Source organism: Platalea leucorodia, assembly GCF_965183815.1.
Source record: "Platalea leucorodia genome assembly, chromosome: 10".
Classification (NCBI taxonomy): Eukaryota; Metazoa; Chordata; class Aves; order Pelecaniformes; family Threskiornithidae; genus Platalea; species Platalea leucorodia.
In genome coordinates this window covers 6,082,164-6,154,252 of record NC_138832.1, presented here as the reverse complement: position 1 = coordinate 6,154,252, position 72,089 = coordinate 6,082,164, and positions in this window count along the sequence as shown.

The window sequence follows — 72,089 nt, the reverse complement described above, 5'->3', positions numbered from 1 at the left end:
AAAGAAAAATACCAATTAGTAACTGTTAGTGTCTTTTGATAAATAATTCATTGAGAAATTGCTTAGTGTTCACAAGAAAGAAAAACAATAAAGAACTTGAAATTCTGTTCAAAGCAAAAAAAGATATACTTTTAAATACATATTTGTATTGAATATTTTCAAAAGTCAAACTAGCAGGCACTGTATTAATTCTTTCTGGGAAATCTCCTATTAGTCAAACAGAATCTGTCAGTTTAAACTGGTTTCAGTGTAAATTTTTTGGAAATTACTGGAAATCATGTCACTAAAGACAACTTAATAATGTAAAAAAATCTTTAAATAGTTAACATAGATATATGTGACAACATGGGCAAAAATGAACTATGTTTGTTTGGAGAGCAGTTGTTTCACTAGTAATAAAGCATGGCACGTTGCTGAAGGAGGAAACAGCTTCTAATGCAAAGTGGTGTTTGCCCATGAAAAAGATGCCTGAGCCATGTGTTAATAAATACAACAAATAAAAGAAAATTCATTTTGAAGTTGGAATTTAATAACTTAGTCTAAGAAATGCATGGCAGCAACATATAACTGGAGGAAAGAGCACATCTGATTTTAATTTCTTTAGTTCCTAATATTATCTAAAAGGTTGCTAAGCTTCCCATCTGTATTTATAACTTGTGACTTTGCTTGTCTTCCACGCAGAAATGATATAAATTCAGAGTCTTCTCGGAGTTATTCAATATATTCAATATTAAATAATTGCATTTAGACATCTAACAGCCATGTCTTTGCTTAAAGTGTTATAAACCCTTTACTCTCTTCAGACCCATTAAGCTTAGAGAGTTACTCAGGGACTTTAGATTCTTGTATAGCGTCCTGCAGCTGAAACTTTGTGTCTCCTGTAAGGTAAATTTCTCTCTATAAAAACAAGGAGGAAAAAAAAAAAAGAAAAAGAAAAAAAAAAAAAAACCACACCCAACAAAAAAATATGTACCCTTCACCCATGGTTTCTGAGCTCCTGAATTTTGTCCTTTTACAGACTTGTAACATTGTTGCGTGTTGCATTACTGTCTTTATGTGCAAATGTTAATAGCATATTTTCCTCCCTAAAAAATACCCTCTATCTCATGAGATAAAAGAGCTAAAACTGGGATTGTACATAATGACCTCAGGTTCACTCTTTCAGCTCTTTCTGACAAGCAGCAGGGACATTACCTACAATGTCTTTTCAAGTTGTAATGGAAATAGGAAATCCTTTTAATTTCTGTGTGTTGTCTTTGAATATACCGGAATGTGTGAGGAAGCCTGCATGAGAATTTTTAGAGAACCTGGGTAGCAAACTTTATGAAAGCAGCTGTAAAATTTGCAAGATTAGAAGGATTTGCTCTAAAGGCTAAAAAAGAAAAAGACCATGTGTAGGTGAGCTGTCTAGGTTCCTCTTGTAAATAAGTGATGTATAAAATGTGTACAATGTAAAAGGAAATACTGTAAGCTTTACGTTTTTTAATTCCGTTTCACTTAAGAGTAAGTTTTACCTGCTGAAGCTCATTTCTTGAAGAAGTGGATGTATACAACAGGTGACCTGTGAGCTTACAGAAACACTGGCTGCAGGTTTATCCATTCCACTGGAGTATAGTAAGATATTCTAGGATTAAGAAATCTGTCCAACCTGGTGCTGATTAAACTTTTAGACATCCATAATGTTCTCCACCATGCAGCTGAGAGATTTGTGATTCGTGCATCGCGATGTGGTTAAAACATCAACTCTCTTTTTCTAAATAAAGTTGTCATCTGCGTACCAGTTGTACCAGTGACAGTAAAATCTGTGCTCTTCAGAGACGAAGCACCTACTTGGAAACAGCTGTCTGGATTAACGATGCTGGTACCTTTCCCAAGTTATTGTGGTCCAGGCCGAGGCGCATAAAAAGCGACACAAGGATTTCTAATGTATATACAGAAGTACACCAAGTGCTCAGAAGGGGTATGGAAAGGCCAGGTCTAGGTGAAAAACTACTTTGTAGTAATGTGTAGCTTTCATTTAGGGGATCTTTAACAGCTGAGAGCAAAAGTCCTATTCACTGCTCAAACTATATCTAGAACAACTTGTGTGATACGGCCCTACTGAAGTGCAGTGTGTGTGTGCATACAGCAGCCATAAAGTGTAAAGAGATTCCAGACTTGCTCATGCTACAATCCTAGCACCGTTCTGATTACAAAACTGATACAGGTTTTTTTTTCCACAGAAGCAAAGGTGGAAGAAGCAGCTGTAGAACCCAGAGTGATTTCTGTTGTAAAGTTTGATAAGATGACAGGGTCCTTTGCCGAGGATGTCAGTTTTGTGGTGCATCTCCCCATAATGGCAGGGAATCGTATCTATTTTAAGCCTGCACGACTTGTCTTTGTTTTTACTTTTTACCTCCTGTTTGAATTTCCAGACAAGGCACAGAGCTGCTGTTTGAGCTCTAAGTGAAATTCCTTCTCTGCTTGACTGTTCGCTGTCAGCCAGTGCTAACAAGAAGCCTTCCCAGCAAACTCTTAGGTGGAATAAGCTCTGATAACCTGAAAGAGGACTTTTTGTTGCGACTCCCCTAAACCCCAGAGGTGTGGGTTGTCTTTTCCTCAAAGCACACACTCCTCTAAACGCCAAGATGTTGGATCTTCTCTTCCTCAAAGAATACAGTCACAAAGCTGGGGGGGGTGGAGAAAAAGACTTTTTAGGAAAGAGATTCCTTTTTTAGTCCTTTTGAGTGTCTGGGAAATGGAAGCAATGGAAAGTAATGTGCCAATCCTCAAGGGCAGTCTGCAGGTTGATTCTTTTTCAAAAGAAAGGATGGAGTTAATGCATTAGCTTTACTTTTACTGTAACCCAACCTCTGTGGCAGCTCTAACACTGTCAGTTACCTGCAGTTTTATTCCTACTGTGGTGGCACTGAGAGGTCTCGTGCTCTTTTAAACAAGCGGGAGGTGAGGAGCAGAGGGAACCTTACTGTTCTTAGAGCAGGTCTGCACACTCAACCCGGCACATCCACATCCTAACCACACAGAAGAGTTATGTGGTTCCTTTGGTATTAGTGTAATTTAGAAACAAGTCAGAAGTAGATGAATACTGGGTGTTTTCCCCTTGTGCAGATTCTTTGTTAATACCTGCTGGGGAGATGTCTGGCAGTATTTGGGATGCTAGTATGGCTTAAGGTCCTAATGTTCAGTTTTTTGCCTGTGCTACTTTCTCTGTCTTCTTGTGGCCATCTTCTGTTTGCTTCAAGGAGCTAAGAAACTAAGGATAAAATGGAAAGCAATTCTTTTTTGAAATACATTCATGGTTAAAGCCAACTTGTGTAGAAATCAGTGAATGAAAACTGTATCTAGAATGAGACTTGAAGAGGCTGTTGTGCAAGTGGTAATTTTGCTTGCTTTGTTCAGTATTTATTTTGATTAACTGAAATGAATAGTTCCTCCACAAAGTACATTGAGCAATCAGTCTGTGACTGGTGAATAATTTCTGCTTCCTGGAGCTTGCTGTAACTTTAAATGGTTCGGTGTATTCAGGCTGTGTCACTTGTCAGTGCTGCATGGTGCCGTAGCCCAGATCCGGCACAATGGAGATCAGTAACTGAAGGGGGTTTCCATTCAAATGAGAACATCTTGGGACAGTAGTGAAATGCAGCAGAATGAGTCCTGCCAAGCTTGCGTGGAGGGGCTGGGGATTTAGAGTGAATCTGTAAGGATGAGGATTAGAGGCAGGTCTTAAAAAAAAACAGAACCTGATAAATCCAAGGACATTTACTTACAGGTAAGATAAAAAAGTAACAGAGAACTGCTTATCTCAGCTTTCTACGTGTCTAATATGTGAGAATTGCTACTGGGCAATGACAGGAGAATGCATCAGCTGTGTTGGATCAAGCAATGAATGTAAACTTTGTATGAATCATGTTTGAAGAGGCAGGACCTGCGTGGCATCACTGGGAGGGCAGTTCCCAGCTTCAGCTTTGCTCTCTGGTTTCTTTGCAGCTCCAAGTAACGCCACATGTCTGCCACAGCCAGTCAGTTCCTGTGTTTGCCCAAGACAGGCTTTGCAGTGGGATAAGAGGTCGGATTGTGTAAACCTTGAAGTTACTGTATGGAATTTTCGTGCTTTAGGTAACTGGCAAAGCGCACCTCCAAGGAGCATATTGGAGTGGCTAGGAAAACCTAGGCACGTGCAGGCCAGGATATGCAGCCGTTTGGTAAGTGTCATCCTGGAGTGGGGGAGAGGTAGCTGTGTAACAGTGTGAAAACTGCCTTGAGATGAAAAATCGGTTGTGTAACATCTTTCAAGTCATCCCAGGAAGCAACACCTAGTCATTAGCTTGCTGCTGTTGTACTAGCCAGACAATTTATTGTTAAATGCTTGTCTGTAAAGAAAAATCTGCTTTTTCTGGGAGCTCTCGATAGCACTGACATTTACTCAGAGTAAATCTAACATGGATTGGCTCAGAACAGTACAGCTTGACAGACATGACATTTACTGCTGCCATACTTTAACCAATATTGTGATGATAAGGTCTTGGATATCCAATGGAATTGGTGAAATACAATTTTAAACCTAATGGATAGTCTATTTACCTTTACACTAAGCTGTAAGAAGAAATAAATTAAGGATCTTTCCATGCTTCTTGGTATACACTGAAAAAACCTCATGAATTAAAATTTACCCTTATTTCCATTGTCTCCAGACATTAAAAGCACACGTTAGTTTTTCCTGTCCTTTTTTGGAGTTTATAAGTCTGTTTCCCACAGCCTTGCTAAACTGTAGGTCATACATGATCTTTAAATACTATATGATTATTATAAAAAAGGAAAAGGCATTTGTTCACGTTCAGTGCCATCCATAAAAACCAAGAGAGCTCTTGCTGTAAGTGACCTTTGATAGTTTTCCAGACTTCTTGAAAAATTCAGCTTGAGTTATAGTTCTGTCCTGCCCTGTGCAGTTAAGTTCTGTGGTTTCTGCTAAGTCTAATATAATAAATGAAACAGCACTTAGTGCACATCTAATGCTAGACACCTTATAGCTGTGTGCTGGGATTGCAATATGATGCATTGCATGTTTTTTTCTGTAGGATACTAGGAAATGAATTATGGAAAGAGGCTGACGTTGACAAAAAGGTGCAGCGCTCATTAAACAGAATTTTTGGAGGTCTGTATGTGCTAAGGATTTGTATTTCTTAGAAAATGTTATTTGCGCACCTGTTGGTCTTCTAGTGATGGTGCATGCGAATGCATTGATGCTTTCTAAGTGTAATACCCCACAGTTTCATTCTGTCCCTCTGTGTCCATAGCAGCTTCTTTTCCTTCTGTTTTCCTTCCAAGATGAAATCAGTGATACAAGCTGGAATTTATCCACTGATAGACTGCAGTAGAATGGCAAGTGGTATTGGTACGTGGTTACTTTAGAGTTTCTTAGACCAGCTTTAGTAGTGCATCTCTTAGATTTTAGTGTCAGTGTTTTGTAGTATAAAGTGTATAAATTAAAGTTTTATGATATGCAATGTAGCATTGAGGATTTGTTTTCATAAAATTAAAAAAAAAGTATCTAAGTGAAAGGTGTGTATTTTCTTCATAGTAAACACTTTAAAAAAAGAAAAAAGCTATATCATAATGTGACTAGTAAGCACAGACAGCTACAAGATCTTATCTAGTTTCTGAATTTTAGAAATGTTCCAACTTTTGAATTTTTGTACTTTAACTGGCTCGCAGTGGGTTTGTCATGAGTTGCTAAAAGGTAGCTAGTGAAAGCAGTGCCTTGTATAGCTACCCCACCTTTGGGTTTGCATTTATTGTTATATTCATGAAAAACGAAATTATCTTGAAGCAGGCATATTAATCATAGACCCAGTTTTGATGCAATGTTTGAGAAGCTTCAATGAATTCCATAAATTAATTACCTTATAAGATCAATCTATTTTTAGGTGTAGCTCTCACTGTAAGCTTGGGACTGTGTTTGTGTTTTTTAAAAGAGTGCATGTTGAGATCAAATATTTTGGTGTGGTGGGAGATTGAAACATGAACCAAAGACAATGTTTAGAGGCTTCACTAGTTAAACCATTTTCTTTCCTCCAACCATATGAAGAATTTCTAAATTAGCTGAAACTAGCAGATCCCTGTGGCTGTAAGGATTACCATGGTACTGCCTGCAAGAGAGTCCTTGCCAAGCTAGGAGCTGAGGTTTGATGTGCAAACCCCATCAGTACTCATCTGTGGCCCCTCACAAAGCTGATCCTGAAGGTGATCCATGGCAGCTCCCCTGAAAGCAACCTGAAGCCCTTCCCCTCACTTACACCAACCCAACTCCCGCATCCTGAAGCAAGTTACAGAATTTTCTTATGATAATTAATCCATCGGGAATAAAAGGTCTTGGTGAAAGAGAGGAGGAAAATACCAAATTGGAATTACCACTTTAAAAACAGTGTGCTGGAAAAATATTGTAAACATTACTAGTATTCAGCGTAAGTGGGGAATATCTTACAGGAAATGAAATAATGTATTATTAAAAATATGAGTATTTTTATTTCCACCAGGAAATTAAAGAATTGCATGAGGATAACTTCTTCAGCTTTTTTCATAAATCATTCACTTAATATTTCTTCCTTAGTATTACTCATAAGTTCAATTATCAGTAGTGTAGTGTGTCAGGAATTATTTATGTCTTGATGAGATCTAATTATATATGAGTTTATTTTGCCAGATTTTTTTTTAAAGTGTGTTGAAGTAAAGGTTACTGTCCTTCATGGTTTAAGATAATCAAATTACACACACAGTGTTATGGGGGGGGAAGCAATTACCAGTCATGCACGCACAATTAAAATAAGTTTTGAAGCCTTCAGAGAGCTTTAACATTTCATTACCATTTGTAAGTAAGAATGTTGTCATAATAGTTTATAAAGCTGCTAGAAAATCAGAACCTATTCTTTTTAATGCAGACTCCTCATAAATTTATTTCAGTGGATCTTCCCTTTGAATGAGTATAACATCTTTAGTGAACAGCATAGTAGTTCTGTTGAATGATTCCAATTTATGAAGGTAGACATAGGAAGAATTAAGGAAAAACTTAATTGTACATCACCCTGGAGAAAGTAATCTTAATTATTTTAAAGCTATAACAAACTAGATTCTCTTGCTTTTCTGACTCTGGTAGGTAGCACTTGCTTAGGTAGGGGGATTGGCCAAGGATATTGAATGAAACATTAACTCTTTGGAAGAATTTGAACTCATCAGTGTTCTACCTGTAAGTGCCCTTTGAGCATTTAGCCATTTGAGTATTAATGGTTGCTTTGTATTTTTGAAGGAACAGGAACATTATTCCAAAAAATATATTGAATCACTATCATATGGCAGAATAGTGATTAGCAGTAGAAATGACATGAGGCTTGATTAAAGAAATTAAAATATTCCAAGAACTTATCAGCTACCAAATGGAACAGGACTCTTATAAGGCATCTTATGATCAAGTGCTAGTTTTGGGACTAGGACAAACTCTGCTTGCTTTGTAAGGTGCTTGCTATGTGTGGTTTTATGGAAAAGGATGCCAGGGAGTGTTATTTACCATAAAAAATCAACATGTGTTCTGTCTTTGAAACATAATGCCAACGAAGGAAACATAATGCAGTTTATGTCAAGGTGATGGCTGTATATCAGAGTAACAGAATTTTCCTTAATACTCTCTGGAAATAGCAAAGACTAGTACCAGTCAATAAGCTCAAATAGCAGCTGTTCAGGAGTTTTCCTTTTTTGGTCTGTCATAGTTCAGTGCCATCAAGTCTGATTAGTCAGAACGTATGCAAGGGGAGCTTGCTCTCCCAGGGTTAAGTAGATCAGTGACCCATTTTACAAAAGCAGGGCCTTTCTGTTCAGTTTGGATTTTGTCTGAATTCAATGTGCACAAAGAATTTCTCACTACAGTGAACGCAGAGCTTGGAAAAGCTATTTTTACTCGCTTCTGTTGTAGTCCTGCTGTCACCTGCAGATCAGATATTAAAGCTTGTGTGTGAGCCGTCTACTAGCTTCAGCAGGTGCTTGCTTCAATTGGTGACTTTCCTATTTAAGTACTTGATCACATGCGTAAAATTAGTGTATCCAGTTTCACTCTAATATTCTACAGTATTGTGTACATGAAAAGAATAAGTCCTCCAATACCACAACAAGTGAGAACGGAACCCTCGTTTCATAGGTTACTGAAAACAGCAGAAGATACTAACCATTAGTGGAATGGTTGAAAATGCTCCTTTTGTTCCCTCTGACCCCCAGGAGTTGCAAGCTTTTAGGCAAAGGACCTTCTCAGCAAGGTGCTGCTCTTATTAGCAATCAACACTGGATTTTAATTTAAGCATATCAGAATAGCTGTCATAAATCAATTCGACTCAGATCTTCAAAACCAGTTGAGCTTCTTTAAAGAATAGGGCAAAATTATATGAATTACATGCTTAAATCTGTGCACTTCAATCCAGATTTGAAGTGAAGAGAAGGTGTTATTAATCAGCCTGTGGATAAGTTTTAAGCTGTAAATTTAAAAACGGTAAACTTCTGTGTACTTAGAAAATGACAGTTTATCAAAATAGAAGTGTTCATAAATTTCATAATTGCAGAAATAAAGCCTGAGGTTGGGGTTCAGGGAGGGCTTGGGTTTTGTTGTTCTCAAGTTTAGTTGTTTTATTGTTAGGTCAAAAAATGTTGAGCACTTGATGATTTTTATGAAGTTAAAGAGGACTTGCAGTATATGTTCCTTACAGAAATGGTATCAAAAATCCACAAAGAGCAATATCTGCAATCTGAATTTGAATGCAAAATGTAATGATCAGTAATTTAGACTGTAATTTGGTTTGTGACTGAATTGCTTCATGGATTTTTATGATGTAGAAAGGAGAATATTCCGTTAAGTGGGGTATGTGTGTATTTGCAAATTAAACAAACTTTTTGAAGCAGTGTGTTAGAATAAGGTTTGTAATAGTTTGTATCTTTTGTTAGAGTAATTAGCATAATTGTAAAAAAAAGTAGGAAAGCTTTTAATCTCACAGACCCTTTTCCAGTTCTGGAGAGAATTTGAGAAAACTTGGGCCCCGTTTGTGCTCAGCTTCTTGTATAAGCAAAGTTACAGATAAATCATGGAAGATACTGAATTTTGCCACTTGAAATGGGGCTTGCACAACATAGAAGAAAAAACAAGCTGAAAAAAACTGGGGCTTGCTTGTGTACTTAGACCATCATGGCAACAGCAAGACTACCCAAATTAAACTGGCTTTTGGAGGGATAATGTTCCTTATTTCTTTAACGCGTATTTTCCTGGTAAGTGGAAAGACAGTATAAAGCAGCATGTATGTGCTGTTTTGAAGGTGTGAGCAAAGATTGCCTACCTCAACAATTCATAATTGATGAGATGCCATTAAGATTTAATGATTCTTTCAAAAGTAACTTCAGTTTCTTTTGCCCCCCTCCCCCCTCCCCACCTTTTCTTTTTGTTAGCCTTTAGCAATTTGGGGTTATATTTTTTTACACTGATCTTTGAAACTCAGAGGATTGATTCGCCCTTCCCCTCCTCCCCAAAGTGAGATAATGTTGTCATTAAATTATGTTTTTGGCATAATTACGTCAAGTGAGCCTTTCCATACAGTAAGAAAAAGTGTTATGCACTGGAAAACTAATTTATGGTGTTCATCGGATAATGTGCCCACTTTTCTAAAGATCACTGGAAAAGTGTGATGATTAGTCTACAGTGTATTCTTCTTTGGAAGCTCTGTCTTCTGCAAAATGTTATCTTCAAAATATTTGAGATTTGGAAAACAAAGATAACAGGAACTGTGTTCATTTCCCTACAGTTAGAAACCTGATTGTGCAAGTCTTTCTGGGAAAACCTTTGATCAGGAGGCGGAGAATGTCCTGCTAAATTTGTAGAAGGTTTGAAATCGCTTCTTTTGTATGTAAAAATTACAAACCGAAATGTCTGAATGTTGAAATCACTGAATTTCTGTGGGTCACTTTTTATCCATCATTTTGTGGCTTACGTATTAAAGCATGCACATTAAAGTATTCTGACTGTGTGTAACTGAGAAGCAGAAGTTACTGGTTGAAAGTTAGAAACACAGAAGGTAACAGCCAACAGTGGAAAATACGAACTTGCTTAAACTGCATACTGACAGATATTGATGTAACAAAGTTGTAAGTAATGGTGACTGGTGACATCCCAGTGGGAAGGTACTGGCGTGTAAAGGTATGTGCCGACTCATTTGAAATCTGCAGTAGATCAAAACAAGGCAGGTATGAAATGTCATAGCGGTATTGCAAAGCTGGAAGAAGCTGACATTCTTTACAACAACTGCCACTGTTGTATTAGTGTTACTTCTGAATGTCAGTCATTCTTCACCTGAAGAGGGAATGACCTACTTGGAAAATCAAAGTAACTTGCTCTTGTCCTTCGGGAAGTAATGCCACTTTTTTTCTGATTGAGTTACCACCCATTAGTAGGTGGTGTATGAAACTACCACACACAGACTTTGCCCTAAGCTGCAGAACAGGAGGAAAATTCAGAGGATAACTGTGTTTAATGGTACCTTGGCACATCTAACCATTTCTTTAGGGTTTAGAGCACGGTGTTCCATTTAGATATGGTCAGCTTGTGAAGGACTATCTAAAGAGGGAAACTCTGTATCTTTCAAGAGGATAAAGATTAGAATTATTTTTTTCAGCATATAGGATCCAGAATGTTAATGATGAAAAGATAAGGAACAGGGAAGGCTGTAACCTGATGCTCTTACAGTGAGGAATATTCCCCTAGATGACAGTGTCCTCTTTTAAGAGGAGTATCCTAACAAATGTAGCCAAAACTGTCAGGCCTTTCATAAGCCAAGCTGTCAATTGCTGGCAGAGCTCAGCTGGTGTCTAAATGAGAGCACACATTTGATTGTTGTATTGTATTCCAAAGGGGACTTGATATTGAGCTCCGTGTGCCACAGGAAATGTTAGCAGCCTGCTCAAGAGGAGGAAACCTGGAAATAAATGCTCTGATAGAAAACAAAATCAAAGTAAAAGCCCAAATTATTAATTTCCAGCTTCTGTTTTAAGTCCAAGATCAGAACCCCTGTAAGAAAAGGGAGGGGGGGATCCTCTTTACTGTGTGCAAAATAACTTAGTGATGTTGGTTCTACTTTGTTTACTGCCCATTACTAATATTAAGAGCGTAAGAGAAGGAACAGCTGACCTCATTTTTCAGCAATGATTTTGCAGTTTTTATCGCAAAATAGAAAAAAAGATGTGTAGATACCTTTTAAAGGTAGGGGAAAAGACGTAAAAGGATAAATAGAACTATAATCTGTGTTTCTTATTCCCACTGTCATGCAGTTTGTCCAGACTTAAGTTTAATTCACCTTTGCTCAAATTGTCAGAAGTTTGTTTACTGCCATTTGAAAATCAGAAGGAAGATGGTAGGGTTCATAAGGTTGGATGCATCCTTTATGGGATTACCATTTTAATTGGTTTTGAGCCTCCATAGACAGTACAAGATCTGTCAGAGTTTCATGGTGTAGGAGCAAGGCAGGGAGCCTTGATGTTTATATTTGCGGTCCCTTTCCTGCTGTATCATTGCAGGCTATGGCTGTTAGACAGATTTTGGTTATCAAGGGAACGGTATGGCAGTTCTCCATAACCTTTTTGTTGTTAACAATCTCACCTCTGGCGAATGGAAATGATGCTAGACAGTCAAAGCCGGCTTTAATACGCAGCCAGTGGAACCACGGAAGCAAGTGGTGGTGAAATGGAGCAGCTTTGGAATTTTCTGTTTTAGTGTGCAGCAGAAAAAACAGGTTTTGTACTTTAATTTTGCTGTCCACCACCAAGGACTGAGTACCTTCTCATCCTGTAGCATCCACAGAGAAATTAGCCAGAGAAATCGGTGCAACAACATAAGAGGAGACAATATCAAATAATAGAAAATAGTTGTTTAATCCGGTGTCAAGCTCTCTAAGACAGGATCAACTCTATCTGACTAGAAACCCCACTTCCCAGAGGTTTATTATCCTCTGCAGGTTACTAACAGTGGTTCTCAGAGGTAATGATGATGAAGAAGAATGTCATCAATCATCCCACATTGTCTGCATTAAACCCTCTGGATGCTGTAAGAAGAATATTGAGCTCCTTTCTTTTTTGACTGTGAGATTCAATTCTAGCACACTTGAAATTGTAAGTAGACAATGAGTAGAGAGGAGAGCTGTCCACAAATCAGATTCTTTCTAGTTTAAATGCTATTTATTCCAAACAAAGTGTCTGAAAAACAGCTGAAGTTTTGAAAGCGTCTGCATGAAGGAGGTAACAGCGGTATTTTTTTCCCCAAATATTGAAACATTTCCAGTAGAGGATAAAAGAGAAGAGGTATCTACTGTAGTACTTTCTGGAGTTCCTGGGGTTAACGTTCCTCAGAAAAGTTGAGGAAGAGACAGTCCTGTGAGAGAACAGATTTTGGAAGTTTATATCTTGACATGAGTCCCTGTTTCCCAGTTATGTGAAAATTGCAGACGTTTTTACCATTGCAGTTAACTCATCGGTAGCTGGGCAACCCTGAAACTTGAAGTGGGTTCCCATGAACCCAGGGGTGAAGCTTCTAGGCAAGTCTTGGAAGTCAACGAGAACCAACTTACACAAATGCGTTGCTTTCACAGACCCCTTTTTCTTACTAGCTGAAGCGGGGAGACAGAAAACCAGTGAAAATATTCTGTACTTAAAGTGATAATCTGGGTTGAGGGGGAAAGAGGAGGTTCCCCTTTTAAACCAAGAGCTAAAGCTTAGTGACTTTCCAGTGCTTTTATAAAAAGTTATATATTGCATTTAATGCCGTTAGTGCGACTTTAAAGAAATCTTAAGAATTCTCGAACTGTGTAAAACCCAGAATATATGTAATGTGGACTATGCATTCGTTTTTATTTGTTAGCTAAATATTGTTGTAATAGTGAATAGTCAATGTTGTAAATAATTGTTAATTTTGTAATTTGTTAGATATTGTAGCTAACAGTTGTGTATTAAATTCATATCCAGCATCCTAGGTATTTAATGTTTCCATATTTATTTTTTTTTTTTATTCATGGGCTTTTGAACTCCAGAGTAATCAGAAGTTTGAAGAATATGTTCATTACTTCGCCACAGACCCTGGCAGTTCTTACATTAATAGGTACACGAAAGCATTAGTGAGAAGTTGCCCTTTTACAGTCAAGTGGTAGTCACTAAAGGCTTTGTGATCAATGATAATTTCTGCTTTGATAACCAAACTCTGATGGAATTGTGATTTGATCAAACCAGCAAATCAAAGCTCTGACATCATAATTTATTTCTCTACGCTATGATTAGTCTTTTGCAAAAAACAAAATGAAGTCCATATTTTCTTTCAATGAATATGTTGCATTTAATAAAATCTAAAATATAGCTAGAGCACAAGACTTTAATGATGAATATCCTAAAAATTTCTTTATCAAGTAGCTTTGCATGTGGCGATGATGGTTTTTTGCATTTACCAAAATGATTGTCTTGAAATAATACAGAAAGATTTTCTATTACTTAGATTACAGAGGTTTAGTTTGTATTGCCAAACCAAAATGAGAAACAGTTGTTAAGTGGTAAGCAGCATTTAAAAATTGCTGGCCTTTTGTACCTATGTTTACATTTAATGCTCAGTCTGAATTTTCTGATGCATTATGGTAATAAAAAATGCACTGCATTTCCTCTAATAGTGGTAGCCTTTGACCCTCTTGGCATCAAGAGATAATAACAAGCAAAGTAGGTAAACAACATATGCTTGCTGCATTGTTAAGCTTGAAATTGGCATCTGGTGGTGATGGAAAAAACTATTCCAAAGCAGGATTGTCCCTGCTTTAAGATTTTATGCTATTTAGTGGCTCACAGGAGCTGAATACCTCAGTTGGTGTTCTGTTTGAAAAAGTTTACTTGTTCCTTGTCCTCTTACAGGAGGACAAAGCGAGGCAGGGAATCCTTGTGTTGGAATCATACCATCAACAAGCTGAAGTACCAATGGAAAGGGGATGGTTGCACAGCATACAGTGATACGGTGTGGAGATTGCTGAGGCAAGGCTGGAACAGAGGGCTCTGGGTCCGAAGGAGCACCTGTTTGCTGCTGCTTTTCAGAGCTAATTAATGGGGTTTAGTGCCTTTTTCTCAAGGCGTGTTACTTAGTAACTCTCTCACTCCCTAGTTCAGACCTGTAGTACAACACCGCATCCCCGAAACCTTGCCTTTTACGTCAATGTTGGCATCCAGACAAACCCCATAGCTCATTTTAAGAAACTGACTTTCAGAATAAATCATTTTGATGTTGTATTTTTGTCATAAAACAAGAGTGACTGGTAGTGGAAGACGCCAGTCCTAGGCTTTCTTAATGAGAGCTACAAGAAATGAGTATGATCTTCACAGGCACTTGTCCCTGGTAGCTGGAAAGTTCTATCTTCTCTCTGATATCATTTGACGTTCACATACGGAAGAGGACCTTCCAGTCTCATGAGCTGCCAGAAAATCTAAACATATGTAGAAACTGTACTGAAGAAAGCATTTGTAGAAAGAGAGGACTGGAGTAGAATTTATATATTGATGATGAGGATTGAAGAGTGAAAGGCTTCTTTCTGAGGACTTGAAGGTGAGTGAGTACTTGAACCTCAAACCATTAATGCAAGGAAGTGGTCAGTACTGGTTTGTTTGGAGAGGATGATAAATACTTTGAATTTATAGATTTCTTTCCACCAACTACTTTTTTTCCCTCCTGTACTCTTTAGGTAGATCACTGTATTTCCTAAAAAGGAGTGTAATTTTTACTATTTCCAAATGAATACTGTAGCTGGAACTTGCGGAATAATTATCATATTTATTATAATACATGATATGAAAATAAAAAATAAATAAAAACTTTTTTTGGGGGTAAAATATGTTAACACGGGATTGGCAGATTATCCTTATTCTTTAAAAAAGGAAGCGTGCAAGGCTCTGTCTTCCTCCTGTTTGGAACATGAAAAGAGTGGTGAAAGCAAACTTTTCAACTCAGTCTTTAAACAGCACAACTACAAACACATGAAAACACATTGTCAGCACTGATAAGAACTTGGGGTTCACAAAGAGATTTCAGCCGTCACATCTTCTTTGTGTTAAGTCATAACATGAACTCGTGGTATGTAAAAGGCCAAAAACACCTGCTGAGTGCTGCTATGCAAGACATAAGTCAAGGAAGTTTCTGAAGTACAGGTATGTGTCAATCTGGGACTAAGCAAATTACATGTAGAAAAAGTTACTGTTAGTATGAATCAGTAATTTGAAGACCAAGCCTGAAGCAAGTAAGATATTCGGTGATCATTTATGAAAAAGGAGTTTAAAAACTAAAAAATAGTTTAAAACAAATGAGAGCAACTTCATGGTTAAAGCACTGCCATTACAGTGCTCCACATATAAGCATCACCAAATCTCTTTCATAAAATCGTGAAGTTCCAGTTGGTGGATCTGGGGTAGATTTCTTCCAGACTTGAATCAATATAGGAAACTTATTCAGCCACCTTTGTCACCAGCTCTCAGCTTGGTGGTTGCCTTAATCTCTAAAGCTTTCAAGCTGTTTCTTGCCTGACACCATGTATGCTATGCCGGTAGCATGTCGACATTTTTATTCTCTCAACTGCAAAGAAACGTAAAAATTATATGAAAGAAAGAAAGAAGCTGTTACGAGCACCTGACCTAGATTTGAATCCTTTTTAAGGCAAAATGGTTCATGGTAACTTTGAACGTATCCTGTGTTTTCTGGGCTTTGTAATCTGCTGTGGAATCACTTCTGGAAGGACTGCTAAGTCTATGCATTAACTGGTTCCTTGTAATCTCTATTAGCTTGAAGTAAAGCTAAAAAAGCCTAATGGTGCCATTGAATACTCATTTTCTTTCTTTATCCTGCTAATTCCTTTCAGACTGTGCCACTCTGAAATACTACAGCAAATGTTTATTAGTCTCTGCATGTCTTAACTGGTATGGTCACACCACGGTGGTTAGTTTGTTGTATGAGAGCAATGGGGTAAAAGCTTTGGTTGAGGATAAGGAAGGTGAGAGAAGCAAATTTCGGGAGCATTAGTGACCAGAGCTTGTGCCTCTGAGGGTACAGCAGATACCAAGACAGAACCCTGAATGGCAGTATTCACTATTGTGGAATAGCTTTTTTTTTTTTTTTTTGGTAAGTTTTATAAGTGTTGAACAAAATCCTGTTTTCGTATATCCATATCCCCACAGCACACTGATGTATGTTTTATTAAGAATATATGCATTACATATGAAGCTAATGTGTTCTTAGTATTCTGCCTTTTCTTTAAAAGGGTAATGTCCCTTTGTAATGTAAGTACCAGTCTCCACTCAGAAGGAAAACTAATGTGCAAGAAATTCTGAGATATAGGTATATAGGTGCATTAGGGTTTCTTTGGTTTGCTTGCTGTGTGTTGTTTTGTTTCATTTTCCTCTTCCCCGTGTGTTTCTACATCTGTCCTGGTTTGGGACTATGGTGAAAGGATTGCAGCAGTATATCTGAATGGCAGTTAATGAAAGTTTTTTATGGTAATGCTTAAAAAAAAAGGGAATAAAACAAAAACCAAAACCTAAGAGATGCCTCAAGGGGCAGAATTCTTGCACCTATTTAGCACAAATTACACCTTGATCTTGCAAAAGTTCGCTAGATTCCTTTTTTCTACAAGAATTCACAGTGCCATACAGCCAAAGAAGAGAGTAACATAAATAATGTTCCAGTTGCTGCTTTTGTGTATAGTACATGATTACGTGGAGGGACTACCTATGTCAAAACTGAAATGCAAAGAAATACTGTCATGTTTAAAATTTCAGAAGGCCCCTTATTCCTAGTGGTAACAATGTGATGCTTAAAAGAACTCTGGTTGCTTGTACTTCTGCGCTCAGCTTTTGCATTCAGATGTTTTGTTAGGTGGTTTCAGTGCTTGGTTTTCTTTCATAGCAATCATTTTGCAGTATTCAGAGGTGATGAAAATAAGTTACTTGTGTGAAATGAAAAAACTTTGTTGATGTTATAAAGTCTGTTTTGTTTGGATCATGTTTTCTCAAAAGTGTTTTAAGTTACTGAAGTGCAGATGGCTTGCTCTATCAACCGAAGCTTCCATTGAAAAGGGGATCTGATTATATCCAAAATGTGGATTTGAAAAGTATGTAGTAAATAAAGGCTGGAACTGAACATTGAACAGAGTTGAGGATTCGTGGAAGGAAAATCCATCAGCGATTTCTAAGAGAGTGGTCTCTCTGGCTCACGGAGCTTTTGAGATCTCGTGGATCACTGAATGCTGGCAGTGTGCTTTTACACTTTTCTTGGCAATTACTCTTAGTTCCTCTTACGGTTCTGGGTCACAACAGCTTTTACTACATAAAGCTGTTCTTATTTGTACCCTGCATGCTTTGAACAAAAAGAGACTAGATCCGGAGGAAAAAATATTGTGTAAAGATTGTATCATAATCCGCAGAGGTGCATGCGTGTACATGGATGAAGTCCTTCACTTGATGCAATGGCAACAACCTCAGAGTGTTTCACATCTCTTCTGCTTGGGAGGACCTGATGGCACATGTACAAAAATTACTGTCTTTTAATACTGTTTTCACAGGGTGATTCTCTAACAGGTTATAGCTAATTACCAACACAGCAGTATTTTTTGCAGCCTCCTGGAAGGGACATAGTAATGCCATAAAGTGAATGGCCAGTGTTTCAGCTGTTTTATTTCTGCTCTTCCCAGAAGAACAGGTTATAAATATGCATCACAAGTCAGTATTTCTTTCCTGTTTAGACTGCAATAATTAATTTTATATGTTTTTCTCCATTTTAATGGCTCACATTTTCTCTTACCCACCAAGCTCAGAGGCTTTGGCCTAGCAAATTGTCCAGGACCTTTTATTTTTAGAGTTGCCAAGTCTGGAAACGACTCGTGATTCTGGGAAATGTTGTCTGTGTATTTATAATCCTCAAACCATAGGGAATTTATTGTCCTTCAGTAAGCATCCTATGTAATTTTGGAATATGATACTAGTTACTTAGGGAATTTTTACATTTGGCAGGAGCAGTGCAACTTGCGCTTTGAACATTAAAACAGCCTTCATGGGCTTGGATGGTCTTTCTTCACTGTTGATATTCTTTGTGAAAAGGCATCCAAAGCAAAGATAATTTTTTTTCTTCCTTCCTTCATATTAGACATGGCATGTTTAAATTACAGAATAAAATTACGATAGTGGTCATGCTCTACACTATGCTATATTAGTAGGATAGCTTTCAGGATAGGTATGTTCATTTTAAGGAGCAGAAATATTACCTTAAAATCCCAGGGAAGTGCATACCAGGGATTCATACAGGCCAAACCAAAGATTGTCATGACTCTTTCTAAGCAATGATCACAACAGTAGGTTTCATTGTTTTGGTTGGGGTTTTTTGTTTGTTTTGCTTTGGTTGGGTTTTATTTGTTTGTTTGGTTGGGTTTTTTTTGTTTGTTTGCTTTTACTAAAGTGCCTTGCCAAACTGTAGAGGCTTTCAAATGTGTTCCTGTTAGGGATGATGTTGATGGTGGAGGATGGTTATCTCCTCTATGCAATTCTGTTTGTTTTAATTCAGTATATGTTCTTTTTTGCTCCTGGAATCAAGGGCATCTCTGACTACACACATTCTGGCTTTGCCTTCCTTCCCTTGCTACCTCTTCTCATTTGTATCTTATTTCTCTTCCACTCTGTACAGATACAAGCGGATGCCTGTGGTCTAATGAATTTGATGGCAATTTGTCAATGATCAATACTGCTGTGGGTTAAAACTAGATAACTCTGCATATAAAGTAGTGTCAAACTTTGTTTTAATTTGGTACAGTATTTCTATTTCAAGTATTTATCTGTGCATTCAGATCCTATCAATAAGACTTAGACTCATGCTTAATGCTAAAGAGGTTTTCTGTATCAATGCTATAGGCAATAAAATACCTAAGCACATTCATAACTTTATTTTAACTGGCTTTTGAATTACATGATGAACTCTTTGCAGAAGGTGCGTAATGTTACACTAAAATGCTTAGGATACTCAAACTCTTATTGTTATTGTATGTGAACCTATCGTTAACTCCTATTGAGAAGTGGTATGTCTCTGATAGTGCAAACAGGAGTCTTCAAAAATTTCAAAAAGTTCTGGAAAATGTAGGTATTTGACTGTGCCATTGAACACTTAGATAAACTTAACTCTTTGGTATTGACTGAAGTGAATGTAAGACAAATGGGGGAATTTGACTCTGCCACTGTAAGATCCAGTATTCTATACAAACTCACTGTGCTGAGAGATCACGACGTTTAGAATTCTTCGGGTTTAGTTTGGTAAGAAAGCTGATAGAGAAGAATGGAGATACTAATAAATATCAAGCTGTGATGAAAACTTGCCTTTCCAAGGAAAACTTTTCCTTTTCTTGCCTTTCCTTGTGTCTTGTTGTGTAGTGGCTTCATGAAGTAAGTGCATGCTTATGAAAGGTAGACCAATCTACATTTAAAAGCAATTCTCCTTTAAGTAACAGATTCATTATATATCAAATTGCTATCAGCTACAGGCAGGAAGGAGATAAAGCGGGAAGAGGACACTTCCATGCAGATCACTGCCTAACTGATCTGCTTGATCCTGCAAACTTACTTGTAGAATTCATTTGAGTGAATACCTTGAAATAGTTGATTGGTTCTATACCAGTTTTAAGTACACTTATATATTGCCTCTTGATTTTGAGTGATGAGTAAATATATTGAATTCATTGGAGGTGCTGCTGATGAATAGTTATCAAGTACCAAAACATTTTTCGGGCAGAAGCATTTGCTTTCAAAATACATAAGCAACTAGCCATAATTGTTTCCAAACTGCATAGCTTCTATCATCTGACTATTTCTGTTCAACTGATTATTTAGTTAAGAATTCAGTACTATTTGTATAAAATAACTTGAGAAACTATAATATTTAGCGATAATACTTTAATTAGTAAAATCTATGTTCTTGAGAATAATTATTTAACAACATTTGGAGTTTAATTATCAGTTATATTATTCTACCTTTTATGCTACAATAATTAATACATTACTAATTCTGTTGGCAGAGATAGAAGAAACTAATTACTTTAAATTTTCATGCCTATAAAAAGATGAAATTCGTTAAGGTTACCATTAGAATAATTTTTACAGGATTTTGGGTAACTAATATTCTGGTTTATTTTCTTTGTTTAAAAAAAATAATAAAAGGATAATCAATTCCTAAGAAGTTGTATGCAGAAAAATTACATAACTCAATGCAAGTATGTTATGAATGAAAATCCTATTTTTGGTTTTATTCCAAAATCTTGCATTTTGCAGTTTTCAAGATAGGGTGTTTGACTAGTATAGCCTTTACTGTCAAATTTATAAGCAGGATTGCTCACTGTTAAAATTACTATCGGATATAATTTACCATGGTGAATTAGGCGCCTGTAGATAAAAGGGCATAACAGAATTTCAGAAACAGCCTAGTTTCTTATAATTATTTACATATTTTAGCACTATTATGTTATCATTAGTTTATGTTACTAATGTGTGCATAGGTGCAGAGTACTTTCTGGCAATAACTGTCACGTTGGATGATGTAATATTCATCTGTGAATCATTACACCAATGTTAGTGTAGGCAGAAGAGTAAAATCCTAAAAGATGTTTGTGTAAACTTACACTAATGTGTGGCCTGAGATATCCCTGCCTTGGGATGCCTGACTTTCTGACTATAGAGAGAGTCAGGATACTTAATTGTGCCTGGAAAGATGGAGCGAAGAGGCAGAGTGGAGAATTTGGGGGGCTGAAGATTAGAAGCTCTATTTTAATGATACTGAGCTTGGCTTGACATTGAGAGTGTGATGAGAGCCCTCAGTGAGGGGAAGGCACTCTTTGAGGGATTTATTCTCCAGGACTTTCTGCAGCATCTCCTGTTGGGCAACCTGAAGCTTCCACATGGTGGGAGAGGAAATGGTGTAATGTTTGTTAGACTAAAAATCAGGATCTTTTTGTTGTGATCTAGCAGATGAAAAGAATGTCCAGTGCATCTGTTTGGACAGATGCTATGCTATGCACAAAATACTACCAGAAATTCATGTAAACTTTGCACAGTCTTACTTCTCTTTCTCTCCTTTAATGTTTCTGACCTCAAAAGAAACATTGAAAATTACTTTTGCGATGAACTAATGATATGGCAATATAAGAGAGAGAGGACTCTGCTAAAGTTCAAAGAATCACAGTGTACTTGATGTTGGAAGGGACGTAACCTGAATGGTAGCCCAGTGCCCACTAGTTTAAAGTAATGAGCACTTTTATGATCTGTAGGCTGTTGGGTTTTTTTTAGATCCACTCTGTCAAGTGGAGAAATATAAGCAAGGGAATATGGTTCTATCTCCACATAATGCTGACATTTTATTCTTTAATTATACTGGAGCAGAAGGGGTCAATGGATTCTCACTAGGACTGTTAGCCACTCTATAACAGCAAGACAGCCAGCCTGTAAGGTTTGCTATTTTTAACCTTTAAATAGGCAGCTGTAGGTGAAATGATATCATTTTCCCATTTCTCTCTCGCTTTTAAATCCTAACTTTATCAAGCAGCATGCATTTCAACTGATACGGAGCTGCAGTACTAATGTAGTGGTTTAATGCATTAAACTTGGTGCGTGTTCAGTTTCTCAGGTAATACCAGTTTGTTAATCCTCATCCTTTGTCCGAAAAGATTTTGTGTGTTTGTATTCACACACACAAATGAAAAATAAATGCCTCCACAGTTTTCAGCACAATTTATATGATTAGATCTTCTATTAAGTTTAGAGCTTTGAAAAGGCAAAGAAGTGCAGATTAAGACCAAGGTACATTAACATGGCTGTGTGTGATCCAGTTCTACCTTACTTACCGGTTGCTGTTTTGCATTTAATTTCAGCCTTCTCTTTTCAGGGTCCTACTCATTATTACAATCATCCGTTCATTGGATAGCTTGTTTGCAAAAGTCACTCTTCCTCTCAGTTTCCACTCAACTAGGAAGACACTTAAAAGCGTAGTGGAGATTGTGGTGACTTATCTCCTGCTTTCCCCATGTCTGACACTCTAGAGGAAAAGTTTTGGTAGCACAGATCTGTCTCGTATCTGAGAAAGGTTTTGCTCATTTCAGTGTGCTGGTTTTAACATCTTAAAGATATTAATTGAAGAAAGTTCAGGAAAGGTATCAAAGCAGTTTTAAGTACTTAAATATTTTAAAGCATGATATGGGGACAAAGTAGGTGAGAGATGTTCTTTCTCTTAGACCCCCAAAGCCACCTGCCCTTTTGCTTGCTACTTTCCATCACAGGAATGCTGGAATATATCCTTGAGGAGATTCCTACTTCTGGTATGCCTGACTGTGTTCAGGTGCCATAGGCTGGATGGACTTGTTCAGTGTTAAGGTCTGCTGTGTGCTAGAAGTCTGTAGTATAACACATTGCTGATGTTTATTTCCGCATTTAAAAAATATTTTCTTTCAGTGTGACTGAGTTCTCATCCAAAGCTGAAAAGTTGTTATCACAATTTGAACTAAAACCAAATTATGCAATAGAAAAATTGTGAAACAGAATTTCAGTGTTGCAGGCTATTAAGTTTTGTAGGCACTGCCGGGCCTCTGCAAACACCAGGCAACTGTTACAGGCTTGCAAAGCAGTGAGCTGGAAGAGTGACCGCTGGCATGGGCGTCATTAGGTAGCGTTACCGTGCGTCTGATGCAGACTTCAAGTCTTTTTGGTCAGTAGGGACAGGAGGTGTGCCATAGGTAGTCGTACATTGATTAATAGCCGTGCTCTATGCACGTTTTCTTGTCTGGATCTCCGGAGTGTGTGGGACATGTTATGGCTAGGAGCTTATCCTGCTTTTATTTTAACAGGCTCCTAATGTAGATGTCTGTCAGTCTGTGTTATAACTGCTAATCAATAAAACATTCCCGAGACTTTTCTTGTTGACATAGGGATTAAAGAGCTTTACTAACTGAGCCAATAGAAATACTAATGAGCTTGTTACCTTTTAGAGAAATGGGATTGTTTGATTACGTGACTAGAAGTCACCATTACTGTGAATGGTTTTATGGAGGCTAATGAATAATCTTCTGCTAATGTTAGTCAAGTTTATTTTTGTATGAAATTCTGGCAGGAGAGTTGTTTTGGGGGGTTTCTTGGTTGTTGTTGGTTTTGGGGGTTTATTTGTTTTGGTTTGGTTTTCCTTACTTGCTCTAGTGTTTGCTAAACAGCCATGAATGGACTTGAACAAAAAAATCCTGCACCTGTTAAAAAGAGTTGTTCTGTCTTACTTCATATTTAGCTGTTAGTGGTGGGAAAACTCCTTGTTAATTTACTCATATTCTTGGTATACCTAGGAATATACCTAGTTATTGTTATTTCTAATTATCTCCAAATATCTTAGATAATTTTGTAAATATATTATTGTATAATTTAAAACTTCATTGTCCTCAAAGCATCTGGGAAGAACTAGCTTTGTTGAACGGAATTCTACTATAATCTGTATTATACAGGAGTAAAAGACAAGGCAACAGCAAAGGTGATGGAACCTTTTCTGGTTCATGAAGTATGTCAACTTAGAAGAATGTTATACTTTCTTCTTACCTTGAATAACTGCTAATATCCAGCCACCACTTGATTTTTGTTATTATAATAAAAGAAATACCATGTAGTGTTACCATTTGAAAAGATTTTGGTACTTTTCCTTTCGACTCTATTGTTTACAGCAAATCTGTTAATTTCACCTTTTCTGGCATAATTCTAATGGATATCTGAATAGTAGAATATGTACCCATTTCTAAATTCTGTTCCATTTACCAGTATGGACTGTTTACGTACAGAAATCAAAGCCCATTTCTGAACATGTGATACCTTTGTTCATAATGCTTTACCTATAGAACTGTGTATGGTAGTTTGGGCTGTTAAACATGACATCCATCATCTTATAATTTCTTTAGTGAAATGTCAAGAAAAAGAAAAAAGCAGAGGTATTTGCATTGAACTACTTCCAGGAAGTACGCTTCGTTCCTTGATAGGCATTTCTAATGGGATGGCCAGATAGATTTATACTGCTACGCTGTATAATGAAATTTCTAAGTCTTCATTATCGGAAGAGAACTGTGATTCATGCTGGCAATTCATGGAGAATTATAAAGCAGGGGAGAGGAATGAGCCCTTAGGTTGCTGATGGCTCTTCAGTGCTCTACTTATTACATAGAAATGTACTTGTGTGCTTTCTTTTGGCATCAAATTCTGCAGGTCTGTAAACAGCCAATAGCCACAGGTATGTCTGTTTGGAAAGCAGATTTTGATATCTTTCAATGCTTTTTGGTTTAATAGGTTATATATTTGTTCAATATTTGTCTTCCATCGGTAGCAAATAATACAAAGGAGCTTTGGAAATTAAACAACATTGTATCATGATTCTCTCACCTTTTTGGTGGGGTTTCAGTTATGCATGAACTGGTAGAATTAAAATTAATAGTCAGGTCACTCCTTTTCACTGTCTCGCCTACCCTTCTGCACACTCAGAACCTCTGATAGTAAAACTTTTAACATCCTTTGCCATTTATTTAGATGCTATCAAGGATTACAAAGGATTTAGGACTGGTATTGCTACCTTACCATGCCCATTAAATGTATCCTTTCGCATAGCAGAGAATTAATGCTTACTATTGTCTCTGTAACTAACACAAACCATGCCAAGATGTCATCAGAAATTTAGTACTATTATAAACTTCAGCTTATATATAAGCTAAATATTTGTATAAATTGTTGAAATATTTGTTTTCTGCAGTTCCATGAATGGTTAAGCATTTAGTGTTAACATGGTTTTTATAGAGAATGTTTCATTGTGATAAGAGTCGCTTACCACTGGATGGCACTATTTAATAAATTATATCAGAGGAAGTTGATTGCTACGATATGCAAACTTTAGATTTAGAGGACATTATAGAAGTGACATTTAAAATTGCTAAATATATTCTCTCTCTGTTTTTTTTAATGGCGAGCACAAAACACGTTGGTCCAACGAGCACATGAAACGACCAATGAGGCCATCTTAGCAGCATGTGTTTTATATGCAACTAGGTAACTGTAATATAGGTCTGCTAACTAATGCATTTTATATATTATTGAAGTTCTGATCCTGACCTCTTCAAAAACATAAATTTTTAAAAGCATAAACGTTCCTTCTTCCATCAGGAGAAACTGATTTTAATACAATCTTGATGATGATACGTGGTGTTGAGGTCTGTTTTTATTTTATTATTCCTTAATATAAAATGTCAGCAGTTTACCATTCGGTAAGTTATCAGGGTTTTTTACTTTTTTCTCATGCAGGACCTTAACAGAAAAGCTGGTGTACCAACTTGGGCAATTCACAGAAGAAAGATTCCAGATAAAAATGGAATGAAATCAGTTTCATTTGCTGGAAAGTAAGAATGCTAGAATGCTTTTTTCCAGTTTTTGAAAGATGATTGAGGAGGAACTTACACTGTAAACAGGCAAGCCTGAACTTTGTTTATAAAAAGAAAATGAATGTTTTAAAGAATTCATTGAAGGACATGTCAAGCTTCACTGATAGGAAGTGAAGAAATAAAAATTCAGTAAGGGAATTAAAGAAAGGCAACTATCCCAGAATAATAATACAGCAAGGATGTGCAGAAATACAGGGAGCAAGATGATAGTATAGGCTCTGCTTTCCTTTCCTGCCCAGTTGGTGCGGTGGCTGCACAATTTCTGCTGACAGATGTTAAACGTCTGTATAGAAGCAATGGCTTCTGTTTTCAGAGTGATGGTGAAATTAAAAATAATCGGGATATAGCCTTGTGTTTTCCTGTTAGTATTTACCACTTTCACTACGCTGAGTATCAGGTGGTCACACTTTAAGCTCTATATCTGTAACAGCACCTTTCCCTGGAGCTGTGAGTTTTGTGGAGAACCTGTACTGAACCTGTACGGTGTTACCTTCTGTGGATTCAGTACCTTGTGCATAGTACCAATTGTGCTCCTCAATGCCAGGGAAAGTAACTGAAATGGTGGAAAATGTTTACCAAACTAACACTAAACTTCAGCCTTTTTATCTTCTGTTTGATGAGCATTTAAAGGGATTTAGACCAGCATGCAGCAGTAGCAGTGGCAAGGGAAGCGTTATTCTTCCATAGCTCTACCACTGCTCATGTGGTATGTCAGTTTTAAAAGGAAAAGAGGTTTCACTTCTGATTTTAGTGGAAAACAACAAACCAGTGATTAGCTATACAGCCAAGATTTGAAGACTGAAGGCAACATCCATGAAGTATTTCTCATAAAGTATTACATTTTTTGATCCGTGCGACTTCCCTGTCTTTCCTGTGGCACAATTCTCGTTTTTTCTCTCTCTGAATTGGAGACTTGGTTTTTTTGTGCTTGCCAGACAGTAGTAATAATTCCAACAAGACAACACAATGCCAACCAAAGTTCTAATTTTTCTTTAGAAGCTGAAGAACAATTGATTACCAATATATAGAAAACAGTCTTAAGTCCTAGCAGATTTTAAAGAAATTACTGAGGGAAAAAAAAAAATACGAACACTCTAAAGTGAAAGTGTCAGTTAAAACAGTTCCAAGACTAGTGTATTTACTGGCCTGCCTTGTTTTACTTTTCTAATCCATACAGAATGAGCTTGATTCTCTCTTCAGCAGCAACTTCTGCATTTAAGAGGTTGTGTTCTGGATGTGACACAATGAGTAGAGTATCCCTATAGAGAAATTATGTTATCAATTCTGTGAAATAACTATTGGCATGTATGTTTCCATTCTCTGCAGCTAATGGGAGTACGGTCATTCAAACTGGGAGTGAAGAATAGTATCTAACATGTTATAGTAAGAAATGAGACTCAGAGCTGGCTTGGTTTTCATCATTGCGTAGTGCGTGTTGCTTCCTTAATCTCGGAACAGGCTGCACTGTTTTCTTTATACAACTTCTTACCTTCCGATTTCAGAACCTGGAAGGATAAAACAGATGACCTTTAAAAAGCAAAAAGCAGTTTGCCAAGCAGCTGCTATGAGACTGAAGGCTCTTGGACTCTGGATCTACAGTGAAGTCAATTTTCTTGTTATCAAACCACTGATACATTTAGAGCATGGGCTACTTACATCATCCGACATTTTAACATCAGTTTGAGAGGTATCGTGGCCTGCTAAATCTGTATGTTATTTCTGATAAAGTGAGTTCAACTCCGTATCTCGATTTCTTCTTTTAACCTCTGCTAAGACTGTTTGGATAGGGGAAAAAGGGAAGGGGGGGGGGGGGGTAAGAAAAAGTCTTTGCTCAAACACCAAAGCAGCTTACGGTATGTTTATTCAGCACTTAGTCTAGGGAATTTCAAGCTCAACTGGAGCGCCTCTATGCTTCCATGACGTGGCTCATTCTGTGTTCATTAAAATTAGGAGAAAAATACATGTTTGTTTACAGTGAATAAAGAAAATGAAACCGTTAATGTTTAATGAGGATAACAAAGTGGGCCTGCTTTAACCAGAAAGACAGATTTAGAAAGACCTATTACAGAATACCTGTAGCCCTGTGAAGAGTGGGAGTTCATCTTTTCTTCAAAATAAGGAGAAATTCAATCACACTCTCATTCCAAGAGAGCTGTCAAATAGAGCTGTTTCTTGGAAATACCTTGTGGGGTGAGGGTTGGTACTAAGTGATGTGGATATCTAATTTATAAATCCTTGCAGAGCCAAGGACTTGAGTATCATGAACTGCTTAATTTAGGCTGGAATTTAAAATGTGTTTGGGGAAAAACTTGACATCTTAGGAAAAATGCAGGCACTACTGGAATTAGAATTTGAGGAGGTCTTACGCATCTAAAACTTGGGTTTAAGTTAACTTTTTTCTATATCTTAAGATAAATGTTTTTGTCGGGTAAGCAGCCACTCTTTCATAACGTATTTATTGCTCATTGTATGTTACAAATCTGTTATGGTTAAGTGAAGGCTAAGTTTTTTATAGAATATGGTTCTTAAAAATGGTGTAAGGTCCTAATAATAATCATTTTCTACATAAACTATGATTAGTCTTGCCAGTTGTTAGAAACTGCTTCTCAAAGACTTCCAGAAGTTAGCAAAATTTAGAAGATAATACAGTTCTAAACTATTTTGTACTAGGATATAGCAAATGTTAGATTCTGAAGTCACATTATCCTATACTAATTCAGCCTAGACATCTTGTCTAAATCTTAAATAAATGCTAATAATGATAGCTTTGTGACTTGCTTTATAAAAATTTCACATAATTCTATAGAAATTGTGATTTGTAACTTGGGTGAACAAACGTATCTTTCTAATCTCTCTTGCTTGTGGCTGCTCAAGGGCAGTCTGTCAGTTCATCTCTTGTGGATAGAAATAGAACTAATTCAGCTTATTTAAGTTTTGAGTTAAAATATTGCAAAACATAAAGGTTTCTCAAGTTCATTGGACCTACAGAAGCTTCCTTAAAAATGACTAAAGGCTGAAATACCAAAATATGATTTAAAGTCTTTATGCAGTTTCAAAATGTTGTTTTTAATTGTAGGCTTTAAAATGTAAAAGCTCCACTTCAGGCTCTGTTATAAAATCCCATGTTTAAAAAGTATAGTCGACTGAAGTAGGAGCGGGTTTCCTTAAAGGAGGTACATGGATGCTCTGTCCCAGTTCATAATGGATTTACTTGAGAATGATCACCTTGGGTAGACGTTTGTGGTATCTACAGGACAGAAAAACAAATTGTCTAGATTCCACTTTACCATGCCATTACCATAATTTCCTGCATCCAGTCTTACGTTATTGTAGCTAATTTAATCGAGGTGACTTAATATGTTACAAAGCATTCTTCTACCCAGAGAGCCCCATAAATTCTATTTTTTGATTCATCTTTGATTTCATTTCCATTATTCGTTCATTAGATATCTAAGGTCATGATTCTATATGGAAAGGTACACAGTCGCTGGAAGTCACTCTTAATGCAAAGCATTGCGGGATGAGATTAAGTTTTAAGCACTTCATGTTAAGAGACTATTTTTGTGTATGCCCAATAGTACTATAGGATATTCAGGACTTCCTTGGTTTCTCTCTACAGATTTTTCTAAGCAAAAAGAAGGAGTAATTCCCATGTGTACATACATTTATTTCTCTGACTTTAAATAGCAGCTTTAATGTTCAAGTTTGGTAGGGACATATGAGTATTTAAGGGATATTTCTCCTGTGAGTTTCTTCTCTGGAAGTACTCTGTTACAACTGAGGATGGTAAAAGCTCTGTACTGTCCTCAGTCCTAGTTAGACTATGAAGTGGCAGTAAAAGAAGCTCAGCTGTGAACACTTTACCCACACTGTATAAACTATTTATCTGACCTACAGCTGGTGAACATTCTTGCGCACTGCAGGGGATCCATAGTGCCAGCCTACAGACCCTGCAAGCACCATTTCCACCTGCAGCACCGCTGCAGAATGTAATGAAGACATTACACATTAAGGAAAAGATTATACCCTGGGGCAAGAAAATAGTGAAACAATCACTGTAGGAGTGTTTGGGTTTTGTTTTGTATTTTAAGTGGTGGGTTTGTTCTATTAATTAGTTGGAACACTTAGCTTTTAAATTTCCATTGCAGAAATACCACCGTGATTAGCACAGAAGAAGGGAAATAGGCTAGCTAGGCTATGTTGTTGTTGTTGTTGGGTTGTTTTTTTTTTAAAAAAAGACAGAACTGAGTGACGGCTTTCCAAATCACATCACTTGGTTTCACTCCAGATTTGACATATCCCCTGCAACCATTCATTCTCGTCCTCAAGTTATACAAAACAATTTTTATTACAATTACATTGTAATCTATTTGAATGTTTTTTCAATGCTAATGAACTTTTTAGCTGATATCTTAGTTAAGTGGATGGCCGGATGAAAACTGCATATTCTGCATGCTTTCAGACAATGTTTTAAAAATAACAGCTTCCCTTTCAAAGTTACACAAGCCTTCCTCTGAGACTCTTCTTGGGATGGTAAGTGTTACGGAATTAATGAAAATGATGCATCAGTAAATACTTTGAAGGGGTTTTTTAATACTTGTCTAGTTATGTAGAAAACACTGGAAAACAACAGTAATACTAGCATATTTGAAAGGAGTAAAAAATGAAACTAAAAGTAAAATCTTAGTAAAAAAAAAAATAGTAAAATTGCTCTATGATCACAATCTTAATAGCAAATTATGTTGCAACTGTCATTTTCCTTCATGAAATTTGACAGCGAGACTCCTGTTGCAGGTTCTTAGGCCAGTGTAAAATGTTTCATTTTATTATAAATACTGAAGGGAGAAGCTTTGCAGAATTACCTATGTTCGTGCTACAAATAACATAATCAAAGTAGGTATACATTTGCTTGCTTTATTTTTTTAGAGCACCAATGTACTACAAATAAAGTTTTGTTGAATGGTGTCATTGAGACACGTAAAATGATGCTTGCATAAAATGTGCTACTTCTACAAATGACGGCTTTTTTTTTCCTTACTGCTATTATTAAAAAACAGCTTCCCTGATTAGCCATATCCCTCATCTAGTTGTAATTGTCATACAGATTTGCCTGGAGTACTAATGGAGAACTTTCTTACTAAAAATAGTTTTGAATTAGATTTTCAGCTTGCTGGTATTAGGATGGAAGACATCAATTACTTGTAACTGTTTGATAAGGTGAAATACTACTTTTGCAACCCCTTGACTTAGTAGAAGATTGTATTGCGTTTTGGATTACATGGACAGGTTTCAGGCTGCTGCGAGCCTGAGGATTTCGCCTGCATCTGCTCAGAACTTGTTAGAAGTCAGCTTGTTAGGTGGCACTACAAGGCGCGGGTCAGACACGATCTGCGTTAGTCTGGAGTGTGTCAAAGAGCTTTCTGGTAAATCTGATTCTCTGAAGTAATTTTATCGCATATAGGGCCTCTTATTACTAGCTCACAAACCCACATGTTCAATTAACCACAGATACATCACCACTAGTTACCTAGGAGAAATGTGCTGTGTTTCTGGGTATGGAGATCACCTGTAACTAATGTTGAGGAAGTGGAACACCTCGATTGGAGAAATTTGTCTTGAAATCATCCTTAATCAGAATCAGCGTAAAGAAACATGAAATACTTCCAAATATTTTTAACATTTGAATACTTTTAAATGGTGAAATGGAATGGTAGTAAGTTCATTGGTTTTCTAGTGCAAAAACTAGCACTTCTCGTACAAACTCTCAAAGACTATTTGAGAGCCTTCAGAGAAATAACTTTCTGTATCATATTCTATTACACTTTCAAAAAGTAAACTTTCATATTCTTCCTTCATAAGGAGAAATAATTTAAAGCACTCTGTGCCCTTTGGAATTCCAGGAATGCATTAATGTGTGGAAAATATTCTTGAGTAGATGCTGCTTACCTTTATCTAACTTGTGGGTTTTTTCCAGTTGTTCAAATTCTCAAAACTCTTCGAGTGCTTGTTATACAATTGCAAATTTTAAGACAATTGCCTGTAGTTTCCTTTAAGAGTAGTCATTAATACAAGAAATAATTTCAGAATACATTAATCTATTATTCCCGATTATTTTCCCAATATGTATACATAAAAAATAATGATTGAAAAATGCTTGCCCTATGCAGCCAGCTGGGCGGTTCTATCCTTTCTGTTTTGCCAGCCCTGGTGCTTGTTAGGCCACTCTGTGAGATGACTTACTTGTTAAAATAGCATAAACCCTTGCAATTTTTTGCTTGGTTTGGTTGCTGCCATTTTAGAGAGTTAAATTGCTCGCAAGGGCCCTGGAGCAACGTACATTGTTGGAATTGCATAGCAGGAAGGAGTGGGAACTGCCTTTCTAATACTGATGGACAGTTATTTGAGCTCCCGCTTCTGAAGCAGACACCCTGACACATCAAATAGAGTAGCTGAGCTATCATGAGAATGGGTGATACATCTTCACAGATGTATCAGACAAAGTGACAGAGTAGAAGCAGAGCCTAGTCCCTGTCTGTTGAGTACAGATTACAAAATGTGGATCTTCATCATAGGTCCTGGTTGGAGTTGCCTCCTGCTATTCAAGAGTGTTCAGTCTTTGTTGTGTCTTTTTTCAGTATCTTTGGAAATACATTTGCTACCTTAACAGGTAGTGGGTCAGGGAATTTTTCTTTTGCTAATTGTTACATTTTCAGAGCAATCCTTTCAAAGAATTGATTTCTATTATGTTGCAGCAAAATGCTGCCTATTAAGAAAAAAAAAAATTGCTATGTTTTCTTTGACCTGTTTATATTAGTTTTGACCTTTGTTCTTCGTGCCTTCACTGACAATTGGCTCTCAAATACAAAACCTTATTTTCAGTTCAGTCAGTCCTTTCGTAATAACAAAGCCAGATTTGTAGAGATAGTAGGAGGAAAGTTCTTGAAAGTTGTAGGACTTTCTAATGTATTAACAGTGGCATTCTACTACAGTGCCATTTTTTAATTTTAATTTCTGGATTTCATGAAGATTAGCACTGATATTCCTAGAATACAGCAAGAATAAGTGCCTTCTCAAAAAGACTTGGGAATTGGAGATGGAAAAGGCTTAGCAAGGCATTTGCTGTCTAGCCTACTGCTTTCCGTGTAGTTATTCAGAGGTGTACTCCTCTTACATTTCAGATAAATACTTTTTTCTATAGTGGGTTCGGCTAGAATAAATTTTGTAATACATAAGGGGGAAAAAAAAGCCTAAGTCTAAATCAACCGTAGCGTTGTGTCTGTCTTTGTGGAATAGGCAGTTATTGATTATCTATACGTCAGGTAAGTCTCTAATGCCAGGAAGTAATTTTATTATGTCTCAAAGCATGCTTTTAATAAGTTATTAAAAGTTTATTCAATACTGCGGTGAATGACCTGTCTAGCTATTACTCTGTCTTAATAAGCACTTTGTTTAAATATCTTGTACTGGTGAATTTTAAGTACAGTATAATACAATTTCATTTTTTTTCCTTACATTTTCTAAGTCCACTGGGGTGTCTTTTTAACATTATGAACAAATATGTCTACAGCTTTTCTTTGTTTAGTGTTTCAAAACCATTTTATACATGTCTGTTATGACCACATACGTGACTTCTTATTTATCCAGTTCCCCCTCTGAGTGTCATGCATTCTACACATTTTAGAAGAAATCACCATGGGACAATAGGGCAATTCAGGTGCTTCATAATTAAGAATGTTTCTGGACAATTTCCTCAGCAATTAAGGGCATGACTGTTTCATATTTTACAAGGAAATAGGCAAAATCCAGCAGTAAGTTTGCTTGGCTAACTTTGTGTATAAAAGTCGTTCAAAGACCATGTAAGGGAAAGGGAGTACTATTGCTGGGCTTCTACTAATTTTGGTTTAGGCAAAGTTCATAGGGAAACTCACTTAAAAGAGAAAGCTGAATGCTGACAGTCAAGGGCAGAGATCTACCTGAAGCAGTCTGGGTAATTTTGTCACACAGTTCTATGGATGAAATTTCAAGCAGCCTTTGACTATGGAGTCCAAATGACTTCATACCAACTTAGAGATGGATCAAGTGAAGGCAGCTGTCCGTATAAACCATAACCAAAGCTCAGACTTGCAGCTGTATTTAATGAGATGCCAGAATCTTCCTGCTGCAGATTCCCAGTAATACCAAAGGAGGTCTCCACTGGTTTTTGACCTATTTTGTGTATTCCTAAAATGTAAATCACAGCACAGACTAGCATTTATGTGCCTAAAAATGTCTTTATGAATGTCTGAATATTTAGTTGCTATTATTACTACTACAAATATTTGTTAACTTGGAACCTACAAGGACCTTTTTAAATCATCATCATAAAAAAAAAAAAACCCTACCAAAAAAAAAGCTGCCAGTCTCATTGCTGTAACCATTTGCATGCTTACCTTCAGAATGGACCTTTGAAACACCTGGCGTTAATGTCTCATTTCCAATGTAGTTACTAAATAAGAGGTGTGAACAGCAGACAGTCAAATCAGTACTTAAAACCTGGGGAAAAACAAACAAAACGATAACCACAGAAACCCCACTGACAGGCTGTCCTGTGGAACCAGAGGCAAGTTTGGGTCCTTGCTACAGTCACAGCTATACTGTCTTCCAATTTTCAGATTGTCTATTTATTAACTTATATGATAAATATTACTATTTATGTTACTAATGGTTCAAACATACAAGCTTAAGACAAAATGTTTGGAATTTTATAGGTTGGGAATGTGATACTAAGCCTTAAATGTTTCCACAGAAGCTGTTGGAATAGTTTGTATAGTTTCTCAAGTGTTGGTTTTTTTGTTTTTTGTTTTTGTTTTTGTTTTTTTTTTATACCTTGTGTTGATTCTGATGAACATTTTAGAGTCTGTCTTGTTATTCAATATCTGTTAAGTATGTACGTGTATCTGAATTTTCTGGAGGATACTTTAATTGGTTTTCCTGTTAGGGAGTAAATGTAGAATCTATGGCTGAACAGAGTGTCTGTTGAAGTGTCCCACACTTGTAGTCTGCAGTGCAAATTAAGGTAGACAGACCATAGACAGGGCAGTTCTTAATTGCATTTTATGCCTTTTCTTCCTGGTTTTAGCACTGCTAAGCATGGAGATGAATGTTTGTGGCCGTATCTCCAAGCCAAGATTAGTTTTCCTAACCTCTACAGATTGTTTTGCTATTTAGAGTTAATTATGGTTTACCTTTCCCGTATTTTGTATTTCGTAATATGTTTCCTGTTTTAAGTCTTCAGTGGCGGAATTCCCTTCATAGAAAGCTTGGACAGTGTGCTTTGGAGAAAGACTTAATACAGCATTTCCCTGTGTATTATATAATGTATTGCAAAACATGGACCCACCATTTGGACAGAAATTAACTCTCCTTCTGCATTTGTTCCCCCCTCCCTTCCTCAAAGGGCTGCTTAGCTGCCCTTGCAGCCCTTCTGTAAAGTCTTCACAGCACAAAGCCACGTTTCTCTTATCAATATGAGCTTTTGAAACAGTTGTGATTCCCGTGATTATGTATCCATCTGTGTCTGTTATCCCTTTTCTTTAACCCTACTCCCCGTACTGACACCTGCTGCCAGGGTGGGCACGGCAGAAGCACTACCACAGCCGACAGTACAGAAGGTTAGTGGCATTGCTCTTTTAGTAACCTCCCTGTTCCTGGCCTCCCTGAGAGGACCTTTACGTAGCAGAGTTAAAAAGCTACTGACAGTAACCACCTAACCCTCATTAGCACTTCTAGTATGCCTCATATCCTAATGATTGACAGTTCCAGAAGGGTTATATTGTGTTTTCTGCCAAAAATAGAGTACTGCTAATAGAGGTATGCAGACTGATCTAAATACTGAGTATTTAGCATACTCGGTGCGTTTGTATCAAAATTTCCGGAATCCCTTGCTGCTGGAGGTTGCAACAGTAACAGGGGGAGTTGCACAGAGAGTTGTTTCTCTTTTTTTCATCTATAAGAACATTCAGATATGCAGCAATCCTTACTAAACCAAGTCACTACAGTTAGCAAAGATGTGCAGATCTGCCGTACTCCAACCCTTTTCTGGCAATAAGTTCAGTAGTAGGCAATTTAGTTCTGTAGTGCGTAAGGCGCTCGGGACATGCTGAGAGACAATTGTAGAGATAAGAGCCTGGCATAAAGGATATTTTCAAATATCACATATAGGATCCCTGCAGTTTGTTGCAAAAAGTGTTTGTTGGTGGGGAAAGAAAATATGTACTGTAGCTTTAAAGACAAATTGGTGCCATTAGTTCACATTCATTATTTCATCTAGCAACCTGGTGAGGAAAATTACAATCCCCATTACAGCACCATTTGGTATTTTCTAAGGCAGCTAAGAATTACTGCTGTTTGGTGTCTCTTGGTATAAGCAAGTAGAACAGTTAACATGTGTGCATGGTGTGTTTCCTTCTGTGCAGTCAACTTTCTGTTCCTTGGAACTGGATATTCTTTGGAGTTGTTCTGTTTAAAATTTGAAGCAGATAATCGCCTATGAAACCACCCGCTGTACTTAGTATATCTGGCATACCAAATTACCAGTGTTACATAATTTGGCACTGATGTCCTTGTTTGAGGAATGCAAATTCTTTTTTTCTGAAGGGATGGAGGGTTAAAGTTGTAGAATCATATTTGTGCTCAAAAAGAGACAGTGTTTATAGGCTAGGAAATGTCTGTGAATTCATCAGAATCCTACCCCTGCCGGCTAGTAACTTATCAGTGTATTGCGGGATGATAAATATGCAAGTTAGGAAGTCTGTTTTTGAGGGAGAGAGCAAAGACTGACTGACTTCATCAGAATATTTATTCTACTTTGGAAAAGTATTTATTTATTCTTGGCTGATACTCATTCTCAGGATTTTTTAGTCCTTCAAAAATAAAAGAAGTCTAAGTTCATGAGTTTTTCTAGCTATCCGTTCTGCTGCAGAACTCCAAGTGAATTCTCTAGGTGGGTGTTCATACTTCATTCCTTGGACTGCAGGGCACGGAGGATGGCTTCTCTGGACTAGTGCTTAGCTTTTGGAGTCAACTTACACGGACGATACTTGGATTTGTACAAAAAATCATGGGGCACATGGAGAAGAAATGCATTGCTTATTGCCCTGGCTAAAACCCTTAATGAGGAAAACAACAAAGGACAAATTGGTGAGTACTCAGAAACTAATTCTTCTCCTCAAACAATCCTAAAAACTAAATGAACTTTTAGAACAAGTCAAGTTTTATCTTCTTCCTGACAACTTTTTATGGAAACAGGGGTGGCACGTGGCATGGTTCAGCATACTCTTCGTTCTCCAGCAAGGGGGGCAGTAAGCAAGTGACTTGCTTAGCATGGTCGTTGCCTTAAATAGAGATCAAGTGAATCCTATCTGGAATGTCATTGTACTGATGTCTAACAGAAATTCAGGCTATATTCTTGGCTATGATCTTCAAGGATATGTTCTTTGATTTACATTAGCAGCAATACTTCAGTGCATAACAAAGTCAAGTGTTCCCAAAAGTGATTAAAATGCAGATCTTCTGAAAAATTCGATAAATAATTTTGAAGGAAAGTACTGAAGCATTTCTTTGAGTTTCTTAAAAGCTAGTTTCCATGGTGTTTAGATTCTGGTTTAACACTTCTCTATTTTTAACATCCATTCCAGAAGATCTATTTTCTTGCTTACATTGAGTTAGATAATCATTTTGTCTGTACTAACTGTAATCTTAAAGGATGTATACCCTAACAGGAATTGTCTGCTTTACTGCATACAAAAGATAGAATAATTTCTCCATGGTTGCCACTTCTATTTATGAAAGGCTATAACTGAATGACTGCATTTGCAGCTCCCTGCAAGTAAATAATCTAGGCTGCAGATGCCAAACAAGCACTGACATGTGACAGCACAATAGGAATATTTCCTGCAGTTCGTGCTAACGTAGCTGGTGCCACATAAGAATGGTTTGTGAAAAAGATGGCTACCTACAAATATTACTAACATTATCAGTTGTTTAATTTACATTAATTTTCCCTGCTGAGCAATATATAAATATTCATGTTATCAGTTTAGTTTACATTTTGAGATGTCATCAGGGATGAGAGAGAAATTTGACATAAATATTTTAACTTTTCTAAACACGTTCCTTTGAATCCCTGATGATAGTCACAATAACATTAGTAGAAGAAAAACTTTTATAAAAAAGTTTCATTTGCAGGAGTAGTCGCTTGTGAAGTTGAAATGTATTTATTACGTAACTGCTTGTGAATCCAGTGGAATTGTTACCTTGTAGGTCTTTCTCTTCTTTGCATGTGTTTAGCCGTAGTTCAACTAATATTGATCAAACTTTGAAGAAAATAAATGAGTTCTTAATTAGATTGTCATTGCCACTGGTGTATATTGCTAAGAACTATTCAAGTAGTATTCATTTTTCACACTTTGGAAAGAAGCACTGTAGCAGGGGAAAGTTATGGAAGCAAAATATATGATTAACCCCCAGTGAAGGGGGAAAGTGGTATTAATTTCACTCTCGTAGGTAGCAGCCATTGATGTCTGTGTGAAACTTTAAGGGCTTATCGGTATGATTGGAAGACGGCGACCCCTGTTTCTGCCGTATTAACCTCAAACCTGAAAATGTGGGAAAGCTTGGTAAAAAGCTTTCTAAACTGTGCAGGTGCCAGTTATGTGATATGTGTTTTATAACTGGAACTCCCTTGCTTACCTTGCCACTCTAAAGAATATTCATTTGAATTGGTTGAATGTATTTTTAAAAGTCGCTATGTTTCTCTAAGAATATTTTGTATTTTTAAATTATTCAAATAAGTAAATGTTTGAAATGTTTTCTGAAATTGCGTAAGAAATTCAGTACAGCCATTCCGTTTCTCAAACAATTTTGGTTTTTATTTCCCTAAAGTTGCCATTTTGTGCAAAAATCAGTTCATCAGAAAGTTCCCTATTAGTCTTAGTTAAAAGAGTTGGCATCCTGCTCTACCTGTTAAGTAACACATAGCTTTGATCATCGTCTCTCCGAACGTGAAGAGTCTTCACTTAGCTCTTAATCTTTGACATTTTGTGGTGAAGCTTCTGCTATGGCAATGGATAATTAAAATGGAAGTACAATGCCCTGAATACCTATCACTTCAGTTCTGTTTACAGAACTTTAAATTGTCTTTTCCTAAGGAAAGATTTTTAGATTCAGTCTTTTAATTAGTTTGCATCTGTGTTTGTATGCACACGTGTGTCATAATAGTAGTAATAGCTGCCAGTGCAACAATATTGGCCTTAAAATTTGTAAATATAATCTTTTGCTATTTACACTCTGCCATTTACAAGATCTGATATTTTAATGTCTAATGCAGAGATTTCCAGAATCCTGACCAGTTCTTTTATTGGTTTGGTATGTAAGCTAATGCTTCAGTGCCTTGCATGCCTCACCAGCCACAGGGAGATGATGTTTATGTTTGTAATGCTTGTGAACAATTTAATTAAGCATTGCAAAGGCCTCTTTCTTTTTTTTAAAGAAAGATTGCTGAAATAGTCACATTTGATGAAATTTCTAACAGTAATGGTGTCATGGTCCCAGGTGGAACGTTCAATAAGCTAGAGACCCGGCAGCACTTCATAAATGCTGTGTCCCTGCTGGATTAGAGGGTTTTAACCATTTCTGAGTGGAAAAGGGAAACATCAGAAAAAACACTATGAACTTCAAAAACAATTGGAAGTTCAAGAGCAATCAGTGTGGGCCTCAAAATACTCCAGGGAAGATGATGAGTTTTTCTGGCTGTTCAGATGGAAAATAGACGCACAGCATCTTAAGCAATGTGCTAAAAAATTAAAGCCTTTGGCCAGGCTGGTTTTGAAGACCTTTGTTCCTCACTCACTGTCATTTGATTTAGTTGTGACCTTTTGTCCTGAAACCTGTGTAAGTAAATAAGAAACCACTCTTCTGTCAGAAGCTATGTAGCCTTGAAAATAACAAGAAACCCAGTTACATTCATTTCTGTATGATGTGGAAAGGAAGTAATTTCTATATGATTAAGTTTCACTGTTGGTTTTGTGGAGTTCTTGATATCAAGAAACTCTCAGCTTAGTATATTAAACAGTTTGGGACTCTGCTGTTAATTTGTGCCATGATTGCTAGTTAGGTCTTTTGAAGATTGCTTCCATTGTTTTAACTTTTAATTTTTAAGACATTTCTTAACTATTTATTGTACTGGAATTTTTAAAAACTTTAATTATTGTGATTTTAATAAGGACTTGGCAACAGTGTCAGAGACAATTAGTATTTGACAGATGGGTGTCACAGTAATCAGTATGCAAGAAATACCTGGGCAGATAAAAAGAATCTTGTCACATTTAAGCTTCTGTATAGCTTCACTTTGCATAAACAGATAGCAAACGTATTAGAAATCTTACAGGAAGTTTGCTGAGGTAAGACATTATTCCTTGCCAAGAAACACCACTGATATTTTATAATTACAATACAAAGCTTGGTTATGTCACATTGTGACAGACTTTTTGTCATCATCCTAGTCGTTACTATTAACGTGTCTTTGAATGCAGAATAAAATATAAAGCTTTAGCTCTAACTGGTTTTGATCTGACACCAGTTTTTGCACAGTATAAATAAATTCTGTATTACTGTTGTATCTGTGCTTAACACTCCCATACAGCCAGTCAGTAACAGCAATGCCATTTGGCTTCCTTTTTACTTTAAGAAACAGTGCAGTGTTTTCTTCTGCCACCTTAACGTTGTGAAGACCTTCCCCTGAGCTTTGGGAGAAAGGGATTGTTATTACAGTAATTGGGTAGTCTACGACAACTTGCTGTAATTTCTTTATTAATAATGTTTCTTAATATGGAAAAATGACATCTTTGTGTGTTTGAATTCAGCTGCCCTGACAAAGCTAATTGCTCCTCAGGAGATGCCATCCTGGGATGTGCTGGGAGTGTGAAAAAGAACAACTGCTGACTTCAGTAACTTTTTTTCCCAGCAATTTAACATTTTCCATATAATTAGCCCTGGTGTTCTTCTTAGATTAACAGACCTACTAATAATATTGTGCTTTAAAAGCTGAAAACTGAGGAGAACATGACATAGAGCATATTCAAAGGGTGCCAGCTCATTACACTGACAGGTTTGGTAAGTACAACATAGTTAACCTTTAACCTTCACAAATGTTTAAATACATTTCAGATACAATCTTGATCATATATTGTAAGTTTATAGATGTGTTTTACTTGAGTAATAGGGTAACCTACTGAAATGAGTTTTCTGATTATTTTGATTGCGATCAGATTCTTTCTAAAGAGAAATTACAAGTTGTCTGTATCGTCCACTTCATTAATTCAGAATCTAACTAGGGGAAAAAAGGAACACCCCATAAATACATCTGTCTTTATATAAACTTATATACACACACACACACACACACAAATATATATAGATATGGAAAAGCATTTTTTCTCATTAGTCCAAATAATGCTTTAAAAGTCTAATCATCCAAATGGTCTAATTAATAGAGAAAAGCTCTTTAACAGTGTAGGTAAAGTTACACAAAGTATTCCTAGTGTGTGTTCCTTTTCTCTGGTGTTATCTCGCCCTGTCAGCGAGCTGTGGGTTGACAGTTTAGCTCTGCCTCACGAAGACCCAAGGGGCCAGTGGGACTTCACAGCCGGTGCTTGGCAAGGTGAGGCCTTTGCTGAGAGGGCTGCAAGGCAGGGGTCTCCTTGCCTTGGGGTCTGCTTGGGGCTCTGCGCATGTGTTTCCTTATCAGTTTCCTTCTCCTTTGTTCTCAGGTGGGCGATGGCCTCTGCCCAGCCTCCACTGCAGCCAAGGGCTGTTGGCTGTTAGCAGCAAGTGCCCAGGCTTGCCAGGCCATTGCCATAACCAGTGCCCACAGAGCCTGAGCTACGCCAGGAGTCATGTGGCTGGCAAAGGCGACAGCCCAAAAAACCACACTCAAGGCCTGAGACCTACCCTGCCTGTCAGGTCAGTAAAGAGCCCATGGCTTTCTGCTTGTAATGACAAGTCATAAAGACGGGGCTTATAGCCCTTTTGAGTTTTTCTTGTGTAATTTTCAAAATCATCAAGAATTACAGTATTATACAGGGAACGCAAAGATTAATATTCTCTTCCAAAGCCCTTGCAGTCCTTGCAAAGCATGCTGGAACTGCAAGGGGAGATTCTTAGGAAAACCTAATGTAAAATAAAGTGAATAAAACTATTCTGAACTTTAGTAGACAGATTTTGGAAATAATAAGCATCCGATTATTTATCAGTTAGAAGTTATAACAGTAAAAAAAGTAGGTAGGTTAATAGCAAAAACAGTGTAGCCTGTGTACTAGGAAATGCTAGGGAAGGGATCTGTGTTCAAAAGGATCTGGCAAGAGCCTGGTTGTAAAAGAGTGTCCTGCTGCAGAAACCAAATTCGTGTGATGATTGTGAATAATAAATGAGCTTCCAGACACTGAAATAGATTTGCTTGACTTGTATTAAGAATTTAGAGGGCCTTAGTAATAAGCAACAGAAGGAACAAAGATTGAGTTGAATTCTATCTTTAATTTGCATTAGCATGTCAGCTCGTATACCTGTTTACAACTTAATAGAGACTTCCTTCAGCTGAAAGCAACTATCTTTTTGTTATAACACAGATGTATTAAAATTGGTGTCTGAAATTCTTAACCCATTTTCATTGGTGGAAATCTAGATTTTGAAGTAATACAAGCATAGCTAGTAAAGTGCACAGGTTCAAGGGGATGCTTGCATAGATTATAAGATGCTAATTTTATCAATGAAATGGAAAATGTAATATAAAACAGTATGAACACAGTTATTTACCTCAAAGAAGATGGGCTGGAGCAGACCATAGGCCTTATTAACCTTAATTATAAGCCCTTGGGGTGCCCTAAATTCTTAGTCCATTAAGTATAAAATGCTAATCTGCAGGGGCTGTGGACTCATCATGTGCAAAATTATTTGAAAATGCAAATGGGAGTTATAAGAGAAACATTCATCCACGTCTGATTAATTCTTCACTGCTTCTGTCTCTATGGATATGTACTCCCTGGTGCCTAACCACTAGCAGCTTGCCCACTTTAAGCCTATGAACTTGCTGTTGAAGTGCTCTAGGTGGTCAGATGGAGGCTAATCTTCAGACTGTTTGTTACAAAGAAATACATATGGCAGTGTCTTGGTGAAATTTTACTCCAGTTAGAATAGCAGAGGACTTCCAAGTCATTTGTAGTACATGATTTGTTCTCTGTGTGTCCTGCAGACCTACTTGTGTCTATTCCTGTTTTAAAATGACTTGGTGCTACCTGCCTCTATTCTATAACTCTTCGAAAAGTAACATTTGTGATGTTCACTTTCCAATTATATGTTATGCTTTCTCAGTGTGTTGTGTTGTAAAGTCTGCTTGTTTTAGTAATGTAAACTCAAAATACCACATGGAAATGAACTACAAAAAAAAAAAAAAAAAAAAAGCCCTAGAGAACATTCTCATACTGAAGCACAGAAATGTTGGAAAATTCTTAGTTTATCTTAATCACAGTGGTTTCTATGAAATGAATACTATTGACTTGTGAATGCTTCCCGTATGAGAAATACTGAGATTAAGGCTGCTGTCATGGGCTGTTAGTTCTTAGTTTATGGAAGCTGGTTTTGTGTATTGATATAAATGGATTTCAAGCTTTCTAAATACAAAAACATATATATTTTCACTGGTAATGACCTAACTATGATAAAGAGTTTGAAAAACTGACAAATACTGGTTGTATTTTTTGTTTCATTTCTGTTGGCTTTTTTTACTAAAGTGTCTTCAATAGGCAAGGATTTCAGTGAGTTGATATTTCTCTGTTAAGTTGAGAAAGAAAAAAAAAAAAAAAAAAACCCACAGTGAAATTAAGATTTATTGCTTATGGGCCTGACAAGCTATGATTTTCTTGGCAATTGGTTACTCCAGTATACCTAATACCAAAAATAAACCAGGTATGGCAAAAAGTGGCACTAATCAGGAATATGTTTTATGTGTAACTTCACAGAAAATCTTTTCCAGTTGAAGAGGATAGGAAAAGGAAATTGTATCAAATAATACACCAGTTTAATGATGCTATAATAATGATATTTTCTGCAAACTTTTACACGTTTTGGTAACTTTGTGTGTTTTAGATTGCTCAGTGTTCTCAAACACATCCTGAGTTCTAAAGGTCTAAAACTTACATACATAAACTCATAACGAGATCTGCGAGTCAGGAAGACTGACATTGACCTGTTCTTTCTTTTTGTTTTGCTTTTTCTTCAGAGAAAAGCATACAAGGATGTTTGTTTAGGTCCATGCTACAAGAAATCAGTTTACCTGTGCTACAGATCTCATTATGAGTTTACTTAATCCGAGAACTCGGGTTTGCTTCTCCACCAGTTAGCCAGATTTACTTCTGGCTATTTGGATATTCATCTGATAATCATTTGGCCCATATGATCAGAGTATTTCCCATCCTGTGAATGAGGCCTTTGGGTACCAATGTTTTAAAGTGTCTGTAACATTCCCGTTACACCTGAATTTTGGAGGACAAATATTTTACGAGAGACAATTATCCTTTATATTTCTTACTTTCACCAGCAGTCCATTGCAAGGACCATTTTATTCTTTTCCTTCAGCAGCACAGTCATCACACTGAAACAGTTTTCCTAAGATTTGCTTCTAATGCAACCATTTCTTCTGCTAAAAATTAGCACTGAATCAGTGAGAGTGATTGAATGCTTAAGTTGCATTGATTGTCCTTCAATAAAAATGTTTAGTTTTTACCTATTTCAAATTTTCATTCCCTATCATATTTTTCATATAATAACCATTTCATATACAATGCCTGTTGTACCTGTCAATTCATACTCGTTTTCAAAATGACCTCGTGTAATTTCATATCTTGATTGCATCTGATACCACAGCTTTGCAGAAATAAGTTGCAGTATGTTTTACTTAGAGCTAGATTGTGACTTTAGCCCGTTTTTGAGCTGTACGTTGGACTAGATGATTTCAGGGTCCCTTCCAACCACTAATCCTGTGATTTGTGATGCCCTTGGGAGTCCTCCGGTCCGTAGCTTGTTTGAGCAGGAAATTACTTCTCCAAATTCATGTAGCCAACTTGGTTGTGTTGGCAGCCGGAGTTCAAGGTCTGGCCATTCCTGATCTAAGTCTTTTATTTGCCTTTTGATTTGAACAAAAAAAAGTCTAGAACACAGGAACAGTCATAATGGCTGAGACCAAAGGTCCGCCTAGCTAGTGCTCCCTGTCTTAGCTGTGGCCGTGCGCAAAAGGAAGACAAGGAAAGAGAGCAAAGCGTATGCAAATCTTCCTTCAAATATTCTTCTAACCTGCAATTAATTTCAATTCAAAGATCCTGAGATAGACGTTTTGTTTAGGTAGTGTTTTCACATGGATTTTTCTGCCATGATCTTTTCCTGTCTTACTTGACATCTTTTGCCATTGGATGAGAAAATACATTCATTGAGCATAAAGTAAAATAAAAGGATATTTTACTTTTTAAATCATAGCAATTCAGAGATCTGTAATGCCAGTGGAGGTCTAGCTCTCCTCACATTAGGAAAATATAGAGGAAAGTGACTTAGTGAAGTTACTGTTTATCATTTCAAATATTTAGCTGTATTTTATATGTAGGTGATGAAGTTACAGAGACACCTGTAGTAGTCCACAGCTGAATTGGAACTATTGCCTCCAAGAATAAATCGAGATAAAGGCCAGCTAAAGTGATGTTTGGTATCCTTGCTTTGCAGCGTGAGGACAGCCAAACTGAAAATGTGTTCGTCATTCTCACCTTTCTCAGATTACCCTCAATTGAGTAAGGCCTCAATTTTTGTGTTTTCTGAATTGCAACCAGATTTGGGAAGAATGGATGTCATTTCAGCATATTACCCTAAAAATAACATTCTAAAGGGTGTAAAACACTCCTTTTCCATAATCAGTGTTGCAAATATATATTCAAAATGCAATGTACAGAAGGTAACTTTGGTTATGCACTGCTAAGTTAGTTTTTCCTTTTAGAAAAATCTTCCTTTATTACATTAAAATTTTAGAAAGCTACTTTCTCATGCTACAATATGATGTTCAAGATAACTTTTTTTTCTTTAGTGTAATTGGTCTGCATAAGCGTTACAACAATCTCATGTGAGTTCTTGAATTAAGATACTTTTGTCTTCTAGGAATATTCTTTAGAGCTGTTCTTCAGGGCAACAAAAATTGAGAGGAATTAATTAAGCATGAACTATGTATAGGCCACATGCTGGCAGTATCTAACTTAATACTAGATGAATTGCAATAATAATATAGTTTATGAAAGTTGATAGGACTATAGCCTTGAAATTCCTAGTGGAATAAAACTTTATATTAATATAATTCCTTAACTTTCTTAATAGCATCATAGCCATCTGCTTAATTCAGCCTTGTGTTGATTCAAAGAAGTTAACACATACATATTCTAATGAAGAAATTAATAAAAATATCTTGCTTTCAAACAATTTAAACAGAATCAAGGATGACAAAGATTAGAACACAGCAGCACCAGGTAATCTCAAGACACTTAACAGATTTTTCTATTTTTGACAATTATAACAGTCTATGATTAACTTTTGAGATGTGAGGAACAGGCTGAACATCTGCAATCCTGTTGAGTGAAACGGAAATTTTGAAGTTACTTAAGTATAACTCTGATCTTTTAAACTTTCGAGTGATCATCATCACTGTAGGCTTGGTGACACATGCCTCTAAGCATGAACACTGAAATTCTGTATCCTTCCAGATGTCTAGCTCTTTATGTAAAATCCATTTGTTACAGAAATACCCTAGAATAGGAAGTGAGACATGGAACTCTTAAGAGACCAACATTTCTTCCACTGCAAGTATTGCCTGCCAAGGTTAGATTTTTGTTTCTGTTGATAATCAATTCTACCTGTTGCTGTGAGAATTCTAGACCAAGTAATCCAAGAATTACACAGAAACAGAGAGAGATGATATTAACTGATAAAGTTTATTCCCAGAGGTTGGTTGAGCTTTTTTGTTATTTTTGGATGTCAAAGATTGCTGGTGTGTTAAGTCTGTGAACTCTTCTGTCCTAAAGAATTTATTGCCTTAATTTCATCAAATGCCTAACTTTACACAGGTGCATAATCTTAATTAAGCCCAAATATACCACAGATAGATGAGTTTTTATAATTTCACAAACAAGGAATTAAACATACAGAGTCTTAGGTTTGTTGGGTTTTGGGGGTTGTTTTTTTGGGTTGGTTGGTTGTTTGGTGTTTTTGTTTTGGTTTGGTTTTTGGTTTTTGTTTTTGTTTTTTGTTTGTTTGTTTTTTATATATTTCTCTCTAGGTATTATGATTAGTGATTTCTTTGGGAAATAAAATATGGCTGAATTGCTTAAATAGACATATTTTTCTTTACTTTCCTGAACCTATGCAAACTGGTTAATGGTTGCATAGGTTTACTTATCTAGCAAAATCATTTGCGCATCAGTGCAAGATGTTATTCCTTGCATTTTTATTTTAATTGTATCACTTAAAATGTTATTAGCTACTATAAACTTACTATCTGCTGTTATGTTTACAGCTCATTAAAGTGGTGGGTAACTTATACATCAGTTTACTGCAATGATTGTTCCCACAAAGCTGAAGACTAAATGTTTTGTGTTGTCATTTTTATCCATGCCAAAGGTGACTCTTAATTATTAAAATAATTGCTTAATTCTTATTTCGTTAAAATAGATTATCCTTTTTATGAGACAAGCAATCTGAAACCTTTATTCTCTGTTTTGTTGTGCATTTGGGCTTTTTAACTTGGGCTTTTTTTGCACTTTGTGCAAGTTGGGCTGCTGTAATTGTGTGTAATTCTAATTTCAGCATTGTGTTCGATACATTGTCTTTGTTGTTCCCCATGGTTTTCTCTACAAAACAATAATAGGCAGGAATTGTAAAAATTTCTCACATATTTCCTTTTTGTTGTAAAGAGAAATCTGGTTTTAAATTCTAAAAATGTTATGGGAAACTATATTTAGGATGTATCTTTGTTTCATGGTAGATCATATTTAACTAAGAAGTTTCAAACAGCTAATGAAATTTGTGCAGCTGTAGAAATTCTCATCTATAGTATCTCACAACTCATCTTAATGAAGAAAACCGACAGAGTTATTTGCAGACAGCTAAGACACAATGTGAGCTATTGGTAGACAGGAGCGGCGTCTTGTCTGCATCAGATTTTGGTATTTGTAACATCTGTGATCACAAAATTGAGGTTTTCATTGTAGTTGTGCACTGTATCTGCAGTGTAGCTCACTCTTTTTGATTCAAACTCACCTCTTTTTGATTCAAACTGATACTACCACTGTGGTGTAGGTCTAAGTCCAGTGTAAGATTAGTTTCTAGGGCTGATCTCTGGATCTCAGTGGAAAGTCTTTTTATAGACCACTCCTGAATAACTATGACTCTTCTGGGAGCGATCCGTTCTGGTATGGCTTACGTAAGCACCAATGCCATACTATTTGAGACCAACACTAAAATACAACTTTTATTTTGTATCATTCTTCCCATATTTGAAAAATTGCTATTTCGTGTGTACAGTAACAGTTTTTTATGACGTTAGGTCACAAATCAGTGTCTGACCTTAAAAAACACTTTTATGCTATCCTCTTTTATAGGTATAATATAGTATCAGAGACTTTGAATCATAAGAGGCTATGAAACTATGTAAAGAACATTACAGCATATCTCAGGTTTTAGATGGGAAAGATGAGTTGCATCATTACTAAGTTTTTAATCTCGATAGTTTTTGCTGCAAGATACTGTTTAGGCGTTTCTCTTCCAAAAGTTTTCTTTGCAAAAACTGTGCTTTAAAGCTGAGGTTTCAATTCTAAGCAATCAAAGAAACCCCTCAGAAATTTAGGGAAAACATTTTCCATAAATATTCTATCAGAAAAGCTCATTTCCAGGCAAAATTCATGGAAGAGACATCACTGTTCTTAAGTTGGACAAGTTGAGGCATGGCTTCAAGCTGGACCATGATGGGCTACACTGCTTACTGTCAGCGGATTGCTTGGCGTGCATGTACCTCTGCCGGCATGTGCTCTCCAAGACAATGCTCGAGGATGGATTGAGCAAAACTGTGGTCAAGGGGCTGTTCCGATGGTCTTAACCATAAAATTTAATGGGGAAAATGGAACACGCCATATATACAGACTTGAGTTGTTGCTGTTGGTCCAAATAGTCCTTTTAAAGTCTAATAATCCAAATGATATCATTAAAAGAGAAAAGTGCACATGCACTTGTTACACAGTTTTCCTAGTGTCTTCGCCTTTTCTGCAGTAGTGACAGGACTACAGTAGGCAGTATGGACGAGATTGTGCTGTTTTGTATGAAGTGGTAAAGAACTTTGCAAGTTTTGCCAATCTGTTATTCCTCAGTATCAGTAAATGAGTTATTATGTCCTTTTCTATTTACTGTGTGTATATGTTCAGCCAGAGAGAAAATCGGACAGTTTCTCTGAACTAGTATGAAATAGCATGTAACGGCTTCTACAGACCAGTCATGCAATAGCCACTGGTTTGGCGGTCAGAGTATTCATCTGGGACATCTGGGACTAAGATGTGGAGGCTCAGGAGGCCAGTGGGAAGTGCCTGAAGGAGTGTGCTAACCGATGAACAGCATGGTCAGTCAGGGGCCAGTGCGCTTGAGACAATTGTGTGATCCTGTTTAATGTCGTAGTTAACCTAATAAAGTGTTCATATAAATATAGCTCTTCAAATTATGCCTAAAGGAGGGATTTTTAAGTGAACCACTTTGACTAATGAGGTTCTCTTGTGTCTTGATGATATGATGCATAATGAAAATTTTGGAAAACTTCAGCAGGCTATGCAAAATATTTTATGCTTTACTATTGGCTTTTTTGTGCATATATATATATATATATTTTGGATGTTAGAAATTTGTTAGCATCCCCTCTCCAAAAATAAGATTCCTTTGAAGTTTTCCAATTTAGTGTCATTTCTTAGCTATATTTGAAAATCCTGGCTATAAATATGTCTAGGTAACAACTAAAGTCAGAAGTAGAAGGTAGACAGAACTGCCACAGCCAGTCAAGCATTTTGAAGTATTCAGAAGTAATCCTAACCAAAATGATTACTATTGAAACACAACAGCATGTTGTGCTGTTTTCTTAACCTGTTAAGATTTCATTTTTTCCACTAGCAGAGCATGCAATGGTAATTTCGCATTACTTTTTTTGTGCGCATATGTGGACAGATGTTCATAATTCACAAAGTTTGGCTGTCAGCACAAATGATTTTGTTATGGAAACATTTTTAGATAAGCAGACACTGAATCCTTATGCTATCTTAAAGGCAATCACTCAAATAAGTAATTAGACAAAAGAGTCACAGTACTTTTATTTCCCAATTATAATCAAAGTGAGAGTGACTCAGCAGACACTTCACTTTTTCTAGGAACAGTGACTATGTAGCAAGCCATAGCTTGCGTGATTCAAATTCCTTCCTGATTTTTGGCAAATACTTGGAATTAACAAGTGTTTATTATTATGTTAGAACTGGTTTGATAATTAATTAATTATGTGAATAAAAACAGCAGGAACAACAAAAGCCAGCCTAGAAGTGAGTGGAACATGCAAAATCCTTATACTGATTTATCACAGCACATTTGTGGATGCCACTGCTTCTGCATGTATGGAAGGATGAGGTAAAACCAGAATATTTCTGGGACAAAAATTCTTGGCTAAACCCCATGTGACCGCCATATTGTCTAAAGAGAGCTTGTTTATTCTCAGCTGACGTAAAGAGCTGTGAATATGCCATGACTCTTGGTTTCTCCAGTTCATCACCTAGTATAATCTGGTTACTGTTCTGGATTTCTAGTTAATGTTGACATTAAATGCATTCAACCAAAACAAACTCTAAATATCAAGAAGCAGTAAACTGATAAATTTGTTCCTTGTACTTAGGTTTTAAATCTGGCTCTCTGTTTTATATTTAAATATACATTTTTGTCGGGGGGTGTGGGGAGGTGTTGTTGCTGTTGCTTCCAGGACATATTTTTAGGAAACTCTCAGGCTTTTTTTTAATAGGAAATCACCAAAGTGTTAGTGTTTCATTAATTTCTATCAGAGGCAACTTGATTTTTCCCCACCCCCCACCCCCACCGGAGAGCAGGGAAGACTCATTCCATTATAGCGATCAAGATGCGTTTCTCTGTCATATAGTGGCCTGTTATCTCCCTAAATGCTTCTGTTTAATGATCATGAGTAAACTTTTGCAAATCTCTGAGATAGAATAAATAGGATTTTTATTCAAGTATGCTGGAAGCATTTTTCCATTAAACTTATCTAGGTTCATTTGAAAGGGAGGATTGTGATACTATGCTGTGACTCTTCAGTACTTTTTCCATGTTGGAATACTATTTCTCTTCACTTTTTCTTGATCCCCCCCCCTCCCCGCCCCCCCGCCCAAGGTTAGTTTAGTAGAGCTTCTTTGAGTACATAGAAAGCAAATGGTGACATTCATCAAATTTATAGTGCTAGGGCATCAGCAAGGCTTCTGTTACATATGTTACCTACTGGAAGTTCTTTTAGAAAGTCTCTATTTCATAGACATGCATGGATAAAAAAAACCTCACAAGATAAAGATTCCTGTTAAAAGAAAATACTGTGATGTTTTTTGGTTGCAGTTGTGTTCATATTTATTCAACTTTTTGAGAGCACACCGAGCAAAATAATCTAGAATGTCAGATACACGAGGCAAGAATATAAAAACTCCATGTTTCTTCCCCATTCAAACATTAAGCTATTGTAGCTCTGGCTGTGGCACAGTGCTGAAAGAGGGTAGGGAGGAACACCAGAAAAAGTGAAGGGAGAGGAGGGAAAGGAAAAAAAGAAACTGGGAATGCAGCACGAGGCTTGGTTGATCATGGTACTGATTTCACACATTGAGTAATAAAACAGCAGCATTGGTCAGAAATGTGAGATGAAGGAGTGATTGTTTCATTGTGGCAGGGCGCGAACCAGTTTGTGGAAATAATAACAGAACCTCTCATCTTTTCAAGAAGAAAGGTGTGGTTAGTTGGGATGAATATTTGAGTATAAACAAGGAACCACATAATCCATGTTGAAAATTATCTTTTTTAAAAGGCCAACTTAAAAATTCCATCAAAATAAGCATCAATGTAAAGAAAGCAATACTTTTGTCTTGAATGTTTCTTTATATACCTTATGGAGCTGTGGTATATGTCATGCTCCATATCTCTGAATATGCAGAAGAGACTTGGAATCTCTACGGTCCCCATTAACATATCTCTGTCATCTGTCTGTCTTAATTTTATTAAGAATGGAATTCATTCTTAATCCTTGGAGTCCAGCTTACAGAACAGAAGCCCTCAATGTACTGCATAAATCATTTGAGGATGGATACACCGGTCAGATTCATTATTTCTTGCCATTGTCCTGAAGCATTTTGGAGAAGCAGGTATTGGGCTAGCAGAAAAAAAAGTGGATTAGGAAAATGATTGTGTGATGGGACTCCATCAAAGCCTGAAGCAGGTGTACCTAGTAGCAAGGTTATAACCAATAAATGTAGGCATTTAAATGTGGTTTTGCCTTTAAGGAGTAAAGAATCCTTGAGATGTCTTTGCTTTTAGAAGCTGAAATAACCCTCCAAATGTGATTTGTACTTTGAAAGCTTATTTACAGAAGACAGACCACTGTTAATGACATTTGCATGGAAATTTCCCAAATGAATATTTATAAATATGAAATATGAATACAGTACAGTGTAGTGTATGTACTGGCACAAACATTTCTATATACAGATGTATGATTTTTGTTGAACTCAGCATAACTGACAAATCTCTCGGGGAAACACCAAACAGCTTGTTCCACATACAGATGTCCCTTTGGCATCTTATTATAAAGACTTGAAAACATACTGTTTTACTGGCAATAAAGCAGCAATAATGTCTTAATAGAATCTGAAAGAATAACTAAGCACTTCAAATGCCTGAAATAAAGGGATAATTGAAGTTGCTTTGGGTTTAAGCCTCAGTAATTTCTTACTTTATAATAACTCAGGTGACTGTTTATATTTAATGAAAGGCAATAAAATAAGAGCACATTATTGATTGAGAACTTAAACGTTTGCTTGTATCTATAGTGTGTCTCATTAATACACATCATTGTAATGGAAGAAACAAATTATTTAAATTATGTCTCATTATGCTTAGTACAAGCCAATAACTCACTTGCAGAGACTTTTCTTAAACTTTGTGAAAATTTTGGTGAGTATGTTGCAAACTAGCCCCCCAAATAATTTGTACTCATGGCTTTCTTGTTAAAGTGTGATCACTGAAATTGTCAGGATTATTTCTCTCAAATACTCAAAGCTCTAGAGTTAGATTTCTATTATCATATTTAAAAAATAAGAACAATTTTTATTGTTCTGAGTACTATAGTCTTTATGGTTAGGCTCTTAAGCTTTTCTCTGGAGATGCAGACCCTTCAAGTATACCAAGGAAGGCAGGCAGTTTCCACCCTAATCCAAGAACTGACAGATGGTGTTTAAAGAAAAGCAGTGAATGTGATATGAATAAGCAGCTTGATTTCCAACATTAAGAACCAATTTTACGCCTTTAGATGTTTTGGTAATGTAACGGGTTACAGTGGAAGCTCTAAAGGTGTCTGGTCATGGTCTGCTGGTCAAAATGTAGGTAGCGTCATCTCCATCACAACTATGGAAGTCTGCATTTAAAATTTTTATTGTAGGCATTTAATCTTATCCTGCTGCAGTATAGAGAAGCGTGGGATATATTCATTATGCAGTTAATATGGCAGGAGCTCCTTTGTTAGCATTGCCTTTCGGAGGCTGTGCTGTCGGTAATGTGACAAAGGGTAGAGAGTTATATGTGCCCTATCAACTTAACAGCCGCATCCAACAGTAGCAGAAATTCTCTGTCAGCACAACTTCTATGAAAGACCTTGCTTTCCCGTTGGGGGGGGGGGGGGGAAGGGCAAATTATTTTTCCACATCTGTGTGAACCGCTCTCCTGCCATTCCCCAAAACCTGAACAACAGAAGTGGTGACATGTGCACTCTTCTGCACGGAGTGTCAGTTAGGTCATGAATCACACTTCCTTAATGTGCCTGTTACAGTGCTGAAGAGATAATTGCTACCTTTTTGCTCACAGTTTCTGTTGCTGACATGGAGTGGTATATGCATGAGAAACTTTGGAAAAGAGGAACTAGCAACCCACAGTCTGTATAAACAACGATTTCAAGCTTTTTAGAGGTTTTACTTTTCTTTGTTAACTTTCTCAATATAAATAAAAACCTGTGAACTGGGGCTATTTCATGTCTAGACCATTGCAAATCACCTGGATTTTTTCACCAAGAGAACAGTGAAACATAGGTGAAGAATCTTGTAGAAAAGATGTCAATATACCTTGAGCATTAGCTGTCTCCATAAACTTTAGTAACCAGTGGGTTTTTCGAGGATGAGCTTAATTTTCAAATGTCTGGAATTACAGCAAACAGAATCCTCCTTCACTTCACTCCTCCTTATGGGGGAGGGGGAAGGAAGCAGATTCTGTGCTTTTTCATGAAATTTAAATTTTGAGACCGGTGTGTGATAGAGGGTTAATGGAAAGAAACTGTGCTGAGACAGCAGGACTGTGGTCAATTACTGCAGATTCTTTCAAGTCATTCTGTCTGACCAGGGCTCTGGCAAAATCCATTGACGTGATAGCAATGCCACCTTTCTACAGATAACACAAAGTTTAATCAAGCTAAGCTGTTAGGACTGATTGAGGAAGAATTTGAGAAGCTATAATACAAAAACACTAGAAACACAGTTCAGTGTTCTACTTGTGAAATGGTTCTTCACTGGAAAACTATTTCATATAATTGCCGTGATATTTTCTGCCATGACAAGTGTGGAATCATTTGTCAAATGTTTGAAAAATAACAATATGAAGTCTTCTTTTGTAGTTAAATTGTATGAGTAACATAATTGAGGAATAATTTTTTTTTTCTGGAAATTGTTCTTCCCTCATTTGAATGAAGTAGTATTTAGTTTTAAAATAAGCATTTCTCGGCACACTTAACTTCTCTTCCATTCTTTGAATCTGTTTTCTTAAAACCAGGTTCCCTTAAAGTTGCTCTGTTTATTACTCTGTCCTTGATGAATCATACTGTGATGCATCATTTTGGGTTATTTCAGTGATAAGGAATAGCCCATAATACACCATTTTGAGTAGTTGGTAGAAAACAGTAGAATTGTTTTACTGAAGATAACAGACAGCAGCTGATAACACAGTTATCCTAGATGGGATTTATTGAAGGAGAAAAATCTTGTAAATAAGAATCGATATTTCAAGCAATAAACTATAACATTTAATAGTACACAAGTAAAGCAGTAGTTAGGTGATCTTAACAGGATATTTCTGCTATAAAATTATAATGATGTTATATTTTAAGTTACAAACTGAGTTGGAGATAGAAGCCTTAAATGTTCACGCTTTGTCCAGCGGGAATAATTCAATTCTGCTTTTTCTTATTTCATGAAAGTTCTTTCATCTGGTTTTCAGGAGGTGCCCAGGACATTGCGGATTAGAGCCGGAAAGGCTACATCTCAGTGTGAATCTGAAAAATAACCAATACTGGTTCCACTGTGTGTCAGAATCCACTCTGAATGTAAAGTTAATCTGAAGAGGGGGCTTGTTCAGTAGATGCTGCGAACCAGTTCCTAATATGTAGATTTAACAGTGGCTTCTGAACAGAAAAAGTAGAATTGCTGTGTAAGGACTGCAGGAAAGCAGCTATACAGCTGTAAATACATCCATATATATTTATTCTATACCAACAATGTCACTAAAATTGCATAACAGTACATGATGGTATGATATTAAAAAAAAAAAAAAAAAAAAAAAAAAAAACAAACAGGGAAATTTACTGTGTGCTGCAACTACAGTAGCTGACTGGCTCCAGGTGATGAATGTTATTTTTGTGTCAGTCACCCTGCCAAGCTCTGCAGGTTTTTTTACTGAATGGACGAAAACTGCTGTGGACCAGATTACAATCAACAAACTCCGTTTGACTTGTCCCTAATATAATGGTGATGAGAATGTTTCTCGTATGCTTTCTCTGGTATCTGTTAGTAAATAAGACTAAACCGCACTAGAGTCAGCTGAATTTTTATTCATCATGTTACTCTTATTTCTCTGTATCCAGGGCTGGCACTGTGAATTAATGTAAATCATTCCTCTGGTGTATTGTTGTATTTTGAGGTGTTATAGTCGCACCCTCTCCTTCCCCTCTTTCCCGCCACCCCCCCACCCCCACCCCCCCCCCAAAATGTTAATTTTCTATCTAAAATACATACCTGTCAGTTCTCATAGGCAGGCTGAATGCATTCTGAACTCTGCTTGCCAATGATTTTATGCAACACAAGAAACATTGCAGCATTAGTTGAATATTAACACAAAAGTTCTTGGTTTTGAGGACTCTTCTCTTAAGCAAGGTGATAAGCTTTCAAGGTTTGCTAACAAATAAGTGAACTGTATGTTATTAACTTTTTTCTGAGAATATTTTGAATACAATATTTTCTACTTATTAATTTTGATGCATAAGTGAATTACTCACTATAAAAATAACACTTTAAAAATTCTTCACAGTGAGCAGAAACAGAGTTAGTTTCTAAGGAAAGATCCAGGTTTTTTTAATCAAAACTGTTCATGAAGTTGTGATATCTGTCTGTCATCCTGAGATTATTGTGTAAGAGAGATTCATGATAGTTTTTGGTGAAGAAGCCATCTATTGATATTTTTTTTCAAATAGTGTTTGTCCTCATCCTGTATTTGGGGAGAGCAATTTCCCTTTTCCCATTTTTTTTAGTGCATAACATAAGGGACTTAATCTGTAGTTTTAACTTCATAGAAATGTTGATGTCATGGTGTTACCTTAGAGCATCTCAAAAATGAGTGGTAGCTATTAGGATAGCTTTCAAATAACCCACAACACTCTATTTCTAACCTGGTATTGATCCTGATAAACAGATGAAAGGATGTGCACGAACGTAATAAAAAGGTAAAATGTCTTTTCTCACTCATATCCATGGGGTGATCTATCGTCTTCATACCACTGAGCCCAACGCATCTCTGCAGCTGTGCAGTGTGTGTTGGCATTGGATGGATAACCTGGCCGAAGAGGTTAATGTGGAGGTGATTGTAAGCTCGAGTCGGAAGTTGCATAGTGGTTAGTCAAGTTAAGGCTAATGCTTAGTTTTGTCTAGTCTGATAATTAAATCAGTGTGCTTTTTTCTGACATTGGTCATCATTTGTATCACTTCACTAAACTGAGCGAACAGGAATTCTTGAAGGAGAATGGGATTGATCTGAATGCCATAAAAAGAGCATTTGCCATGTTGTTTATCACCTACTCAGTGTCAATATTCAGAACAAAAAAAAGTCACAATGATGGGATTCAAGCTCCCCGAGGTTACGTATTAACAGAAAATCAGGCCATAATTCTGCTCTTAATTTCAATAGAACTTTCTGGTACAGTTCTCGTATAGATAACACCATCTTTCAAGGAATACTGAGCCACCCTGGGACATTCTGTTGGCTTGTTCAGTACAGTGAACCAAAGGTTGGACCAGGGTCCATAAAAATTGCCTTGCAATGTTAAATTTAGCCACTTTGTCAAAGCAAAGGAAGAAAAAAGCACTCACAAGGGGAAGCTCTGGTTGATATTTGGTCTGTTTATCAGCTGCTGCTGTGAAGTATGTCACAGGTTCAAGATGTACAAATTACATCTATCTTGTGCATTTGTATAGTCTCGAAGCCACTTTTAAACCCAAATTTTCTTCATATTGGAATTGCGGTGAAAGCTTCAGCTCAGATGTCTTTAGCAGGTGTGTAAGCACGTGCCTCCATGCAGCGTGCCTGCCCCAGCCGTGTAATACTGCAGGGAGGTTCCAACCCTGTGTGCGCAAGCTCAAGGTATTTTTTTGCTGGTGAGCTACCAGTGTCTGCTTGCTGCCTGGATATAGCACACGTCTCCATATGCAAAGTGAATCTGTAGTGTGGGCCAAATGAGTACACTCAGAGCGTAGGTCACATATCACTGTTCAGAAACAGCCATTGTAGAAAAGACTTTCATTAGAACTAATAAAATTATTGTATTTCAGTGGTTGATGTATCCAGCGTTATTGTCATAGTTGAATAAATATAGTTTTGACATCCTTCTTCCTGCTGTCAAGGAATGATATGTCTATTCTGGATAGTCTGGGATGACTGACCAGAGTAAAATTGTGTTCTTACCTCTCATAAAAATGTAGTCTTCAGGGAGAAACAAGGTTTTGGTTTTAACTTCAGTGGCTAACTGTGGTCTTTGTTACTGAAGTTGGTCCTATTAGTGTTTTTTCAGTTCAGTTTAAGCATGACAGAGCAGTGAATAAAAGCAAATTGAGAAAGTATGGTGAATTTTCCCTACCATGCAGGATTTTTTGAGATTGAGTTGGCAGGTGATGTTTTGTCACCATAGAACCCAGAAAAAAAAGAGTTAAAAGGCTATAAAAGTCATTCCTGGCCAAAGTGTATTTTCGGTGACTGCCCAAATATATACTCCTCAGAGGGCATGGAGCTGAACGTGACGCGATCACTCTGTCGGCAGTTCCTGTTGGACACCGATTGAAGAAGCCGCTGTTGGCGATATCCCTTTTTGAACTTTTACCTCTTGTTGAAGAAATATTTTATATGAGATATGAAGATGTTCATAACAGTTCTCTTTCTGAATCAATACACATTGCCTCCTAAATGGAATCATGCTTAGCTCCTAAATGTTTACAACTAGCTTACTCATTCTAAAAATAGAATATAAGTTCTTCAGGTGGAAATGTATATGTTAAGGGGTAGAGAATAGGATTTTTTCTGACATTTGTGAACAATTAAAAAGTTTTTAAAGCAGTAAATACATTGTTTTCTTCATATTAAGAAAGGAGAAAGGAGATGAGCAATTTCATTAGAATTTCTAAGCATTAATTCATTTGGATGAACATGGCATGACTTCTCATTTGAATATCTGAATGTTAATTGCATTGACATTGTTATTAAAGCAATTAACTTATCAGCTATTTTTGACTATGGCTAATCAACTGCAATAAAGTAGTGCGGCATGAAACTTTATAGAGCTATATTCACAGACTGATGGTCAAATTGCTCTCTATTAAAAAAAGACAACAGGGATTTATTTATGAATATTAATTTTAATTAGTACATATTTGTTGAGAAGTAATTCAGCAATCATCCTTAATAATATGCGATCTTGCCTATAAGCTGACTGTATATATACACATGACTGTATGTAGGCAGAAGGTTTTATTAGAGAAATAAATTAATGTTTTAAGTATTGGTTTTGAAGAATAATTTACTATTTACCCATTAGGGAGAGTTGTTGGTCTATCTTAACACACTGAAAATCTAATTTTCTTTTCAAAAAATATTAATTATTCCTCCTAGCCAAAAAGGACTACATCATTAAGCCCAAAGGAATGGTAATAAACAAAAATAGTTTAAAATCTTTATTAAGTTCTATTAATTGGTTGTAGCAGACTAATTTTGTCATGCTTTGGTAGACAGTGTATTGTAAGTAATTTTGATGATCTCCAATTGAGTTGGGCAAACAAGCCTGCACACTAAAGCAAAAATTGAATTGTCTTGATAATTACAAAAACCATTGGCCTGTTTGGTATTTGTGATAAATGGGTTAATTAGCTACTTTTTTATTACATCTAGACTTTCAATGTGGTAGAACAGTGGTAATTTATTTTGCTGTGTGAACTAGTATAGTCAAAATTCTATTGTTCTGATTTGTTCAGGATAAAAATCTTTAGAGCTACTTGATTTAATATTAGATAAGTATGGCTGTGGATGTAGTTTTCATTATTTCCAGTTGGTTTACATAATTTATGGAACTTGTTTTTATGCTAGTCATTTTTCAGTCTTTTGCCTAACAGTAAAGCAAGCTTTGTCTCATTTCAAAGGGCCCATCAAAATCAGCCTTAACAAAAATTAGATACTGATTCTGTATCTTTTAAATAGATAGCATATACATCGTAAGAAAGAATTTCTAGGAACCGATATATTACCCTGGTGAGTGAAGAATTTTAGCTGAGCAATATTTATAAGAAATTATCTAAAATGATGGTCAGGTAAGCTCCTGTTTTAATTTGGTTGTTGTTGTTCAGCTTGAGCTAATTTACAGAGCTTTGAAGAAGATCATATAATACAAAAGTAGTCATTTGAGCTCAGAGGAAGGTACTGTGTTGATCCAAAGTTTTGGTGGTGGTTTTTTTGTTTGTGGTTTTTTTTTTTTTGGTTGGTTGGTTGGGTGTTTTTTCCAGGCCTCTCTAGAAATCAATTTAACTTTTTTCCCAAAAAGTTATTCTATTCTCCAGGTGAGCATGTGCTGCTGCACCACCAAAGCCACTTCCTTCGGTTCTGCTCAGAGAAAATCTTTAGCTCAATTCTGGAGAAAACAAAGTATCAGACTGTAAAGGATTTACAAGAGATTTTCTTCCTTTTCCAGCTGTAACTGGAGTATACTCTGAAGCATTTAGGAGCATATGCTATATACTGACTGAAAAATCTAGGAAAATGAATTTTTTTTTTCCATTTTAAAGTCTAATAGTTTTCTTTGATTAAACTTCTAATGCTTTGCAATGATGAAATGACATTTTTTTATTTTTAATGTTTTCCTTTTCAGTTTTGACTGCTATCTTCCTATTGACTTTTCATGCTATGTTTTATCTGACTTATTGGTATGATCCATTCCATTGTCTGTCATCTGCTTCTTTGGCAAAATCATCTCAGTCATTGTTTTCTCCTTGTGGTATTTTCGCGACTCTAAAATGCATCGTTACATTGGCATGTAACAATTGGCTGGCTTTCTGGTTTTGTTTCCAAGATACGAAAATTTGAAGCAGAACACTTTTCTTTTTGAATCGACTTTAAAATGAATAGGTAAGGTTGTAGTTACAGAACTCCTCCTTTTCCTAATTTGTGTGTTTGATTTGGTTTGTGGCCGTTTGTACACACTGACGAAGTGTTATGAGCAGTCTTGGTATACAGCTCTTCCTCTGACTCATAAATAATTTGAAATATAAAAATGATTCATTCAAATTATAGTTCATTAGAAGTCTAATAATTAATCATTCTGATTATATGTCATCTTGTATTTGCCAAAATATTATTTTGATCAGTCATTTTGTTTAATAGTTGTTTAACTGTATTGGGCCATTACGAATGTCATATGAATTATAACTTGTTAGCTTGGTATCATCATAATCATTGTTCAGTAATGAATGGTGATCTTGGTCTTAGCAAAATGTTTTGAACGATGAGATAATTTGCATCTTTCCTGCAATATAATTTTGATATAGGAAAAAAAAAAAAATCTTGCATAATTTTTTGTTTTGCAACTTTCTAAATGCTTACTCTAAGATGTTGCTTTTGATAGTTTTATCGGGGGACTTGGGGGTTTTGGTTGTTTTGGTTTTATTTTTATTTTGACAGTAGGTCATGACAGTATGGCAATCTAAAAATAACAGAAAATGGAAAGCAAAAGGGAACATCAGGAGTATTTGTTTATTCTAGACGAAATTGTAGTCATTATTTCTTCCCCAGGTTCTTTTTGTCAGTATGTGAGGTTATGTTTTCATACATCTGTTTTGATTCAGTACAGTTCTGCTGAAAGACAGTCAGCATGTGAAACAGTGCTACACAGCAGAAAGTGAATTTGCTTCCTGGAACAATTCCTAGTGTTACATATAACCTGCTGGATGTGCACCACTCTTGTACTTTACTTCTGTGTTGGGCTGAGAGTCCTCCAGTACAAGCAGGTATTTTTCTCATGGCAAAACTTCTTGAGCAAGTCAGAAAATAAAGAGTCTGCCCACTCTTATAAATAAAGAGATCCCCCCCACAAGACTGGGGAATTGGGGAACAGAAGGGATGGCGTAGCATGTGTGTGCCACCTGCTTTAGAAGTAACCTCATTAGACCCTGTGCTTCTTGGTGTACGTCGTACGTTGAGGAGCAATGGATGTGCTTCTTGAAACAGCCTTTTCTTTTAAATTAGTCTGTTTCTTGCATACATGTCAATAAGATGTTCAGTTATTTCATGTGACTGATTTTTCTTTCATTAGGAAGCAGGCTTCTGAAACCAAGGAGAAATGGCACTTCAGTTACTTCCCGTCTCTCTGTACAGTCACTTTTTTTTAAAAAAGTGATATTATTTTTAGAACGTTTATAGGCATTAGTATAATGTTTATTATAAAGCTCTGAGTAAAACCATTTAATTTTAACAAAAGGCGTTATTTGTTTCCGTTTGGTATATGTATCTGAAAACATGCAAGTATATTATGTCTGAATTAAGTTTGCATGCATGGTTATAAAAACAAATAATGTGCCTTTTATGGCAGGAACAGAATAACATGCTTTCCCTTCTTGAATATAAAAATTGAAATGGATTTATTGGCTAATTTGGTCTGCTATCAAATACATACTGTCTAAAAAACTTCTGTATTCATCAGGAAGTAATTTGTATTTTGAATATATTGGATAAGGAGAAAATGTAGAAAGATAGTCTCCAATGTTGAATAGTGAATAGTTATAAATGCAATTCTAGATAAATAAATTTATTTAATATTATAGTTAAATCTAATTCTGTATTGTAGGAAATGAGCAGGATTGGGGCATAATTTTTTCTAGTGCTTCTTATCACTAGCATTCTTTTTCTAAAAATCATAAAAACATCACTGAACTGTTTTAAATGTTCCTGCTGTGCTCTTAATTAAATGTAGTCTTCTATATTTAGTCACTCTTTCAGGTGTGGATCACATGGGCACGTGTTAATGAGGACTCAAATACTTTAATTTGTATATACCTGAAATTTCTCTTTAGTGCACAGCAAAAGCAAAATTCTGATCTTGATCACATTTTACGGTTGTGTCTAAAATCAGCAATCCCAGCTGTTACATAGTAATGATATTTGTTGTTTTCTGAGAAATTTTTACATTTAGAAGGAATTTATTAGCAAAACAACATCAAACAACAAAATTAAAAACCTGGATTATTACTTAAAATTTCAGCAACAACAGAATTCCAGAACACAAAATTCAAATATATAGCACTGTTTGCATATAAGCTAAAAACTTAGAGTATCTGTGGTAGGTAAGATGAAATATTCGTGCATTTAGTATCTTTTCTACAGCAGTGGTCAACAGTAGATGCCCATGGAAGCATGGAAGAACAGGATAAGCATATTTCATACTGCTTCCAGGTGCTCTTCCAAGTGTCAGGCATTTGTGGCTTAGGGACTTCCTGAACGGGATGTGGCTTCTATTTACTTAGTATCCCTCAATGCTAAGACTGACAATACTAGGAGTCAATACATAAATCAATAGACTTACCTTCTCATGTACAGGTTGCAAAGAGAAACTGGTTAAATCTCCATCCTTGGAGAGGTCTGAACAGACCGAACTAACTCTGAAGCCTGTCTAACTTTGTTTGACATGTTAGTTAACGTGATGTTTGCGGACCACTCTGTTGCTCCCTCCATTGTGTCTTTTTTCCCCACTTTCTTTGTTGTCCGCCTCAATTATAAGTTCTCTTCAGCAAGTACTTCCCCTGGCTGAAATTATAGGGACTACACAACCGAGCCTTTGAAGTCTCAGGGCACTATGGAGCTCAAACACCAATTAGAAAACTGGTAGACATTAGGCAAGCTTATTTATACTGCAAATAGTTTTACAAAAGTTAATATCAAGTTATGTGTCCTAATGCAATTGAATCAGTTGAGCCTGTTAGGCGTTGCTGAGCTGTGGGGCTTTCCATGGCTTAGTTATCTCCGAAGGACACGACAGGGTCTGCTTGCTCTTCCTACTTGCCCAGCATATGGAAACGTCTATTGGTAAGAGCTATGTATGTACAATAACAGCAGCATATGTGTATGTAAAAATAGTGTGTAGAAAAGCAACATTTCCTGGCACGTCATTATTAGCGTTCACAAAAAAATGTAAAAAGGGAAAAAACCCACAAAACCTGGTATTTTTAGTGCAGTATTTAGTTGAGCATAGCGACTAGGCAGGCAGTAATGTGTTGAGGTTTATTTCAGGAGGAACACAATGATGAGGAACTGGGCTATTTCCTATCTTTGAACTGACTAAAAAGAGATTTGGGGGGAAAGATATGACTCAGAAATTCCTGAACAACTCTTAATTCTTGATCCTGCATGTAGTGATATCTGCTCTTCGCTGAGGTTGAAGTTATCTAATGTTTTAGTTGATCTGACAACTCCCCGCCCTGAAAAGGCACAGTTATAGCTGTCCCTGTCTGCCTTCCCTTCCGTTACTCTTCCTCTGTGTGTGCCGCTGGCTGTGCATTTCTGTCTCACCCTTGCACTGACTCTGGTGTTTGTCAAACCCTTCACAAAACCAATTCAGGAGCAACATAGCCATTTTTTTTCCAGGTTAGTTTTCCTGGATGAATGAATCAAATCAGCTTACCAGGGAAGAGCTGGAGTTCTCTTAATAACAAGCAAAAAATGTCATTCCAATGCAACCTGTTCCAATTCTTATATTATTTCAGTGAACTGTACTCTTAAGAAGTCAGGCAAGATTAAGTCTTTCTGTTCCTTTCCTGTGCTGACCTATAGAGCTTCCTCTCTCCCACTTTGATCCATTCTCCTTGGAGCAGGGACTGTTTTTCAGTGGATGTTAAGTCTGGCACAGTAGGGCCTGGAAGCATTCATCTAGTGTAAATGACTGATTTCAGCAGTGAGTGTAGAAAGTTTAGCCATGTATTTGCAGTTGACAACAAAATAAAATCAACATTCTATGTCTTTTTTTTTTTTTTAGGAGAATTGCATTTTGAGATAATTAAAAGGAAATACATAAATCCCCCCCCCCCCCGCAACCTGTGTATTCATTAAGTTTAATAGCATTTTTGAAAGTGATAGTATTTCCAGACACTCTGATTCTCAAAGAAATCTAATTACTTCTGTCTCCATTACAACTTTGGAAGGATTATTCAAATATTTTATAGTCCTAACTGCACAGAGCGCTTTAATCCTACTGTTTGTAGATTGTCATTCTCCTGCCTGCTTTCTGCTTGCAGTCTCCCATCAGACAGTACAGGCACATCCTGGTAATCTCAAAATCCAGGAAAGTGCTATCTGGCAATCAATGTCTGCATGCCACCTCTGTTTGCTTTCCACTCCTTGCATATTTTAAAATAAGAGAACTAGGCTCACAATCTTCTCTCTAGCACAGTACAAACTATGACTTAAAAAAACATATATAATTGGTATCTGTCCTTCTTAGTCCTGAGCTTGTCGATGCCATCTCTTCTCTTGATCCTTTATCTGCCTTCTGATAACTCTGAAGGATTCACCTGTTTGCTTTCAGACAGGCATGCTGCCCTGAAGAAAGTATTAACTGAGTAAAATAAGATTCCAATCTCGTAGCTAAAAGGGAAAAGGATATGAGCATATATCTCCAAGTAATGGGGCCTAAATCACAGCTCCTAAATTTCTGTGTAAAGTACTAAAGTGGAAGGGCCATGAATCCACAAGAGCAGTAAGTCTCCATTTATTTCTTGTTCCCAGACCTCTCAAAGAGAGGCAAGGTCAGATTCAGAGCGTTGGTGCTGGCAAGTCGAGACCTGGTTCTTACCATGTCTAGTGTAGGCACTGTAGCCTGTTTGTACGTAATCGTTTGGCAACACCGGTGATTTCAGGACAGTCCTTTTTTCAAACTTCCACAAGAATTATAAGACAAGTTCTACTTCTGAAAATGTTCTTTACCACTGTGCAATTGTGGCTTTTCATTTTTAATAGAAGTCTAGAATTGTGTGGGTACATAAACATTTACGTTTATACATTATGTACATAAATTCCATGTATTTTAGTGTAAGAAAACATTGCCACCGTTTATAAGAACATTAAACAAGTGAAAAGAGATTCATGAAGAGATAGATGCATAATCTTTTCTCTGGAAGATTATTTTTTTCCTTGCAGAGAAAGGGAAAGTGCCATAGTCTGTTAATGATGCCAGTAGATCCTGCGCAGATGGCAGAACATCTTCCTCTGCAGTAAAATTCACTCCTTTTGATTGTTACCAGTTCTACCAAATGACTCTCTTTATTGTCACCAGTGCTGCTGAACTGGTGCAGAAAATAGTTTGACTGGGATTTATGCGAAGTAATAAGGAAGAAGAGTTTCCGGACAAATATTTGGCATTTTGCAAACTTCTGTAAAGAAATAGGGAGGTAGGTAATAGTCACATTGCTCCATTGCTCATTAACTGTTTTGTGCTTTGGGAATCAGAAGTGTGTATTTGCTGTTCAGAGTCATCGTTTGCCGTCACCGTGGAACTAATTTTCAAGCAATAAGTGCCTTTCTCTGTTTGAAAGGGGCATTTGCTCTGTAGCACCACGTGACTATTCTATTTATCACACAATTGAGATTAACTGAAGCCTTTTTTGCGCCATCATATCTTACTGTATCATTATATATCATTTCAGCTCCTGGGGATTTTACCTTTTCTGCTAGAGCAAATTAAGCAAATCAAATTAAGGGGATCAATTGTCATTTCCTAGCAACCTTTGGAATTTGTTGGGAGTGGGCTAAATGCCACTTTAGCCATTCTAATTTGCTTCTGTATTTCTTAACTCCTCTGCTGCAAAAGCAAAATGATCTGGGAGTTAATAGGACTGCACTTTTTATAGTTCTGCTGTTCATCAGCTGCATTTCATAGCATGGCATGTCAAAAATTAACTTATTTCTATCTGTGCTTCTGAAAATAAGTGTTTTAAGCCCAGTGTGTGGTTCCAACTTTTTTCACTTTATGTGAACTCTAACCTCTCCCATTGCTTGACTAATAAACCAGTCTGTTTTTCCAGTTCAACAGATTTGTTTCACAAGTACATCACCGGGTGAGAAGCATTCGCAAGTAGCTTTGCTGACAGGGGAAGAGGCTGCCAGAGCAGATTTTAGAAATGGGGAGCTTTTGCCACCTGTATTGTTTGGAGATTTAAGAACCTAACAGACTGGTTAGTTGACTCGTTATGAGGCCTTCTGATTACCATCTGCCACGCACACCTTGCATGATAATTTACCAACAGGGGTGAGGTCTCCAAATAGATTTACAGCTGGCATGTACTTTTTACAAGAATTCACAACAGTTGCTTTCAAGTAAGCACCAGAAATGCTTTTATTTTATTTAATGTTTTGTTATAAGGCGTGAATCAGTCGAACACCCATAGTTGAATGTGTGATAACAGTGTGACTTGTTTTATGTTATATAAACACTGCACATTCAAACAAGAATCTTGTTCGCTGTGGAATTGATTCTTCCAAACAGTGAACCCTTTTCCTGATTCAAAGGAACTTTTGTTTGTCACAGTGTGTATGTACTTCTTTTGTCTTTTTTTAGAGAATTCAGGTTAGTTGAACTCTTTTGCACTTCGCGGGTTTTACCTGTTGTGCTGGACCAAATTAAGTGGGTAAGTTTTTCCTCCAAGCAGCAAAGAGGAAGGATTATGGTTATCATCCATAATGGGAGCAATGTTGTGAAGAGGCAGAATTGCAGTAAATGGATACAATTCTATAAGTTAGCCAATCTGACATCCCCTGTCGTAGCTCATACTGACCAGTGCTTTTTAATGGATGGAAGAAATGAAACATTAAAAAATGTTTTTCTGCTGGAATGCTTTACTTTCATGTATAGATTATTCTCTAGTGATGACAGAATAAGTAAACTCCTTTAATTCATCATTTTTTCTTAGATACTAGTAAATATATGCATATTATCTTGAACATCCCACAAACTTCCAACCTGCCAGACAATAGAGATTGCATTGAACTTATTTTTTTATTTCAGAAGTACCCTACTTTGGGCAAGGGGTAGAAGGAAATGATGTAACTGAAAAAATGGGGTTATTCTTTCATGGTTATAATTGGACTTTCAATCCGATGAGTATGTGCTAAAGAATGCATGTCGAAAGACTTGATAGAAGAACGGTATTTGGGATGCATTTCTGATTATCATGTATTTTTTGAAGTATTACAAAGATGCTATGTAAAGCAACTTTTGCCTAAATGTTCCATCGGATTGTTGAAGCCCATAAATTGATGGAAGCTTTTAAGTTCAGTGGAGTTGAGTTTGGTAAAAAATGATATTCTATTTTCCCATTAGGTTAAGCAACTGTTACAGTTGTACCACTGAATATTCTGCCTGCAGTCAATGTTAAAATAAGGGATTAATGTTTGTTATTTATTCTGCTCTACTTAGCGTAATTCATTATCTATCAGAAATATAGTCTCTTTTATTTGACATTTTCAATATTTTACATTGTGACTAGGTGTTCGTTGTGCTTGTTTTCATTGCTTATGTGGGCTACAAAAGCATGGGGAGAATTGTATAATGAACTGTGTTTAAATTACTCTCTACCATAAGGGTAGGTATTTTTATATACCATAAAGTATAGATTGGTATCTTTCACAGGATTTCTGATAGGAAAATTAGGTTACCTCAATAAAACCATAACCTGAAATCACGCAATGTGAATCATATTCTTCGGTAGTTGTGAAGGTAGCAATATGAGAAGGTTCCAGGGATGTCAGTGGCCTCATACTTGAGGTACTTGGTAGTATATTGGTGTCATGTAGAATAGAAAGAGTTAGAATTTTTTTTCTAATTTTTCCATTTAAATGAGAAGTGCTAATGATGCTGTAATGCTGCCACATTTTTTTTTCTACTTCAGTTGCTTCAAGGACGAATGTCCAACTATCAAAATCTGTCTTAACCTTTCATTAAGAAAAGAAAAATTGGTTTATGGGAGGCAAGCATCTGGCCTAGAACGTCTTACAATTAGGAAACAGTCAATATATAGGATTACTGTTTTATTTCCTTTAGTGTCTCAGTTTTCTTTTAAAGCTGGTTAAACTCATCTATCTGTTCTCCTTTCTTCCCTAGCATTTTTGAAGCTTTGAAGCTGTCCCTGTGATTCTTTAATTTTTTATTTTCCAGTAGGCTGTAGGGCACAGTAGACTGGTGTGATATTAATGGGCCTAATTGAGATAACGTTTAATGGTTTTTCTCACACACTTCATCATTAGGCCAGTGGCACATTTTATTGTCATCTTTTCTCTGTGGTCGTTGTGTTAGCTGGTCCTAATTATAATTAAATGTTTCAAGGCTAGGTAGAATAAAGCTTTTTTTTTTTTTTTTTTTTTTGATGCCTGACTCCTTCCCGCCCCTGCCCTGCTGCTTCTTTTTTTCCCCACCATTATAAGGGGTTTAATTCCATCCTGCTTACCACCAGCTGGAACGAAATATTTCTATTTACAAACTGTTTTCATTCATCCAGTTAATGGCTAAACCAATTTGCATATAGCTCATAAAATCTGTTAATCATCTTTGACTAATGTTAAAACATACTTTAGGCAATCACAAGAATGAGTGTCATAAATATATCTCATGGACGAGTCTAGCTTCTTAAACCCCCTTATATTGGGGAAGGAATACTTCTTTCATTTCTGAAATGGTCAATCATGTCTATAGTGATCGTTAAGACATGGAAGTAAAAAATTTTCATGATTTATCCCATGCTACTAATTCTGATTATTTGTGTAATAGTATAGCTCTACAAGTTTAGAGAGGATAATACCTCCTAATGGGTAAATTTACTTTTTAAACCTGCAACTGAATGCATCTTGTGCAGTCAGTCCTGTTTTTCTTGCAATTACGTTGTCTGTGTAGTAGAATGGTTGAATAAAAAAATGTAAGGCATCTGTTTCACAGTAACAGAATTAGTTTTCTGGTGAATATTGTAATATTAAAAAGGTGCCTTGAGAGAGCAGCTACTGAATTAATGAGAAGTGAAGGCGTTGTTAAGATGCACACTTTTAAAGTATTACTGATGTGTAGTTATAAGTAGCAGTCTTACTTTAGTTCTGATGTAGGAACTGAGCATTTATTGTGGACAGTAATGCAATTCTGTCTTTAAAGCAGATCGCTAAATGTATTAAGGATTAAACTTGTCTTTGGCCCTATGCAGGAAAAAAAAAAAAAGTCCAGTGACAGATTATAGATCAACATTTAATGAAAACGTTAGTAAAGGTTTACCTGTGCCAATATGAGGCATAATGATTATACCTTTGAGTAGTCTTGAAGAAATAAATAAAATTACCATCTTAAAGAACTTGCTGGAGTTGCACTGAGTATTAGTCAGCTATGTCATTTAGCTCACATCATCATTTGGACCTGCTGTAACAGCCAGACTTTGCAATGCATCAGGAAGAGTTAAAAAGAGATGAAGAACACAGTCAGAAAAATTTTTCTGTATTTCAACACCACAAAATGTTTTTAAGTATTTCCTGTAGTTTACAATTTTAAGAGAAGAAATGCTGACAAAAATTCTTCGATCAAATTCTTAAAGTGGCCACATGACCTTACCCATGTATATCCTAGAAGCACATTTATTGTTGCTAGCCTGTGTACAAAGGCTGCCTTTTAACACCTCTAAAGCAAAGCAGCTTTCTCCAGGTTCTATCAGACTCAAGTGCTGTTAGTTCATGTTCTACATTATGATTTGTTAACGCTTAGTTAAGTTCCCCAGCTATACTGGCCTTTGATAGATCCTTCCTCTGATGACGATAGTGGTGATAATGGCAATAATCATTTTAGGTAAGGGTTTATGCTTATAGTATATTAGTGGAGATAAGGCTATATGTGAGTAGTATACAGCTGTCAATACCTTTGCTGTTCTTCAAAGCAATTCTAAGTTCATTGTCTCCTTCCTTTCTTTCTTTCCATTTCTGTGTGAACAGTCTACATAGACTTGGCAAATTACGCTGTGTGAGCAAATATGATAATCCAGCTCTCTTTCTTTTAGCTGTTTTCCTGGCATCCAGATGGATTACTGAAAGTTTAATTTAGGCAATACAGTGAAAACTGGAAGTCAAAGCAGTCTTGGAGAGCAAATCTCCTGCAACAGGATGTGTTCGCTTCTGACAGGTATTCATAGCTCAGACCTACACTGTGAGCCACGATTCGCTTTTCTTGCATACTTCTTTAAAAAATCTGAAGGTATTTCTGGGCAACATTGCCAGGACACAATAGTTAATTATAAATATGTTAAATGTGAAATAAATAGAAGTTAACTTTTCTGGAATAGAATTCAACAATCAGATTCGGTATGGGCATCTTCAGAATATAAAGTTGTCTTTTTTGCACTTGGGGTTTTCCACAAATGTAGCTTTGATTTTAATTCACCACTTTGCTTTGTCAAGTTTGTTTGCAGCTGCTGTGTACATATTAGATCTGAATATGGTGCATTCCATGCTTTGGAAATGCAGTTGCATGCTTGCCTTGAAACTTGGTTTCAGAGTGGAAGGTATTGAGGCCTCAGTACTTATCATGGTTCACCTTCTGCAGTGCCATCTGGTGTCAACTAAAAGAATAGTAGATTCCTTGTTTTCTAAGTATTCTAGCTGAAAAATAAAAACAAAAGAATGAAAAAATACAACCAAAGTTCAGTATAAAGCCAGCCTAAGTTTTATGCTTCTTAGACATGTATTTTTAAAAAAGGAGGACTTGGATTTTAAAGTAGAATCATGGCAATTTATCATTTGTTACTCTTTTGAAGTATTTGTGGTTAGTCCTATTTTGTGTTACTCATTAGGAACTAATCTGGGAAATAAGGTTTGTGGAAGTTAGAAAGCATTTTGGATTTCAGTGGTAACTTGGTCTGCAAATATCTTCATGGCGCTATAGTAACGGGCTTCAGTTTCTACCTTCCAAAAAACAAAATTTTCTACCTGAAAGACTGATAACAAATTTTATCACTTTCCATCTTTACTTTAAAATATTAATTAAAAACTAGGGTATTATTTTGTCCATAAGGTTTTAATATATATGATATGAACATCTAGTTGAATTTTTGCATGAGGGAAGACACCTTGCAACCGTAATGGATTATTTCATATGTTCCTTTGACAGTAAATTTCTCATAAAGAAAAGCATACCTGTGACAGAATTCTTATTATTCCAGAATATTTTTCTTAGATTTAGGTTTAAATATAAAGATATTGTGGTGATGCATTATCTGGGTAAATAAATTATTAGCTGACATTGGCTAAAGTAGGCTATAACAATTGATGGCAGTTAGACAGATGCAGTTCCAATGAGTATGTTGTCTGGAAACTTTTCCTGTTTTGCAAGATTGGAATATTGGTAACTGGTTGGTTGGATTGTTTGTTTGGGGGGGTGGGCGGGGTGGGTTGGTACTGAAATTCCTGCCAACTTGGATATGGTGTAGATTTATGGACTTCAGCACTAATATCATCTGGGATTTCCACCTGGAGAGTCTCTTCCTATTTTTTTGTGGTCTCAGAGGAATTTGTTCTTTT